A 72,089-nucleotide genomic window follows, 5' to 3' on the forward strand; every position below is an offset into this window, starting at 1 on the left:
CATTTACACACTTTGGGTCAATTGGAATATTTATTTGACATACAAACTATAATTTATATAAAAACTTTCTTTTTAAGTCAATAGTCATGTATTAAAGAGGAGGGTAACTTGATTTTTATTTTATTTTGTAGTACTATTACGTGTTTTTCTTTCTTTATATTATTGTATGTGGAACATTTTGGCAATGTATAAATAGCTCTTGTACTGTATCAAATATAAACAATGTTAGAAATGAATTACGAAGTTTAAAAGAAAAACATAATATGTTATTTGAGAAATAGTCCAATTTAATTTTTGAGTTTTCAAAATGATCGACCTAGATATCTATTACTCAAAAGGTTGAAACCTAATTAATACAAGTAGATGGTTACAAAGAGAGTTGTGAAACTGCAACAATATCACCATGATATATGCCACTTGAAATTAGCCCATGAGACCCATAACCATCGTCTCTTAGATCACTACATTAATTACCCAGCTTTATTTTGAAAAAAAAATCTTGTCTAGTGGCATCCTTGTAGAGCATAGAAATTGCAACTTTTTGATGTAACTAAGTTTACATACAACAAGTTAGAGAGGATCATCCCTCCAATGTTGAGTAGCTTATATAAGTTATAGGTTTTGTTCCTCACCAATTATTCACTCAAAGGCCACATCCCTCTATAAATTTTCAAGGTCAAGAGCTTGCAAGAAGCGTATCTATACAACAAACATCTCTAAGTTAACATATGTGCAATCATTATAATTGTATCAATAAATAGGAATGCATCCAAAGTGGGTTGAAGTCATGAATGAGATACTTAAATCATATTTATAAGATAGTTCAACTACATTAACCCTTTAACCTAGAGAAACACAATAGGAGTATGCAAGAAAATGATCTAATAATAAACGTGTTGGTTTTATGTGCACCATCTCACAAGATTTTTTTTGTGCCCACATAATGCCTAGAATTCCTACATTAAATATTGATGCTCAAACCAAACCAAAAACTAAGTAAATAGAGCTACTCAATGATGAATCTAGTTTACTTTCAGTATCAATGGTTATATACTTACACAAGTAGGTTCTTTTTTCAAAAGGGAAGGGTCAATGTTCTCTAATTTGCATATAGAAAGAAACAAATTTTTATTCAGTATCAACGATTATATACTTACACAAGTAGGTACCTTTTTTCCAAAGGGAAGGGTCAATGTTCTCTAATTTGCATATAGAAAGAAACAAAATGCAAATACAGTATAAGACTTTGGAAATTATATACAAAAAACAAGTTATTGGAATTATAAAATCAATTCAATGTGTGATAGAAGATGTGAACTTTCTTATTTTCTCACATTCTAAAGTGGGAAATTTTACAAAAGGTTGTTGCATGCATTTGCTATAAATTTTTCTATTTTATATATACAAGTAGATGAAAAATAATTTTATTTTTAATATTTTTTATATTTTTATAAAATCAGAAGAATTCTATTAATATATTGAAATAATTTTTATTTTTTATTTTAAGTTAATTTTGTTTTATTTTTTATGAAATTAAAAAGAAATTTATTAGTATATTAGGCATGTTTTCAAATTACTAATTATATTTTAATATTTAATATGAGAAAAATATTAATTTTAGTTTTGAGTTTATGAATATTCACTAAATTAATTGTGCTCATGCTAATTGATTTAATAAATGAGATCTCAAGAGAAACTGATTGATTCAATATGGGAAATTTGAGATAAGACATTGATATTGAAAGTAAAACTAGAGGGCTTAGCTAGGTCTTTTCATTTTGTATGCAATACCAAATGGATATTATTTCAATATTATGAACTAACTTATGACTATAAATTATGGGCCTGATCCAATTTTAATTTGTATAACCAAGTTTGAATTCAAATAGATATCTTAAAACTTCCACACATTTTCATCCATCTTTCTATATATATAATTATTTATATAATCTAAAAAGTAAAAGTAAACCTACAAAATTGATATTTTCTACACAAAAAATGAAATTTTATTGCATCATATTTTAAGTATTACATCAATTAAATTGTACTCTTCATTTTAAACTTGTAATTGGGTCTATTGGAGAGGTATTAGATATTATGTACAAAATTGGCTTTAAACCACCCAATTTACCTTTGTTCATAATGGTGCGATTTGATAATTACAATGGCCTACTATGGAGCCAAGATGACCTAAAAAGTATATCTATAACACCCATATGCCTAGGCAACTTTCTATGTTAATGTTTGCTTGTAATATGATTTTTTAACTTTTTTCCCTTCTTTCAAATAAGAACAAGAAATAAATCTTTTATCTCTTAAATAATTTCAAAGAAAAAATTATTTCTAGAGGAATTTATTAAATCAATTTATTTTTTGGTAGCTCATATTTAAGCATTAAATCTATTTTTAGTAGATTGAAGAAATCAAACCTAGAAATCCTATCTTATAAAATTAATATATGACAAATCTTTGAGTTGGAGCATATTTTGATAGTTTAATAATAGATATATATACACTACTACATAGAGGGGTGTTTTAAGACAATATTTAAGACATTTTTTGAGCAAATTGTCTCAACTTGAGATAAAAATAAAAGTTTAGTATTGTCTTAAAAAATGTCTTTAACCGAGTGTCTTAAATTATCGTCTTTAAAATTATCTCTATAAAGGCAATTTAAAAAAGAAATTTTTTGTCTGTGTAGAGACGATTTCACTTTTGTCTCTTTAGAGACAAAAATTGGGATTTAAAGACATACTATCTCTCAATAGACAATAGTTAGGAATAAAATCATATTGTCTCTTGAGAGACAATATGTCTTTAGACCTCAACTATTGTCTCTTGAAAGACAATATAAAAAAAATGTATTAAAAAATAAATAATTTATTTTTAAAATAAATTGTGTGGTTTTCAATCAAAATGTATTTAAAAGATAAACAATTTCTTTTAAATATTTTTTTGTGTAGGTTTCAACCTTCAATGTTTCCAAATAGCAAGAGAAGATTCAATGTAAGTATTTTCAATATTTAATTTCTTACAAAACATTGAACAAAATACCATAACAAATTTATTAACAAGAAATACAATAATAATTCTATGTATTTTCAATATTTTGTATATTACATAATGATGTGGTGTTTCTCCATAGAATATTGGATACACTAAATAAAAAATGGTAGCAGAGCCTTCACAACAGAAGGTTACCACAAGGTTCTTTATAGGACAAGGTAGCAGTGTCTTCATAGAAATGCATAGTTTCCTTATGGACACAAGCCAAATCTTTCAGTACTACTAACTCCAAGAACAATGGACATGGGCATCCACATTTTTGACAAGTATAGATGAGCACAATAGAATCGAACTTCACATGACTAGATGGAGCCATTTTTAGCATCTTACAATCCATTTTTAGCAACTTACAATCCTGGAAGAGGCTTTGATTCAGTACATAGTACATACACCTTACATGGCCCCATTTCACTTGGGCAAGGAAATGAATTTTTTTAACAGATCAATAAGACAGTTAATACAATGCACTCGACAATATAAATCCATCTGGTGTCTTTACCATGACTAAAGCCTGCGTGGTATGCCTAAGGAAATGTAATTACAAACTCCCCAGGCTCTTGTAGAACCTTATAAATAAATAGGAACTCCATGCTCATGTAATATTTTTGGTGGAAACATTGTTGTTTTTCCTATAAACAAGCTAAAAGCTTCATCCTCTCCTTCATGAATGGACATTTCTGCACCATACACATTTTCCACAACTACATTTTTAAAATCATAAGCCAGGAACAACATACCATGTCTTGGATACACCACAATGGTGATAGTTAATGCTGCCATAGAAAGAGAAGAGCTAGACAATTTGATTTCTGAAAATAGTGTAATTTTAAACCCATAATAGTGTCTGTCATGTCAAATATGATGATTGTCAAAGAATAAAAACTAGTACAAATTTTATAAGAGACTTACCTATATAAATAGTGATCTTCAACATGCCATGCAAACATGCTAAATAGAGTTCCAATGTAAATCATTGGGTCACTCACCCCTTGTACCAACCAGAATGGAATTTCAGTCAGAACTACTGAGAACATGACTCATATTCACTAGGATTAGACAAACTAACAAGGCTTACCGGAATTGGAGCTTCAAGTAGGAACATAACAGATTTTGGAAGCCTCAAAATATCCTACATGTACCTCAAGAGAGACAAGGTATTAGTAGTCACATGTAAAAGAAGTTATATACTTGTGGCATATGCTCTCGCACATTATAACCACATTGCTTAAATCACATATTAAAACTTAATTAAATTGACCTATAAGTTCCACTTGCTGGTTCATAGTGGATCATTTGCTGATCTTGAGAAGGAACTCCCTTCAACATCACAGGAATACTCAACAAATTCTTTTTTCCCTAAAGTTATCTCAAGCCAGAACTCTTGTTCAACAAATTTGGTAGGCAAGCTTGCCGAAGTAGAAAATTTATGAGCAAATAGCTTGTTTGCTAAAAACAACTCTACCATATCAAAAATTGCACAGTACATGACTGCCATAATTTAAGAATTAAACCTTGTCTATTTCAAAAAGCATATATATGGCTAATATTCCTACCTTCCACTCATATAGTACTTAATTTGTTCTTCAGTATCCCATCTTGCAACTTTAAATGGTTGCACTCTAGTGGTGAACTTGAATCCAGATTTCTCATTCATTAGAACCACTCCAAAAGGCACTATTGTAGACACTAGTGAAACAATCTTGCATATTCCTATAGCATGGCCAAGAGAAATTGCACAAAATAAAACCTTCTATATGTTCTATATGATGCATTTATTGTGAAATAAAATCAAAAATAGAAATCGAGAGATAACCAGCCTGGCAAAGATCAACATGGAAGTAGTTTTATATAATTTGAGTTACAATCTTTAAAAGGAGGCTAGAAATGGCTTGTGTTCTGAATATGAGTTAATAGAAAATTCAACCTTATATAGAGCCATACATAGTTGCAACTTACATATAACTGCATCCTCTTCCATATGTAATGTTATTACAATGGATATACACAATAGCCTTTGAGTAGACATCAATATGAAGAAGAAGAAGAAGAAGAAGAAGAAGAAGAAGAAGAAGAAGAAGAAGAAGAAGAAGAAGAAGAAGAAGAAGAAGAAGAAGAAGAAGAAGAAGAAGAAGAAGAAGAAGAAGAAGAAGAAGAAGAAGAAGAAGAAGAAGAAGAAGAAGAAGAAGAAGAAGAAGAAGAAGAAGAAGAAGAAGAAGAAGAAGAAGAAGAAGAAGAAGAAGAAGAAGAAGAAGAAGAAGAAGAAGAAGAAGAAGAAGAAAGAAGAAGAAGAAGAAGAAGAAGAAGAAGAAGAAGAAGAAGAAGAAGAAGAAGAAGAAGAAGAAGAAGAAGAAGAAGAAGAAGAAGAAGAAGAAGAAGAAGAAGAAGAAGAAGAAGAAGAAGAAGAAGAAGAAGAAGAAGAAGAAGAAGAAGAAGAAGAAGAAGAAGAAGAAGAAGAAGAAGAAGAAGAAGAAGAAGAAGAAGAAGAAGAAGAAGAAGAAGAAGAAGAAGAAGAAGAAGAAGAAGAAGAAGAAGAAGAAGAAGAAGAAGAAGAAGAAGAAGAAGAAGAAGAAGAAGAAGAAGAAGAAGAAGAAGAAGAAGAAGAAGAAGAAGAAGAAGAAGAAGAAGAAGAAGAAGAAGAAGAAGCAGAAGCAGAAGCAGAAGCAGAAGCAGAAGCAGAAGCAGAAGAAGCAGAAGCAGAAGCAGAAGAAGAAGAAGAAGAAGAAGAAGAAGAAGAAGAAGAAGAAGAAGGGAGAAAGAAGAAGGGAGAAAGAAGAAGAAGAAGAAGGAAGAAAGAAGAAGAAGAAGAAGAAGAGTATTGCAATAGCAATAAGAAACAAAAGGTTATGCAGTTGAAACCATGGAGTTAAGAAAGGCAAACTATTAGAAGAAAAAGTATAGTTGATCTGAATGCAAAACCACCTAGAATGCATCAATGGATGAGATAACTATTATGGGGTCACTTTTGGAGTAGTCATAGAAAAGTAATAGAGATATTATATGGACTATGAAAATTATGAATATAGAGCAAGGATAGTAGCATGGAAAATGGCAATGTAAACTTAGTCCATAGCAAAGATTGAGATTTCAAAAGGTCAAAAGTTCAAGCCAAATCACAGTCATATAACTCAAAAAATACAATAAAGAATTGACATAGTGATTTGCATTCACTACCATAAATATACAACAAGGGTTTTGTCTTACATACAGGTGTAGCATGCATCTAAATAATCAAGTATGGTAAATGTCAAAGAGGTGATTGTCCCAACCTAGAGACCACAAGGTTCTTTATAGGAGAAGGTAGCAAGGTCTTCACAAAAACTGCATAGTTTCCTTATCACCACAAGCTAAATCCTTCAGTACTAGTAACTCCATGCATGCTGGACAGGGGCATCCACATTTTTGAAAAAAGTATAGTCTCAAAGTTAATTCATTTGACAACAAAGTAGTCAATATTCATCATGAAGGTGACAATGAAGAATGGAAATGCATTCATGGAAACAAAATAAGATAGTGATACAAAAGAGACTAAGATAGTATTACCAACAAACCTAAAACACAGAAAACCAATTTGTTTTTGTAAATAATGACTCGTAGTAAAGCACAAAAAACTATTGTTTATATAGTGATCATAATCGAGATTCCAGAGGAAGGGACCATTTGTAAGGACAATAGAAACACAAATCTGAATTCCCCAAATATAAATGATCATTGTTGTTAATAATAAGATACATAAGAAGATATATATTATAACAATATTACAAAACAATAAACATGAATATTGCGAAAGGTGTATACCAATGCATTCATTGCACCAACTCTCTTGTGGTGCTAGAAACCAGGCCTCTTTTCATGAGATACATAAACTAAGAAGGGTAGTTCATTTCCAACAATGTCAAGTGCCCTAATATGACCTAAGAATACTTGAAATGAAAAAAAAAACAAGAAATTGGTAACCTGTGGCCTTTGTAAAATGCTGACAAACATGATAAAAAAAAAGAAAAGAAAATATATTCAAGAGTGCATGAATTGCTAACAATCAACATTCTCACCAATTATTGAAAGAGCATAATAATCCAGTACTAGAATCATCCCATGATGGTCTCGAGGGTTGTTTCCTATCCATGGCGTTCCATCTTGCATTGCATATCCATCATTAGATACATATAAATCTTGATACATAGCCATGGCATTCTATTTAAGGAGCCATACCTTTTTAGAAGCTTAGGAATCTTGATAATTGCTCACAAAAAACTTACAACTAGAAAATATTTAAGGAACTGTCCTTTTTTAGAAGATTATAAATCTTGACGATTCTTTATATAGAATAGATGTAGCCAAAGATAATAACATCGACCAAACATAATAGTAAGTCCTAAATTTGAGTTAGTCCTAAAGTTTAGTCTTTGCTAGTCCACGAAAAACTCAATTTAACAATCAGATTAGAACTCTGAAGCACTTAAATATGGCTTGAGGGAGATACCAAAAAAATACCAAAATTTATTCTCAACCATATTTGGGAATAATGTACTGTTCAATAGAAAATAGAAGTGAAATCAAAAATCCATTTGTAGAAGTGAATAAATTCATAAATATTCATTAAACAAACATGATGTTATATAAATTAGGTTTATAATAGTAATAAATTCTAAACAATGATAGGAAGAAAATATGTCTTTTGTTCATTTGTCTCTATCCATCCTCTTTCTTTTTGTCCTCTTTCTACAAGGCACTTTTTTTATTGTGGGTGTGGATTGTTTATCACATTGAACACCCTCCTCAATATTGTTGTCTCCCACTTGGTGAAATTCAAGGATGGTTTCCTCCCGAGTTTCAAGAATGACAGTCGAATCATTGTGTGCAACAAACAATTCATCATGATCCTCTAGCTCCTCTTCATGCTCACTACTAGATGAGTTTGATTGTTAGTCTTCCTATACATGACACAATTTAACTTATTTAAATAACTTAAAACCTCTACTTAAATTATTGCATGCCATATAATATTATAAAGAACTTACCTCAGATTCGTGACCACTCTCTAATTTCTCCCCTCGATCTAGCATATGTTGTCATAGGTCTTGGGAACCATGTAATAAAGCATATTTTAGGTCCTCCTTTGAAGCTTACTTTTGAAAATGGTGAACCTACATAAACAAACATAACCAAATTTATTAGGTATAATGAATCATAGAATACAATTAACTCACAAGTTTGTCATGACTTTTTTATGAAATAGAAAATGCAACAGATGATAATATTCACTCACCAAACCACCATGAATGCTATCGTACCCACCAAATCCTAATTTATGGGATCCAATACTTGACACCCTAGCTTGGGTTGCTTTTGTTGTATCTTGAAGGCATCTTTTCAATCCCCCTTGTGCAGATGACCTATAGTTTGGATTATTTTGGAACTTTCTCTTAAATTTGGCATCTTTCATAAGTTCTTCCCATATCACTTGGTCTGTGATCCAAGATGGACATGGATATCTCAAGTCTTTTATTAGCTTTGACCTTTAATTGTCTCATTTAGAGTGCATGTATTTCCATGCAATATCTACAATAATTTCCTTATTAAAACCTGGATTTCCAAATGCTAGTATGACATCTTTAAAGAGTTCATATTTCTTAGCATTGGATTGCTTCCTCCAATCTATTTGAATGTTATTGCCAAATAATTGTTCAACACGATGAAAAATAAAGTGAAAGAATTTTAACCCCACTTCATCCTTCAAGACATTTCCTTTTTGAGGTGAGCAAGATTGTAACTTCTTGTGTTCCTTTTGTAGTCATTGAGGATATTGTTGTAGTCCTCTGGGTTGAGGTAGATTCTCCTATAGGTGCATCAACCACTTTTTCATTTATTTCCTATATTTATAGTGAGATTGTGAAATTATCAGAAACCCAACCAAAATATGAAACTATTTCTAAACAACTAGTAGTATGAAGATGATCCAAGACAGTCTTGGAGACATGATTATTCAAGTTGCAGTAGTCAACAAGAATAAAGGTCAGACAATAAGAGGAAGATTGTTTAACAATATCCATGGTTCTAATCATAGTGTTTAAACAAAGGAAAACACAATTAAAAATCATTAATTGTAAAATTGTGAGAATAAAAATATATAATTGATTTTACCTGTTCATCTGAGGTAGGCCCTGCACTCTCCAATAATGCCCTTTCCCATAACTGAATTTGTTCACTTATTTCTTGTCTAATTGGAACATTTTTAGGAGTATCTAGTAGGAGCCTTAGTATTCTTGATTGGGAATCTATGAGACTCCTCAAGGAAACTTGTTCAGATGTTGCTCGGAGAATTATGACTGAACCCACGTTAGGAACATCAGTGTTTGTTGGAGTAATCCCTAAGACATCCTATAAGGCACAAATACAATATTAGAATGGTATAATAGGTGACAATAATGTAATCAAACCCACACAAACATATGATTGAATCTTACCTCTGGCATAACAGTAGATGTATTGGAGGGCATAGTTGGATCTTTCATGCCAACAAGATTCACACTTGATGGAGTTACTTTCAAGATGGCCTGCATTCCACAAACACAAATTAACATAATATAATAGGGAAAATAAGATAATTTAGCATATAAAAGACAAATTTCAAGCTTACCTCATGCAACATCATATTAATTTGTTGCCCTTGTCCATTTTTTAACATATCAATCAAAGTATTTAAGATCGAAGGATCCCCCATAGCAGAATCAGTCGCACCCATGCCCACCTTGTTAAAAAGGCACATAATGACATAAAAATAGTACCCATGGTCACTAGAAATTTTTTTACATACTCTACAAAATTTGAAAATATAGAAAAATATTATAATATCACAAGGCATAAGGATTTATTCCAGACCAAATCTCAGTCAACAACAATATTAAGGGAAGATTAGTAGCCATCAAAATCACATAGCATCCTTACTTTGTATCTTTCTAAGAACCTCAAAGAATGGTTTTTGGAATGACACTTCAAGGACAGTATCCATAGCAGTAAGTGTCAAGATACTAAGCATTCATAATACTCTCTAAGCAATCTAGATCAAAAGGGCTTCAAAGGAATAAAGTCCCAATCATTTAGAATGCAAACCTGAGACCTTCATAAAGGCATGTAAAAAACAAACCATATGATAATCATAACCCTTTTTAGTAAGTCAAAGTCACACACAATGCTAGAGCAACAAAGAAAGAGTCAAGAGCTTTTGATAGTTTGAAGAGAGAAGAACAACTATAGTATGAGAGGAAATGTGTGAATATTCTTGTCATTATAATGATAAGGATAGCAAAGATCGTGCACAATATCAAACAACATGTAGTGGCCAGTGCATCCAATTGGTGACAACCATTTCATGGCTGAGGTTGATATAAGAGGACCCCATGAAATGCAACCAGAAATGAAGAAAAAACAATGCCAGTCAAAGAATTTGAAATGTTCTCGAATCATGTCAGCATCATATGCCTAGGATGAAAGTTGCAAAAATAAGTGTCACACTCAACTTATCATAGGGACAACCCTTGTTGGATTTCTAAAGAAAAATAACAATCATATGACATTCAAAAGCACTAATTGAAAGTTCAAAAACAAAAAAGTAAATCTTTTAAGTGTTTATCATCAAAATCAATCTTAGGAAGGCATGTGATGGCCCAGATAGAAACCTTTAGAGAAATATAATAGTCATTGTGAGAACCTCATAAGTGATAGGGCATTGAAAATCAAGAGGCAACGAAGATAGAGAAATGTAAGAACAATGAGTTGAGTAATGGAAGGTTACAAAGACCATTTAAAGAAGTGGATTAAGGATACTGCTTGCCATAAAAGACCATAATGAAAAGAATCAGTAAAAGACAATAATATGCATACACAAAGGCATAGAGAAGACTTTAACATGATCATTAAGATGTTCATGAGTCAAAAGAAGCAACCTCCTAAGTGAACATCATAGTACAGTCACTAGGTACATGAAGCTTATCACAGAGTATGCCTCATAGTAGTCCTTAATGCACAAAGAGATTAGTGAAGAGACATATTGAAATAGTAATACCCATAGACTCAATCACACACAATCATGATGAAGGATAAAAAGAAACAATCTTTGACCATAAATGTATTTATGAAATCATATACTATGCATATCCAAAAACAAGACAACCATTATGAATAGTTGTATTTAAATGTTCATTCTATTTTATAATTATGATAGTATATCAGAATATAATGAGAACATCATGTAACAAGTCCCAATGAACAACACAATATTTTGTCTTCAATAGTCACAAAGCCAAAGGAATGTCTCAAAGAAGTGATCCCTTATCAACAAATAATAATGTGTGAAACCAAAAGATACATTCATTGTCAAAGATAAAAACATTCATAACAGTCAGAGATAATTAGCACATCATTCAAAAATCGCAGTCATAAGAACTAGTCACTACCATGGAAGTCATTACAAGGAAGGTTTGAACAAATTATAGGTAAGAAAGATACGAGAGACTTCATACCAACAAATAGTGATTCCAATAAGTATTCACAAAGACCAAAAATAGTGCATTTGTGGTCTAATTGACCTTAAGAAAAGAAAAGATAGTATGAACAGTCCCAACAGAGACGTAAATTATAAAATATTATTAAATTATATTAAATCCTTACAACCTTCTTAAAGTGATCATGGTGATCAAACAATGTCATCATCACATGAAATTTCCTCATCTGATGGCATATATACCCCATCATTAATGGGTCCTAAATCTACAAATAAATTAATACTAGCGTTTTCATGATCTTCATCACCTTCAACTATAGGAAAATGAAATTCAATAAATTCATCATCTTCATCGACTTAATGCCCATCTGGTTTCTCATGTCAGTCTAACACTTCAATAATATCGTCATGATCTTCATCCTAGTCATATGCATCATTGACAATAAAATTTTCATCATCTCCATCTACACTATTTTCATCATCAGGGGGGACTTTTGCATCTTCATTGTCTTCAACATATGTTACTCTTCGTCCTCTTGGATCATAATCAATCACAAATGACCAACTAGGTTGTTCTAAATTTGGAATGAGAAATATCTAGTCACATTAATTTGGAAACACATAAGGTTCAAAAGTGGCTTCAAACCTACATGTATTGATCATATGGAATCCATTGTTGTGCAAAAAGATAGTTTTTTCTTCACCCACTTTGATAAGCTTGTACCATTCAAGATGAAAAATAACTTTCTTGAAATACATAAAATCAAGCTCTATAATATCCTCCAACACTCCATAATAGCGAAGTGTGCTTGTGATCGACTGTCTATCATTTGCATGTGAACAAAACTCCACCTCAAATGATGTTGAAACTCTAGAATCATAAGTTTGTCTCTTTTCAACAACCTTTTTAATGCAAACGTGATGACCAAAATTCCACGTTCCTTTGTAATATGTTACCTAAATTCATATAAAAATTAGCTAATTAGATTCAAGAATACAACAGTTAAAAGACAATTTATTAAATATCTCCAAAATGTTACTATATATGTATCACCTCCCCATTTTTAGATCCTTTCATGAAATTTTGTTGTTGTTGTGTCACTTTATTCCTCCCTTTTGTTTCCTTGTGTTCAATATTGGTCTTTAGCCAATTCCAGGAGCATCTCTCTGGCCATTTTCTTTTATGGCTTCTAGGCAATCCTCAAGCAGTTTTTTGACCATGTATACTATATATATTGGGCCATGCCTTTGCATCCTCTAATTTCTTTTGTTCAGCGTACTTCTCCATCCATTCCAATATAAAGTCAGAATTGTATGCAACATACAAATGGAATGCTTCCCACTCCTTAGCATCTACAATGAAAAATATAATTGTTAAATGAATTAATAATTATTTTAAGCCATGTATTATAAAATTTAAAATAAAAACAACTACTTCCAACTTTTTTGTAAAGCTTTTATCCTCTTTGAAGTCCATTGACCCTATAAATTTTCTCCCTCAAATGATTGAGGTTCGTTATAATTCCATAATCATGGCGCTTCAAGATGCAATTGAGGTAAGTACTCACTCAAATGAACCATCGCTCGGAAAACCATGTACCCCTCAACCATGGACCCATTCGGTTGAGCCTTTTGCCTAACAAATTGTTTTAAAACCTTCATATATGTCTCCACAAGCCACATTGTTTGAATATGAATAGGACCACATTTTTCAATCTCTTCTACCAAGTGTACAAGGTAGTGCTCTTGAGAATTAAAAAATCTTGGAGGGAAGCACATTTGAATGTCACACATCAAAAGTGAAACATTCCTCTTCCAATACTTCAAGTCATAGGGATGTACCTCTTTAGATGAGACCCACCTACAAGTATTGACATGTATTACAATAAAGACTTATGATCACTTCAAAACTATAAGTCATGGAAGAAAATGAATGATTGATTCACAATAACTCAAATATTTGGATAATTTGTAAATATTTAAGATAACATCACAGTCAAAAGTGCTTGGTATTGCTGTGGGCAACACATACTGCATGACCATTAACAAATAACAATGTTAAAAATATACATGAATTGATATTATCGCTAGGATATACAAATTTATAATTATGTTTCCAACAAATCAAATGTACTACAAAGTTACCTTTATCCAATTGTGCCAATCATGTGTTTTTAGGCCCAAGAACTCTGATCCATCTCTCGTGAATAAGCTTTTTAATGTTGCATAAAAGCCAGAAGGAAATCTTATGCTTTTCATTGTATAATGATATTTTCTTTTTCCTTTGATGTAAAATTCCACGGAGCATGATTATATGAGTTGTTTTCATGCAACCACATGTTGGGCATGACATTAACAACTTGGAGGTCCTTTCATAGCTTTATTTGTGCTTCAAGGTTGGTTCCATTTAGATGTTTCCACAATCACTCTGCCATATTTTTCCCAATGTGTATAGTATCAAATAGGTGGGCTATTGGCAAGTTCTCATAATAGTCTAATTTGTAGAAAATAGAGAGTCTTTTCATTCCTGGTGGAAAGCCTATCCCTTCTTTTTTGTCATACATTTATTTCCATCTAGCAGGCTTTGTCCTTCTTGGCTTCCTCATTTCCACTTCCTTTCCATTGAACTTAAATTTCTCAGGCACTCGATAGTGATGATTTGGTGGTAAGAATTGTCTATACTCATCATATACAGTTTTATTGAGATCCTTTGACTACCTATACAACATTTTTGGCCCACATGATGCATAACCATGTTTCCCCTTTGTTTGTAGCCCTGAAATAAGAATGCAAACAACATTTACTAAATGGTACAATGGACACAATAATTACAATTCTAATTTATAATATATTCCACAACAAATAGAGAGCCCCGGGGCATCATGAATTGTCCAGATAAGCATCACTTGAAAGAGGAAGTTTCTATCATTGATAGCTCTTGATAGATCAAGAATATTTACACCATCCCATAATTAACGAAGCTCATCAATGAGGGGATCCATGTATACATCCATATCCTTAACCTGATACTTCCCTAAGTAAACAAGAACTTTTTTATCAGGGTTTAACTGAATTGAAATATTTATAATTTAATCTTCAAGAAATCACTGTATTCATGTATTCTAGTACCTGGTATGATAAGAGTTAACATTGCATGCTCCTTTTTCATTGCCATCCAGGGGGGAAGATTGTTGTTAATAATTAAAATTCACCAAATAGAATATGTTATTCTAAGATCTTGAAAAGGATTTACACCATCCATTGCCAGAGAAATTCTTACATTCCTTGGCTCATTTCTTAAATTTGGCCATTTTTCCTCAATTTGTTTCCAATATTTGCTTTCTGCAGCCATACACATGACACCATCTTGGCTCCTCCCATGTGCATGATAATCTATATATTTTGCCAACTCCTTGCATTTGAACATCCTCTTGAACCTTGGCTTTAGTGGAATGTATCATAATACTTTATAAGGAACCTTCTTGGATACTTGATCTTGACGATATCTACTTGTGTGACACACTGGGAATTGCTGCAAATTTGCATTCCTTCCATAGTACAATATATGGTCGTTTGGACATGCATTATATGTATTGTACTACAATCCAATGTCTTCCATTATTGAAGATACTTCTCTATGCAAATGAGACAACTTATTGTCCTTTGGAAGTATTTTGTTTGCCAAAAGCCTACATGATGCAATAAGTGTTTTTTATAAGATAAGTATACACATTATTCAAAAAATTTAAGACATCGAGACCATTAATTTATAGGATTATTGAATCCTATCTTAACATATCAATAAATAATGTATTTGTCAATCCATGTGTAACCTTCAAATTCAACAACAACATAAGTGTTGCCAATATAGAAGTATCTGCATTTGGGAAAATATGTGTCCTAGCCAACTGAGCTAGGGGGAATCAATAACTTCATCAAAAGATGTGTAGAAGTCATGGATGAATTCATTGACACCAGCCTCATTTATCTGCAAAGTGTCTTCATCCATAGTTGTGTCTTGTTCTTCATCTTGAGAGTGGCTATCATTAGTGTCATATGTTGGTTCTTAAAGAATATTGTGAATTGGAAGCGACTTTTTATTAGAAAACCAATTGAAATGATCAATAATAATGTATTGAATAATGTGCACCTTTATTTATTTAAAGAATAATAATTTGTTAATTATAGTGTACCTCTTATGTATAAACCCCATAGTTCAATCTATGGATACCAACAAGTCATCACTTCTTTAGTTTCCTATTTTGGCACCTATTGCAAGTGCAATATACCATTTCATTGAAGTATTCATCTGTCCTTGGAGAAAGTCTTGTTTCTCATTCATCTGAATATTCAGATGATGATGATGTGCTATTTCCCTGAAAGCACCATGTACTATCAACAATACGAGTACAGATTTTACTTCAAGTATTTATTCTTTTTGAAAAGAAGATGACTCTTAGGTGCATCATATGTTATAGCTTAATAAATTTGAAACTTTGGAACCCTAGCTTTAAGGTGAGATACACAAAAGTGGAAATAATTTGTCTTGGGCTTGGGTAGTGAGACTCTAAAGTAGACCTCGTTGTATCCTCCTTCTAAACATTATGATTATATAAACAAAAATTCCTATCATCTTGTTAAATATGTATGTGTACATTTTCATATGTTTTTATGTTATATGCCCCATGTTTGATTCACACCTGATGTCCACTCTATTAGTTTTTGCTTAATAGTTATGGAAATGCTCATTTTAAGATCTATCAATGTCTATATTGTTAAACATAAATAATAGTAGGTCAATAGTCATAAGACAATACTCATAAAATTAGGTAAGGAATAGTCTACATTAATAGTACTAGGGCACACTTGGAGAAAGAGGATAGGTATCGTATGTTCTCTAGATGAGATTTGATCTAAAAAGAATGTCTATTGAGTATCATTTGAAACATGAAAAACCATATATATATACATTAATAGTACTAGGGCACACTTGGAGAAAGAGGATAGGTATCGTATGTTCTCTAGATGAGATTTGATCTAAAAAGAATGTCTACCAAGTATCATTTGAAACATGAAAAACCATATATATATATATATATATATATATATATATATATATATATAGTAGGGGGCATTAGTTGTGTGGGTGGGTGGTCATTTTAGCAGGCTAATTAATCGATGTGGGAGGGCCCCTACGATAATATACCTCCTAGGGGGCATAACTATAATGAAGGCTTGAACACCCCCTCTATTGTTATCCATCCTTAACTTCCATTTGTATTTCTATTTTAACCCTACTATTTGAAGGGGTTTCATTTCCAGATAGAGATCTAGTGCCAAATCCTGATCGAGACCCAGCCCTAGTTTCTGTTGTTCGTGTGTATATATATATATAGTGTTGTATACAACTCCACACACATTTATGAACTAGTTAAGATCATATCACAAAAGTCTCTCATGTGAAGTCATTTGACAGTGATGGTCACCACCAAAGTCAACACAATAAGAAAAGAGGCCTGGGACAGTAAAAGGCACAACATTCTCAAAAGAAAAGACATAGTCAATAATTCAAAACACAAGTAGTCCCATAATGAGAATCTATGAGTAGCATGGATTCAAAGATCTAGTTCATTTGGGCATGAAAAGACTTGCATCACATAGAAATTGAAGAGCTCGTCATTACTGTGATGTAACTGTCAAGAGAACTCTTGGTCCATTGTCAAAACTAGAGCAACAGATAACAATCTAAAATCAAAGTAATGATCACCATAAAAAGCAGTCCAAACAAAACCATCAAGATTCAATGATCTCATTTTGACAAGGGTTTCATTTGCCAACAATGTTGCAGCGCAAAGATAGTTAAGACAATGTGATATAAGGATATTGAAAAGAGGATACTAAAGCTCAAATAATACATTAACAATGCCCTTACACATGAGAAATGACAATTCAAGTTCAGTCTCAAATATCAAAAATACTGCGAGTACCAAAAATAACAACATAAATACTTGGTCTGCCATTTCGTATAGAAACCAAGAAAATAGTCCTAATAAAATTACCAAGGTAGAATAACCTGAAATACATGGATTTAAATTAATTATAGAATGAGCAATAAAATATAGAGTAAATACCAAGATTATGCAACCCAATAAACATACCTTTCTTTGTATTTTGAACATCTATAAACATACATGGATTTAAATTAATTACAGAATGAGCAACAAAATTACAACATTTTGAACATCTATAAACATACCTTTCTTTGCAAAATGCTTGATTTGTTCAATTTTCTTTTCTTGTATTTGATTTCTCTCTACTAATGGTGTTGTTCCCTTCTGCAATTTCCAAATTACTTTGTTAGTTTTTTGTTTCTAGATTAATGTGCAGTTAAAGAATATCTTCATATTATTTTGAAGGGTTCCAATAACTGTACAAACCATTCCAGCTTTGAGGGTCATGATAAGTGCAAGTTATGTCATTATTATTATCTTTGTGAGATCCTTTCCTAGAAACCATACAAGGTTAATCATGCCTAAGAGAAGAGAATAAGTAGAAAAGAGAGCCATCAAAGTTTTAAAGAGAGAGTAGATCTAAAGACTGTCAAAAATCAGTAATGTCAGTAAAGAGAATATAAAATCATGCCACAAAGAGCAGGCACATATCATGAGCCAAGGACAATCAATAGGGATTCAAATCAGGCGTATGAATAGAAAGTACAATCATAGTTGATAAAGGATCATCAAAAGACATCAAACAACAGTGATAAAGATTTTCATAGACATATGAATTAATAGTGGGTAAAAAATAAGAGAGGGCAGATATTTTCCTTTTGAGAGTCCTAAAGATGTAATCACAACACAAAGCATAAGGCAATGAATGAGCCCACATTGAGTTAGAAATCAGAAAAATATTAGACAATGGGCAGAAGGAGTATCCATGTCTTGGGATAGTCATTAGAAGGTCATGAACAATAAAGATATAGTAGAGATAGATTTTAAAACTATGTCCCTATCAAAAGACACAGAGCAGTTCCAATAAATATAGTATAGAGAAACCCTTAAATGCCTATAATAGATGGTTCACATGAATGTAGTTACAGTCAAATTCAAGGATATAGCCTAAAAATATAGTCATAGATAGAGATACCATAGAGACAATAAGAAAAGATTTTAAGAGTCAATTGTGTGGAGTTCACATGTTTAGAAGTGCAGCCCATGGAAGCCTTGGGTGATAAAAGCTAAAACACAGCCATGATGAATGATGGCTACTACAAGATACCCTTCATAGACTTAGCTATGGAAAATGAGGTATAATGACAACTAAGAGAGAATGTAAACAATATGGATAAGGCTTGTAAACATAATTAATATTCCTCAATACTCAGGTGTTGTTAGAACAGTGCATGCAAAAATAAGGATCATTATCACTATGGAAGTGAAATAGCAAGATGAAGCCTAAACTTCTAGAAGAGACTAAAAAAACCTCAAAAAAACAAGTCACAGTCCTAAAAGCCTTCACAACTATTCACAGGCCACAAAAGAATACAGGTTCAAGAAGCATTGGTGTTGTGGTCCAAAAAGATAGTGAAAGTACAAGTTGTAGGACAATGATGACAAGGGAAAAGATCAAAGAAGCTACAACATCATTCATACCTAAAAGGAATTAATTGGGATTATTTGTAGAAGACAGTAATCTACAGCATGACAGTGATCTTCAAAAGTGCAGTCATCAGGCAGTTGCAGTGATTGTCTTATAAGACAAGAGAAAAAGAATCAGTACAAAGGAGCATCCAAGTCATAAGACTGTACAAGCTATCAAATCAATTCAAATAACAATCCCATCAAAGGTGATGATAGAAATATGGTTAATATGGGTTTGTCTCAGTATTAGTATTGAATAGAAAATGGTACAAGGAATATCTAGTTGGTAAACAATGGAGGATACAATCCCCTAGAGCTCTACCCTTTGGTAGTTCACTAAGATATTCAAGGATATTTGCATTGATAACCCTTATTGGTCATTTAACAACAACACTTTAATAGCCACCAACCTCCTTCTAGAAATGATTATTAGCTTCTGAAAAATAAGATACTTACTCTATAGTCATTACCAAACAATAATTTGTTAATTCTATCCTCTAGGAAAATTAACATACTAGAATGGAAAGTAAACTTGTAACTTGCCTTAAAATCGGCTTCTTTTTTATAGTTTTTGGATTTAGTCCATATGTGGATAGAAAAATATATCAAAATATAGACAACATTCTGCTAATGGCATTCAAATTATTTCGACGCAGTTACTATATACTGGCAAGCCAAATATATATACAAATCTAGTTGCAGCACAACAAACATGCTATCATTAAAGTCAGTATATCACTCAAAAACTGAAAGTAGGAAGTTAGTATTTCATGAAACAAAAAACTAATAAATACAACATACTATCTTTGACTTTGAAAACCTTAAACATCTTTAATTCTATTCTATTCTTTCCAAAAGAGTCCAATTAACACTTGGACATCAAACACTCATTAACACATCTTTTTTGATTACTGGTAGTACATGTAGTACAGACATGTCTACATATACGTAATATAATCTTCATAGAAAATAGAAAATCCATTCAACTGATATGCAATCCAACCTTTCTCTTTGCTGGAAACACTAAGGGCTACTATCTAATTCAGTTTATAGTGTGCATATCTAAACATGGATTTTATGAATGAATGAATGGTTCTGATTGTTTGGTCGGTAACACACTTATTATTTGTCTTTTTTTGGCATTTGACTAGACCCATGAATGGCCAGTGGCCCTTATTGTTCATGAAAGTATGACGTCTTTCTTGTGTATGTACTTGCAGCATAATACAATAGTGGATCCTTTGTCACTTTCAAACCCATGGGACACTATTGTCCTATCTAATATCACTTTATTGGCTAAGATTTTTCCTATATCTCTTGTTAAGTTCATAAATTTTTGCCTACATCTAAAAAATCAATAGGTTGTGAAGTGTTTTACTTCAAAAGATTGGAAAAAGTTAACAAGGTATGTATAAGAAAAATAACGTGATTTTTTACAAGGTTAATTTCTGAGAAGGAAAAGTCACTATAATAGATTTTTTTTAAAGTTTAGAAAAGGAATGGAGATATGAACCTTGATTTAAAGTGGCAAAAAGAACTGTCAGTATTTAAAGCTCTCAATGTTTCCATTGCTTACGAGAATTGAGACAATTCCAAATGCATACTTGAAAGAAATATAGTTTTTAGTACATCAATGACCTGCATGTTCTTGAGATATTTATATTTTAGGAGCATTTAGTATGGTTTTAGTTTAAGAAAGGTTTCAAGATGGTGAGGTGAATTTGTTTAAATATCAACCCTTTATGAGATGTCATTTGATCATCATAATCTAAGTTTAACAAAATTGATGAGTAATTAAAGGGCCTATGTAAAGGTCAATTTCTAAAATGTGAACTCTTCTAACAGTTTTTTGCTTAGCTTTCTTTTGTCACGTTACTAGTCAAAACTAAAAAGTATGATGCTATTCTAAACAATTATTGTTGGGAGTAGCTTGTAAAAATTCTAATGGACATTTTTGTATTTCTATATGTAGGTATGGTTGTTTTAAACTTTTAAGTTCATGATGAGTAATCCTTATTTAATTGACATGAAATGGTCTTTCATTAGAAATTGATGTTGACTGATATTTTTGAGTAATTTTACAATGCTCCTGTCTTACACAAGGATGTATGTTTGTAACCATTCCGTAGCTACCTATTCTTTTTTTAGGTGTGGAATATAGTTTTGAGTGTTTGAGTGAAAAAACAAAGCAACAAAACATGTTTCATTTTTTAGTACTATTGTTGGCCTGTTGCCATCCTTAATGTTTTTATTACACTCAGAAGGGATTATAGGATTCATAGAGCAAGCCTGCCAATCAGATTGTGTCAAATTTACTTTGTTTAGCTTTTGTTGTCTATCGTAATGGTTGTACTTTTTAAGTTCATAGAACTACTTTTGATCCCACATGGATACTAAAATAGCTTCATTCATTTTGTCTATATAAGTTGTAACAATAGATATCTCAACATCTCTAACAGAAAAAAGTCATCACTTATTGAAACTGATTAAGTTTCTAAATTTACAGGTAACCCAAACATCAACAAATCTGGAATTCATTAAATGGCCAAAATAAGGGTTTGAAGCATAGTTTAGCAGTTCTCATATGCATAAGAACAATCCCAATGAAGAAATAGTCCATGAAGCATAAAAGATAGTCATCAAAGACTCAAGGTAGAGGACAATGATCATTCATCAGTCTTAGAGCATAAATTCACAATGAAGTCTTGAGTCAATGAGCATGAATAGAGACTGCTCGATCAAGAGAAAGCCTCTTTTAAAATGACATTGGAAAGCTTCAAGACAGCAAGATGTAGTCATCAAAGTGAGTTTATAAAGTGATTTGTATGAGGTAATGTTGCAAACTATTTTTCATGTCTAGATGCCCTATATAGAGCATAACATTCTAACAATGGAAATGTGTAGCAAATAATGAATAAGGAAAGGTAGATTTGAGAACAACAACAAGATTTGGTTATACAATGTTAAAAGAGACAAGTGTTTTATGGCAATGAACAATGAATATAATCTATCAAATAGAAGATAAGGCAATAATCTCAAAATAGAGACAAATGACAGTGGTAGAGGTCAATGTGCAGAAAAGAGATCTCAGGGAAATCAAAAGCAATAAGGATAATAACAAGACAACCCAACAAAGAAGCTTATCTCAAAGATACAATGACAATCATTGAAGACAATGGCCTTACACGAATGTAGTCCTTGTGAAGGCAAAGTAAGACTTTATAATGAAGATTATCACCTTTGATATTAGTGCTTCTTGATAAAGACATAAGAACAACAATGTGTTCAATCAAAAGCTAGCGTTTATGGACATATCAATGAAGTTTTTGTGATCAATCATTATGTCAGTGGGTATTAAAAAATATAAACTATAACTATAGATAGAAGAAGATATAGGTTCCAGTCAAAGGACATCCATGATTACAATTCATACAACAATCATCAGATCTAATTGATCATCCAATGACAGTGCCCTATTTTAAGGAGTAGTGATGATCACAAAATGAAAGAGAGTCACAAGAATCACAGTAATAAGGATAAACTCAATAATTCACAATGAAAGGAATAAAGATAATCCCAATTTTAAAGCCAGTGAAAGTGATCATACAATATTGGGTGAAACACAATGATTTTGGTAGTATGACAACTAATAAACATGTGTAAGAGAAGATCACAAAGATCAATAGAGAATGAGATCCATATGAGCAGATTGCAGGCCATGACAATTAGAGAATAGGGCACATGCATTGAAATGGATTTCACTCCAAATAGCAGGCCAATACAAAAGATAGAGAAATTCTTATTTGTATCTTTTGTAAACAACACATTACATGCAAGACTGGACACAATAAAGGAAAGACTCAAAGCCTAGAATTCCACAAAAGGTTCATCAAATACAAGAATAGAGGAATGGCATTTAAGGACAACAAAAATATAAGATAGAGCTACATCCTCAAGGGATTCATGCAGAAGAAATATATGTGTTGACAGGGACAATAAAGGTCTCCAGAGCAGTACGAAGAAGAAGCACATCTATGACTAGCCCTTCCTTACATTCCATTACCTAAACCATAATCTCCTCCCTAACAAACATTCATCCAAAAAATATGAAACCATTTCGTTGTAGTTAGATGATTTTACACCATAGACACAATTAAAATCTTTAATACCATATGAACCTCAGAAAGGTAAGATCAAACGTGACAAACAACACCATAGTCATAGCAAAACTATTATAAGAAAACCCATAATTTTTTTTTTTGAAAAAAGAGCATTATAAAGAGACCCAAAATAGCAAAAATGCCAAAAAAATTATTCTCTATTTTGATTATTTCCTATATTTATATTTTCTTATACGGATTTTCTTTCACCGTGTCATTGAGTTGAAAACCGTTCTATTTCAAACTTGTAAAAAAGATTCTGGAAAACTCAGTGATAACTATGTGGTTACTATCATTTGCATAAACCCTAGAAATGCCATTTACTCAACCAAAAAATATTCCTACAAATAATTTGAAACTATACACAAGCATCTTTACATACATTCAAATCAGGTTGTTTCCAACCAAAACAAGCATTCAATCAAAAATATTTAGATGTAGTGATTAAACAAATGAATCATCCAGCTGAAGAAGGGTACTTGGGGATATGCTGATGCTACTGTAGAGGAATATAACTTTTTGAGATCTCCAGATCCTTGGAAAACCAGATCTGCAATGTGCTTGGAATGAAGGAGATTGTACCTATGTCGGTGTCATCCACTGGAAAAGCCCTAATCAAATTGTAGTGTCCTCACACCAAAGACGATGGGAAAATATGGGCAGAGTTTGGAGATACAAATAATCCCATACTAATACTCACTGATAATTGCTTCTTGATGCCCCTGCTATCGAGCGAGCAGAAACTTCTCACCATTGATAGTTGAATGTTCATGCCCTTGTCATCGAGTAGGTAGAAACAAATGCATTGATGAGTTGAGTTAGGAAGAAGTAAAGACGGAAAAAGAAGTTTTATTTTAGGGAAAATAAAATTGTATTGTCTTAATTAAGACAATTAAATAATAAAAAAAATAAGTTCAACTTAAAATATGTATTTAAGACAATAATAATATATTGTGTTAAATAAATGTCTCAAATGTCCTGTCTATGTAGAAGTGATAGTTATAAATTACTTTAGATATTATTTAGCCTACCAAGACATTTGATCTATATTAAATTAAGTTATATTGATTAAACAAATAACATATTTAGTATATGTAGGAAATCTCAACTCTTAAACTTGGATTTTTTACTCTATACCACTCCTTCCAATTGAAAATGCATAAAGAAAAACTAATAAGTAAATCACAAGTGGTGAGTGTATCTATAGAAGTATCATTTTGGGGTTTTAGTACATGGAATTGTGTCTCATAATATCAATACAATTAACTTCTAGAAGAGCTTACAACAACCTCAAAACATCAAGTCATAGTCCTAAAAGCCTTTAGAACTATTCACAGGCCACAAAAGAATGCAAGTTCAAGAAGCATTGGTGTTGTGATCCAAAAATATAGTCAAAGCACAATTTGCAGGATAATGATGACAAGGGAAAAGATCAGAGCAGCTACAAAATCATTCATACCTAAAAGGCATTAATTGGGATTATTTGTAGAAGACAGTAATCTGCAGCATGATAGTAATCTTCAAAAGTGTAGTCATCAGGTAGTTGTAGTGATTGTCTTATAAGACAAGAGAAAAAGAATCAGTAAAAAGGAGCATCCAAGTCATAAGACTGTACAAGCTATCAAATCAATTCAAATAACAATCCCATCAAAGGTGATGATTAAAATATGGTTAATATGGGTTTGTCTCAGCATTAGTACTGAATAGAAAATGGTACAAGGAATATCTGGCTAGTAAATAATGGAGGATACAATCCCCTAGATCTCTACCCCTTGGTAGTTCACTGAGATATTCAAGGATATCTTCATTGATAACCCTTATTGGTCATTTAATAGCTACACTTTAATAGCCACCAACCTCCTTCTAGTCATTATTATTAGCTTCTGAAAAATAAGATTCTTACTCTATAGTCATTACCAAACAGTACTTTGTCAGTTCTATCCTCAAGGATAATTAACATACTAGAATGGAAAGTAGACTTGTAACATGCCTTAAAACAAGCTTCTTTTTTATAGCTTTTGGATTTAGTCCATATGTGGGTAGAAAAATACATCAAAATATAGACAACATTCTACTAATGGCATTCAATTTATTCCGAGGCATTTACTATATACTAGCAAGCCAAATATATATACAAATCTAGTTGCAGTGCAACAAACATGCTAGCATTAAAGTCAGTATATCACTCAAAAACTGAAAGTAGGAAGTCAGTATTTCATGAAACAAAAAACTAAAAAATCCAACTTAATATCTTTGACTTCAAAAACCCTAAAAATCTTTTAATTCTATTCTATTCTTTCCAAAAGAGTCCCATTAACACTTGGACGTCAAACACTCATTAACACATCTTTTCTAATTACTGGCAGTACATGTACTACAGACATATCTACATATATGTAATGTAATCTTCGTAGAAAATAGAAAATCCATTCAATTGATATACAATCCAACCTTTCTCTTTGCTAGAAACACTAAGGGATGCTATCTAATTTAGTTTACAATGTGCATATCTAAACATGGAATTTGTGAATGAATGAATTTGTTGATGCCCCTGCCATCGGGCGAGCAAAAACTTCGCGCCACTGATAACTGCTTGTTGATGCCCCTGTTGTCAGGCGAGTAGAAATAGATTTGTTGATGAGTTGAGTTAGGTAGAAGTAAAGAGGGAAAAATAAGTTTTTTTAAGGGAAATTCTTTTTCTATTGTCTTAATTAAGACAATTAAATAATAAAAAATTATGTTCAACTTAAAATATGTATTTAAGACAATAAAAATATACTGTCATAAATAAACGTCTCAAATATCCTGTCTATGTAGAAGTGATAGTTATAAATTAGATTAGATATTATTTGGCCTACCAAGACATTTGATCTATATTAAATTAAGTTATATTGATTAAACAAATGACATATTTAGTATATGTAGGAAATCTCAACTCTTAAACTTGGATTATTTACTCTATACCACTCCTTCCAATTGAAAATGGATAAAGAAAAACTAATAAGTAAATCACAAGTGGTGAGTGTATCTATAGAAGTATCATTTTGAGGTTTTAGTACTTGGAATTGGGTCTCATAATATCAGTACAATTTCTTTTTTGTGTGGTTTCCACATGGGTATATTTTCCCTAATACTTATGTTGTTTGATGTCTCTACTCATGCTTTAGGTTTTTATTTTCATCATAGACATGTTACTTAGGAAATGATCTGGTTGACTACATAGAAACCTTGTTGAAATTGTGACAAGTGACTCCCTCAAGATTGCACAAATTGTGTTAAGTCAAGGATGTTGCTAAGAAAAAATAAGCATATTTTGTAGAAAGATATTATGACCTAGAATCAAAGAATAAAAAGTTTCATAATGAGATGAGACAAGACCATTCTCCTATAGTTTTTGCTTCAACCTATCCCCATATCTAATTAGAATATTCTAGCCCATGGCATTCATGTGCACAACACATTCCATTTATACTTAATGGTTGAAATAGAAGTTTCATCATTATTCCTTTTTAATCTACAATTACATTTTTTTCAATGATTTTTATCTTATATTCTTAATCCTCTTAGAAATTTAGTAATAAATTATTAATGTTTTAGTGCAGATTTAGTAATATTATTTTGAATTTGCACTTAATGAGGTTTTTCTTCTACACAATGTTCCATGAGCCATGGATTTTGGTTTAAGAGAAAAATAATCTCAATGGAAAAGAAACTTGGTAGCACACAAGTATGGCTTGACAGAGTAACTATCTACACTCTAGGACATGATCTTGGAAGAAGAAATTTTTAGCTCAGTGATTATTGAAACCATGTGAATGATTTTGGTTGTATATATTCAATATCTCCATTACAAAAATATCTATGTTATGCAAATATTAATGTGAATAATCTCTTCAAATGGTATCTAATGATGTTGAATTGATAACGGATTTAGATTACCAAAGTTTAGGAAACTTCAACAAGGTATTTCATAAGCACTACATGTATGACATCACATATGAGTCAAAATTGTAATAACTCGTGTGACTTTCAATAAAAATGAGACATTCATTCAAACATGTAAGTCTATACTCTAGAACATATTCATTACATGTTTATGTTTATTTGTGGAATCATTTGAATACAAGGATTGATAACTAATCCTTAAAACAACACAAGAAAGAGAAAGACAAACACTCAGTTTGACAATGCAATGCTTACCCTTTGTGAAAGTTAGTAAATAATCTCAAGCAACTCTCTAATGATTGACATAACTATAAGGGTCTCTGTAATTATTCATTTGGTGCTGAGTATATGTATATGTAAGTACCACAACCCCTACGAATGAGTTGGTATACTCACTCACGACCAAAAAATGTACAAACCAATATTCTCTTTATTTTTTTAGTCCACAGTTGTAGAGAAGTTTATATAGAGGAGCATAAAGATATTATAAGGTATTTCATTTGAAATCTATGACATGTGGATCTATAGCCCCTTACAAATGTTGATTCCTCAAATATAGGAGCACATTTTTTCCTATAGATAGATGTTTCTTCCATTACACTTTTTTTTCAGTCTTTTGAAATGAAATGTGCCAATTATATTATGGCTCATGTCTTATTATGTAAAATTTGAAAAAAATAAGAAATTAGACTTTCACTACAATCATATTATAATCTTCTACATATTACACGTGGATCAGCCTTTCAGTTCTTTTGACATTATATCTCATTAATTATGATTGTTGGTATTTTATATCATTCAAAATCTTACTTTTTGAAGGGATTTGTAACCTTATTTTTTTTCATTTACATAGTTCTTGTCTCATTTGTTTACTTGAATTTGGATGTTGATTACATATAGGTAGAATTATTTGCTAGGATTGGTTGAAATTGAATATTAATGCTTCCTCATCAAGTTCATAGCCATGGTCATCTTCATCATTTGTCGTGCCTTATTACATCCTATTGACTCAACCTTCATCATTGCTTCATGCAATCTAAATGTTCCCTTAATTGATGAAACATATACATAATTTTAATTTTCATTGTCTAACAATCAACGCGTTACAATTTCGCATTAAAAAATGTAAGTTTTTTCCATTGGTTTAATGTATGTTATTTTTTATAAAGGATCAAATTCAATGAATAACCACACAAAATAATTAAATTCTCTTTATGATAAATAATCAAAATATTACAAACCTATAGAAAAATATCTCTTTTGAATTCATATGTGATTAATGCTAAGCTTTACAAAAGATTATACATTTTTGTGTGATGTATGAACTCCATTTTTATTAATTAGTGAAATCTTACAAGTTGGGTGTATCATATAATTAATAATGATATTAGGAAACTTAATTACCTTGCAAAATTCTATTAATTTTTCATATTTATGCCAACCCTATTGTAGTCTATACTTGTTGAATCCAAGTTCTATTCTTTGCAATGATCAACCTAAGTGTGAATAGTTAGAACAAAATTTAACTACTAGATATATACCATTCATCAAATAGTTCTAAGTATAGTACAAGTATGGTTTTATTTATATATACTTCTTATAAACTTCCTTTGTACCATCAATCATTATAATACTTAAGATATTTTCATTTAAGGATATTGTGTCCATCATTTCAAATCAAATAATCATGGTTCTTATTGTGAACTGGATAGTTGTGGTTAATCATTGTCAATATTGATTTTGATGGTTGGCCCATTAAGTCATATATGCTCTAGTTATTAAAAATATATAAAATTAATAAAATATTTTTTCACTTTTTATTCTTAATAATGTGATATTTCTAACATTAAATGTTGTAAATCAAAATGTTATATTTACTTAATTTTGTGAGAGATTCTAGACAATAAGTAATCTTAAAACCGTTAAGAATGTGTAATAAAATTTATCTATTATTTTGATTATCTCGAAAAAAAATATTATTTTATACTAATTAGATTTGGTTAAGAAAACCACATTGAATTATTCAAACAATTCTACAAATAATGTTAAGCATGAAGATGAGATGTGTGTTGATAATTATCTTGATCACAGGGGTCTTCATGGTGACCTCTTACTCCATCTATACAACAATAGGAGACAGAAAAATCAGCAGTCTAGATAAGAACAGTACGGGAGTTGTACCGGTTGAAAATGCTTCAATGCTATTTTCTTCACAATATATAGGGGTAATGGTGAGACAGCCTTCGGTAATGAGAAAGAAGAACAAGTACAAGAAAAGAAAGAAGAACTCGCCACCACCTCCACCTGGCAGTACAAATTATCATCATCATCATCACAACAAAGGGGTATCTCAAGAGGCTTATGGAGATCATGCAATTCTGTACATAGTCTTACCCTGTTTTTCATTTCTCTTCAACTGTCGAAACGGGGGCATTTGTTTTTAATTGTTTGCTTTTGTGGGGGAGATTTCAAAGAAACTTAGGCTACAAACATTGGCCACGGCTATTCTAGCTCCAAAACAGACCTTTCGTAGAGCGTGTTAGTGACAGGTTAGTCAATCGCGACCGTTAAATGCAAAATCGACAGTGTAAAATGCGTGACTAACACACATGTTAGTCCCTCCGTACTACCTTTTTTGAGTCAGAATAGAAACATCCACAAACGTTGGGTCAATCCACAAAGAGGAGTATCTCAAATTTACTGGAAATTTTAGAGTTTTAAGACAATCAAAAATAATTTATGCTCATGAAATGTAAATAGGAGATGATTTGTGATGCCTAATTCAATTGCATTAATAAAGATGAAGAATGTAAATGTGTGATGCCTTAATTTTGGCAATGAATACACAGAGAATACATTTGTTTTGATGTTTATTTCCATTTTGTTTACTATGGTCAAGAATACTTTTTGCTATGAGAAATTTGTTAGTTTATTTTTCATATTATATCATGGTAGTTGATGTATTTTTTATGTTATAATCAATGTATTTTGAAAACATTTAAATGAGATTATATGAGGAAATTCCTTAATTTTGGCTATGGGTTCCCCTCTTTCTCCTATCATTGCTAATCTTTTCATGGAGCACTTTGAAGAAGTGGCTCTTTTCTCCTTCCCTCTCAAACCAAAGTGGTGGAAATGATATGTGGATGACACCAATGTTTGTTGGCCACATGGTCTTGAGAAGTTAGAAGAGTTCCACACCCACCTTAACAACATAGCTCCTTGTATCTCCTTCAGCAAGGAGGTCGAATCTAGCAACCAACTCTCCTTCCTTGACATCCTTCTAGCCTAATGGGTCTCTAGGTCGACAAGTTTATCGCAAAGTGACCCACACAGATTGCTACCTTCATTCTTCTTCTCATCACCACCCTAGCCAAAAAATTGGCATTCTCAAAACCCTTGCCTTGAGAGCCTATCATATTTGTGACAAGGATAACCTAAACCAAGAGTTTGACCATCTTCGTTGAGTTTTCAATTTGAATGGTTACTCTTCCAAGCAAATCACCAGGGCCTTCAACCAAGCCCATTTTCTCTTTCACTCCTTGACCAAGCCCTCCCAAACCCTAACCCATTGCTTTACCTCCATCCCTTACATTGAAGGCATTTCCCACAAAATTGTAAAAAAGGCATCCGATGTTCTTTCAAACCTTTCTCTATGGTGAATAAGCGCATCCTCCTCTCAAAGACCATAGAGATTCTCACATTCACTCTAGCATCTACAAGATTATGTGCTCTTGCGGCTCACCTTATATTGGGGAAACTGATCGTTCATTTAGCACTAGAATTAAAGAGCACAGTGCCGACATCAAGAATGAGCATACTTTTAAGTTAGCCCTTGTGGATCACTCTCTCTCAACAAAGCACCATATATGTTTAGAGAGCACCCAAATCTTGTTCAAAGAAGACAACTTTTTCAAAAGAAAACTCATGGAAGCTATTCAAATCTATAATCATCCCACCAACCTCAATCGGGATGATCGCTGGAATCTTAGCGGTTAGTGGTACCCCTTGTTGTCCAAGCTCAGATAGTCCTCATCCTTTCCCTTCTTCTCCTAGCCCCTTAGCCTTTTGAATTTCACCCCTCTTTGTTTCCTCCTCTCGTTCTCTTCTCTTCCTTCTTCTAGTTTCTCCGCCCTCCTTTTTTTGTCTTCTTTCTCTTTGGTTTTTTCTTCTTTTTATCCTTTAGGCCCCTTCTCATTTTCCTTTTCTTCCCTCGTGTGTTGTTGTCCTTTCTTTTTTGTGTTATTTATTTTTTTTTTTTTTTTTTATTTATTGCTTTTTGTTTGCTTGTTTCATAGTTCAGTTTTTTCTATTTTTTGTGTTTGTTTTATAGTTGAGGTCTTGTCTTTTCTTCATTTGTGTGTGGGGGTATTTATATAGGCATACATACATACATAGATATGTATATATATATATATATATATATATATATATATATATATATATATATATATATATATTTCATACATTCCCTCATATAAATATATGTATATATATGTATATATATACATGTATATGTATATATATGTATATATATACATGTATATGTATATATATGTATATATATACATGTATATGTATATATATGTATATATATACATGTATATGTATATATATACATATATACATATATATACATATACATATACATATATATACATACATATGCATATACATATACATATACATATATATACATACATATACATATATTTACATATATATACATACATATATATATTTATGTATACATAAATATATATATGTATGTATATATATGTATATATATACATATATACATATATATATATACATATATACATATATATATACATATATACATATATACATATATATATATACATATATACATATATATATATACATATATATATATATATATACATATATACATATATATATATATGTTGGTTTATTTGTTTATTTTTAAATATTTATACGCACACACACGCACACTCAGATTTTTTGCATTTACTTGGTGGTTTGCTTCTAGAGTTCTAGTGTTTATTTTTTCCTTGTGTTTATTAACCGAGTTCTTGTCTTTCCTTTGTCTATGTGTGTGGGAGTTTTCTTTTTATATATTTATTTAACATTTTTGTTTGCTCATTTATTTTATTATTTTTATATACTTATATATTTTTAATATATATTTGTATACACCCCATATATATATAATATATATGTGTATTTATATATATGTATATGTATATGTATATACTTATACATACATATACATAGACACTCTTATTCACATATATTTATATATATATATATTTATATATATGTACATATATATATTTATATATATGTACATATATATATTTATATATATGTACATATATATATTTATATATATATATATATATTTCTGGTATTAATTGGGTTTTTATTTTTTCTCTTTCTTTATTTTCTCTCTCTTTTGTTTTTATTTTATTTCATCTTTTGTCCTTTTGTTGAGGTTTGACCATCTTGGTCTCTCGTTCTTCGTGCACCCTTCTCCAATCCTTCCTATTTATTCCAAGTTTGCAACTTTTCATCTTATTTGACTCTCTTCATCCTGATGATGGATCACGCAGTGTGATCCGAAACGTTGATGCAAAAATCTTTCACACAATCGAATCTAGAAATGCTCTCTTGATTATATGATGGATTGTGGAAATCTCTTAGAACTGAGTATGAATTTAATTAATAAAGTATTAAAGCAGGTTCCTTGTGCTGAGCAATTTGTAGAGGAGGTAGCCTATGGATAGTAAAATGGTTGTTTAACAATCTTCTTAGATCACTTCGTAAATGAAATTATTAATAATATTTTTTCAAATAAAATTTATAGGCAAAATTTTAAAAAATTGGTGAAGTCACATGTCATTTTTTATTTTTTTCAATAAGCACCTATTCGGATTTCAACTTATCTTTTTTCTCTTAATTAAAATTTTACATCAGAACATTCATCAATAAGCACCTATTAAGATTTCAACTTATCTTTTTTTCTTAATTAACATTTTACATGGGAACATTCAAGCTGCTTAGAAAATGTTCATAAACAACAACATAAGGGATGGAGTTATAAAGTATAAATATTAAGATTGAGACATATCCCTTATTCATGTGAATAGAATTTTTCCTATTAAAGAAGACTTTCAATTATTAAGTATTAAAATTGAGATTTTCACTTTAAATTAAAACATCAATTATTAAAGTATTAAATTGAAACGTTACAATAAAAATATGCAAAATCAATACAAATGATGTATGAATCAATCATTGAAGATTTATACCAATAATTTGAGCCAATTAATAAAGGGAGATTTTGTAGATTAAGTATCAAAATACAAGTGAAACTAAATTAGTTAAATTGTAATTTTCAAAAAAAAAAAAATTGAATTGTAAATGTTGGTTTTTGAGTTAAGTAGATATGTGTTTAGTTTTTATAATGAATGTTATCACTCAACTAAGGTCTTTTGAAGAGACATTAGAAGATTAAAAACTTGTTGAGAAATTTTAATGGAAGTTAAACTATGGAAAATGGATATCATTAATTAATACAATGGGAAGATCTCAATTTGTCTCATAACATTGGAACATAAATAGACCTAGGTGTTGTCCCCAAGCAAGAGCTATTCACTTAAGTTATGGTCATTTGTCTCAAAACATTTAGATAGTTAAGTGTGTGTGAGTGAAGTAGGCTAGCAATGATGAAATGGCTAAAACTATTAGTATCGAGGAGATACATAATGAAAGACAAAAATAGAAAAGAAAATCTAAGATGGAGACATAGAGAAAAATATGACAGAGAAAATTAAACTTGAGTGTATGTCACAACCCTCCTTTATCACCTTTTGATTTAAATACAAACTCTATTATATTTCTTTTGGATAAACTATTGAATGAATATTGTAAAGGAATAAAAATAATAAATCACACACACACATGGAAAATATATATATATATATTTTTAATTGGTTATTTAAATTCCCTCACCCAAACTAAGGCACATGTTGTAGGAAGAATAAGAAGCTTCTAGAGGCTTCTCCACCACCTTGCATGTAACTCCTCCCACTAAGTCTAATCAATTTGCATGAAGGCCAAATTGGGAGAGAATCTCTTTTTTTAAATTAAAAATTAGGTAGTGGAATTTGGAATTTTTCTCTTATAAAAGATGTACAAGTTTCAAAAAGAGGTGTTGGCTATTCCATAAGAAATTCTTCAAGTAAAATTTTCCTTTGTAGTCAATTTTCATTTTCAGCTAAGATTTTTGTTTGGGAGGACTTCTCTTCAAGTTTGGAGGATCAAGGAAGATTCATAGAGGATTCTACACCATTTTCAAGCACCCAGGTTCTTTCAAATTTAGTTTTCATGCATCTTATTCTTGTTGCAAATTAGATTTGATCAAATTGTTTAGGAAATTAGAATCATTTGATGAGAATGAGATTCATTTGTTTTCAGATTCTTGATAAGAATTAGTTTCAAATTTTGATAAGAAGTAGATTAAATTGTTTAGGTGATTAGAATCATTTGATGAGAATTAGATTCATTGTTTTCAGATTCTTGATAAGAAATTAGATCCATTAGTTTCAAATTTTTGATAGGAATTAGATTCATTTGTAAAAAAAAAAATTTTAGATCAAGGTTTAATATATTGTTGAAATTAGATGAAATCTGTTTGTAGTGGATGAGTTGAAGAATTAAAATATTGTCTTTCAATTTCTTGCTGTAGATTGGATACTGTTAATTAAAATATTGTCCTTCAATTTCTTGCTGTAGATTGGATATTGTTAATCAAAATATTGTCTTTCAATTTCTTGCTGTAGATTGGATATTGTCAGTTTGAAGAATTAAAATGTTGAAGAATTAAAATATTGTCTTCCAATTCCTTGCTATGAATAAAATCTTGTTTTTGTTTCTTATTTCCTTTTGAATGAATTAAATCTTCCTATAGGAATAAATTTATCTCTGTAAATTTTAGATTGAAATCAGATTAACGAAATGCAATCATAAGCTTGCATTTACTAGCATAAATCATCTACCTTTCATGGCTGGAAACGATTTACTTCTCTGGATTATTTATCTCTAGGAATAATCTCTGTGTGGAAACAAAATATAAGTTACCTTTAGATACGCATTTGGCTTTCAATCATCTGCACAATGCTGGGATCTAATTATTCTCCCTGGATTGTTTTATCCCTCTGGGTTATTTACTCCTGAGAATGAACCCTATTATTACTTTATTATTTTAATTTATTTTTATCCTCAAAGTTTAAAATCTACTCTCTATCTATTTAAATTAACCTGGAAAAAAAAAAATATAAAACCATATATATATATATATATATATATATATATATATATATATATATATATATATATATATATACGAAGTGATTAATCCATCGCATGAGAAATTATGATCGCAACGTAGTACGTAGAAAGTACCGTGACTGGTTGCATGGGACTTCGGCCGCAGGCGGAGTTAATAGCTCTACAGGGGGGGAGCGGTACCGTTACAGTACCCTCCACTAACCTAGGGTCACTGCTACGGCAATGGCTGTGGGGTAGTGGAGAGGACCGTGGGGTCCCCCTCCCACTAAATGCTCTGGGCACACAATACCAGGACCTTCATATTTCAAATTCCCTTTTTTTATGGAATTTAATTGTTAATAGTTGGTAATAAAGTTTTAGTTGTTAATAGTTGATAAACTTTAGATCATTTTTTTTATATATAGTTATTAATATGTTTTGGATTAATTAGTAATAATTATTAATAACTTATTAATAATTATTATTAATGTAATTGGTAATAATTATTAATAAATTATTGATAATTATTATTAATAGTGAAGTAAATTTGGAAAATTTAATAATTAATAGAGATTATCGTATGATAGATTATTGTAAAAGAATGGGACCTCCCAATCCATTGAGGATCTAATTGATTCTTGGGCGATAAATTTAAGCTTACTTAAATCTTAAGTCTTATGATTAATCCCAAAAGTGTAAACTAATTGCTAGTAACTCTATATTTAATTGTTCTTACAATAAGAGTAAACACTTCTTCATTTTGTATGCAATGACATTATTTTACCTTGCTTTTATTCTGCATTCATTATCTACATGCAATTGCTAATAAGTTCACAATTATCATGCCAATTGTAGAATAATGATATTTCTCTTTTTCAAATAGTATTTAAAGTTTAAATTGTGTACATCCATTTCATAATTATATTTTCAAGCATGATGTTAGTTTAGAAAACTAAACAAAGGAAGTTGGAAAACCAAAACTAGCAGCGTTCGGTATATACGGTGCCTCTGGGTCATGCTTACGGGTAATGCTGTCGTGTTGAACTACTGCACTTAACGCCTAATAAAGCTGCATTAACAACGTCTGTGGCATCGTCCCTATAAATTGTCGGGGAGTAATAAGGGACATTTGGAAGTTAAAATCCAAGGGGCGGGTAATCCCCCTTGGATTGATAATTTAATAAGATAACTTTTAAATGATTTTCACATCTGTTGAGATAAACCATAGTAAACCCCTTTTAGGGATGGTCAAGTTAAAAGCTCTCATGAAATTTATTTCCTTTTTTGAAGGGATATTGGTGATTTGCAATTGGGTGACGTTCATGATAAGTATTAAGATCTAGTTATTTTCTTTTTTTAGGCCACAAGCAATAGGCCATCTTGAGCCTTCGCTTAAGTGCTACCATCGTGGGTAGCAACCGCAGAGAAACTGTCTGGGACACTGACCCTAGAAAGGGTTGCATACCCACAAATTAGTTTACATCAAACCATAGATTAGAAAATAGAACTACATACTTTACGCCTTGATCCCGTGCCAAAGCGGGTATGTAGGCAGTCTTGGGACGGAGTTGTCCCTCGTACTCAAGTGTTCGTGGGTGGGGTCTAGGCTTGGTTGAGTAAGAATCCTAATTGAAAGATAAGATAATCAATTTAATTCAATGCATACTCGGAAGGAATCCCGTATGGATTCGCTTGACTTCCCGAGGCTTTAAGCCAAATTCTGAGGCAGAATTCAAGCTTGTATTATTTTTAATTACTCCTAAGGACGGCGACCTCGGTGCATTCTTGTTAGAAGAGTGTAGTACTTAGTGAGTGGCTTAGGACCCGAATGGTCCCGATGAGTCTAAGTCTCTGGCCAGAGCATCTTCTATCCCGTTTGGATGGATGCCTACCCCGTATGGGTAGATGCCTATCCCGTATTGGATAGATGGAATTTTACGTCCCGTATGGACAATTGCCTAACCCGTATGGTTAGAAGCTCATCCCAGATGGATGAATGCCTAATCCTAATTGGATGGATGCCCAGAGTATGCAATTGAATAAAACATAATGAAAAAAAAAAAAATACTCAATTTTTGTGGAATCAATTTTGGTGGGTTATTACAGTGTACTAGATAGAAGCATTGGAAGATCATGTTTTAAAGTGACAAAGTCTAGGGAAGATGGTCAAAAATGGAATCAAGAAGATCTACACACTTCTCTTGAATATCTAGATCAAAGTAGTTTAGGGCAGAGGCATTGGGCAATATAGTCTAAGGGTTTTCATCCATTCAAAGTCTGGAAATGTCTATCACTATCATCTTTACTCATTTGTAATTTTATCACTATTGGATCTATATTATACACACAAAAATGATAGAAACAAATTTTGTTGTGCATGGGATTATCTAAGTCACAAATCTTTGTTGGAGTTCACATCTTCACAATAGTGATGATGAAAAAAGAGTGTCTTTGCAAAGACAAAGTCTAAGTGAATGATAAATACTAAACTGATAAGACTACCTTAGGTATGAAACTCTCTTAAGGAGTTGTACATAAATATGTTGATTCAATTAGTTTTAGGAAATCTTGCAAGTTTTAGTGTCATGACATAATGATAGCAATAAATGAGAAGAATGAATGACTACTTGAGTGTAGAATAATTGTAGTATGCTCTTCTATAGATTGATATCTCATGGCTTGTATGATTTATCTAGATTAGATTAGATTTTAGTGCTAGCCTATTAGTCCTTACGAAGCATAAAAGATGTTCTTTATACATGTATTAGAATGCTATTTCAAATATAGGCCAAAATATAATGATCAAATGTACAATGATGAAGACCAAATCAAAAAAGGTAAAGGTTAACACTTCATAGCACTCCAAATTTCAACCCTCTTTTGATTGGACTAGGGTGTCGGCTGCTTGGTTCCACCCAAAAAATGAGCCTCTAAAAGGGAGAGCCAAGTATCAAGGACCTTAGCATACGACATAGTCTAAGATTTCAAATTTGATAATGATTTAAGTATAAGCACATTGGTAAAGTATTAGGGTAACATAGAACATAAATGATCTTAAATCAACTAGGGTAACCCACACTAAAGTAGGTAAAAAAATGAGCATGAAATTGTTAGAGTAAATAATTTATAATGCTACCCCTACTTTTGTGCAGATATGAACTTATGCTTGTACCATGGTACATGAAAGATTAATTAAGAGAAAGGCATATAGGATGACACTAAGTTGAGGCATGTGCAAGTCCCCAAGATTAGAATATATCAACTCACAAGAAAAGACTCAAAGTAAGATGCACAAATGAAGAGTAACATAAATAATGAGTAATCATGAAACAAGCATGTTAATTATGAAGCAAAACATGCAATACATGAAGCAAACATGAAAGACACAAAGAAAACACAAAACAACCATGGAAAGGAAAACATAAAACTATGTTAGTACTAAGTCAAACCAAGGTTCCAACTAAATTAAGTGAAGATACCTTGATGTACAAAGATTGTCTCAATCACTAAGTATCATCCCTAGAATGCTATTTTAAGTAGACAAGTTGAGTTATAGAAAGCGAAGAGAGAATACACCTTAAAATAAGGTTTAATATCACAATCATTTCCTTTAGAAAATTTGAGAAACTTCTTTGATTGAGTTTGAATAAGGTCTAAAATAATTATATACTAGAAGTAATTCTTAGAGTTAAACTAATAAAAAATAAATTAAAAAAAAAGGCAAATCAAATCAAAGAATTAGTTTGAAAAAGTGGACTTAGGTATTAGAATCAATTCCATTAGAAAATTTTATTTAATAGTTTTTGTTTCACATTAGCTTATATTATCAAATTGCATGTAATGTTAGATATTAATTACATTTCGTGAAGTTGTCTATAAATACAACTCTTCCCCCTCATTTAAACATCTCTCTATAAGTATTCCAATTCACACTTTAATTGACTTCTTTCAACGTAGTGAAGGAGAGATCTAATGTCAAGCAATCAAATTATAATCCATGATCAAGTTCGTGTGTTCCTTCCATGATTGTATACACATGTGAACTCCATGTTGAAAACACCTAGATGTTGAGAGGGGGTTTGAATCAGCATAAACCATCTTTGGGTGGGTGAGTCTCCTATGTTTCGCTACTCTTCATTCATCTCTTGGACCTAGAGATGATTTGTACATTCCTTTTTTGTGGGCATTGTTTTGTTCTACTTTGGCATTCACTACTTTGGATTTCATTCTCCTCTTGGGGTTTGTGTGGTTTCCTTCCCTTGTAGTAGTGCTTTGGGGTTTTCCTCTATCAATTCATTTGGGCCTTCTTTGGGTGGTTTCTACCCCTTTCGACCTTATTACTGACCATTATCTCTCCATGGTGAATGAGGATTTCTTTTGTGTGGAGGTGGGAGTTTTGGTTCAGTGGTGTTGTCTATAGTGCCATCTTCAAGGAGGCTCTATTTTTTTATTTACCCTTCCCTTTTCTGCCTGTACTGCTTCCTACTGGTGTGGTGTGGAGAAATGGTTTCTTGGGGTCTCTGGGTTAGCTATTGGTGTTGTTTTTGTGGAGGTTATGTCTTTTGCTTCCTCCCTTAGCCTTGTTTTTGCTTGGTCTGGCTCCTTTGTTGGATACTACATGGTGGGTTTTGCTTCCTTGAAGGCCTCTCTCGGATTCTTATTGTGGGGTTCCTCTCTTGCGCTCTCTCCTTCATTTTTCTACTTCTTCTTGGGGTTTTTTTGTCCTTCCCTATCTCTTATCTTTGGTTTCTCCTATTGAGGTGGAGAAATTTTGGATGGACTGGGGTTTTTCTCTCTCTCTACCACCTTGGTGGTATTTTGCAATGTCTATTGAAGTGATTCTATCTCCTATTGAGATGGAGATCTATTTTGCAATTGATTCTGGGAGGCGATGCAAAGTGATGTGCTTCAAGGTTGGTTGCTATGTACTTTCCTCATTGTACCTATGAAGGTAGAGCTCTCAGATTGTGAAAGGTTTTTCTATTTGTGTGATGGTTTTTGAATCCACTCTCAAACCGTGATGGCTTGGGGTACTTGTCAAAGCCCTTTGTTGTTGCTCTTCCATAATTTTATGGCTATTCTTGAGCAACAGGTGTTGCCTTTACTTCAAAGGTTATGGGATCCTTTTCAAAACCTAGTTATATGCTATTGGCTTTTTTGGGGGTCTTGTTGTTATGGGGGCCTTGTCAAAACCCATGTTTAATGTTGTTAGAACCTTTCAAGACCCTATGTCTATGTATCTCTAGGTTAGGGGAGACTTGTAAAAACCCATGGTTTTGGGTTATGGGAGCCTTATAAAACCCTTGGTTCAGGTTATGGGTGTCTAACAAAAGCCTTTGTCTATATGTACCTTTAAAGTCTCTTGTTTGATGGCTTTGATCTCTTTAGTGGTTCAACCATCTCTTTGATGTTCATTCACTAGTGTTGGGATATTTGTTGGTTGTTGTTAGTCTTTGTAATTTCTTGTTGCAACAATGCTCTGTTTGTGGGTTTTGGATCCCCATAAAATTCTTCTGTAAGGGGTTTTGGGTCCCCTTAAAACCCATTTTACCTTATCAAAAAACTTAAAAACTTGTAACAGTGTAAAATTAGGTTTTCTACAATAAGATATATGAAAACTACTAAATTTCACTTAGGGACAATTAAATTAAAAGAGGAGCGAACCCAATAGATCTAGGCACAAACCAACAAGGATGGGGTTGGGAATTCTTATTGGATTCACCCTTTTTTAGTGGGGGGAGATTTATCCTCTTTTAAATTGGATTGCTGAAATTAGCATAAATATATTGGAATTGAAGTAAAACATATGAAGAGTGAGCTACAGTCATTAGATCGAGCCACAAAAATTGGATCTGAGGAATGTAAATGTATTTAGATCTATTCTCAAAAGGAGCTCTTGAAATGTCAAGACCATTATGCCTGTCGCACTGATTCTCCACAAATTTTGCCATCTAAAGGGGAATCTATTTGTCACTGTAAATAAAGTCATTTATTCATATCACAGCTCCATACCTACTCCTACACACACTAGAGAAGGGAAATACATTGGGAAGAGGGTTTTTCCTAAGGTCAAACCATGGTTTTGGAATTAACCATGAAATAGAAATGAAATATAATTGAATTACAGTAATAAAAATGATCTCCTTTTGAGGGAAATGTTGAATACAATCTAAAACACTAACATTGTACCTCTTTATGGATTTTTGTTTGTCTCAACCTTATGTCCACTTCGATGCTTGTAGGAAGACTAATTTCTTGCTCATTTGAACTTGAATGCTTGATTACTTGATGTCAAATTGAATTAATGTGTGTGTCTTCTTAAAATGAGAGGGGTAGACCTCTTTTTGTACCTTCCCTTCGAATAACATTTTAATTTTCCAACATGAGATGACATGGGATCTGGGAACCTACCAAAATTATGTTACCATTAAGGGGCCAAAAAATGTGCGTTGACATTGCCCTAGTCCCCACCAATTAAGAACTAATAAAAAAGAGGGAAATGAAGTGCAAGGTGAAAATAATGAAAAATTTGCATGGTGTGAGCAGAACTAAGGCTCCAATCATCCCTCAAGAAATGAAAACCAAAGTCAAGGACCAAATGAGGACAAACTTTTAAGGGACTACAATTTAGGATGCTACAATTAAAACCCCTAGTTTAGCAAGAGTATGAGACTAAGTATACTATTGAGTATAAAGGTTTGCATTGAAATTTTTTATCAAGATATCAAAGAGACAAGAAACGTTAACCTCCCAATGGACTTTAAGGATCTTAATGATTCAACATCAAGATCAAAGAGAAAACATATGAGAAAGAGAAAGAAAACCATGACTACTAGCCTAGTAAGGTTTATTCACTATGAGTCATGAAAGAAAATTACAAATAAAAAGGCTAAGTTTACGAAGTAACTTGAGTATGAAGATATGAAAAAGAGAGAAACATTGAGCGGAGTTGAGCGAAGTGTATGCCCCCATGTTAAAGGGATTGTGTATGCCTATTCAGGAGAAATCACTTTAAGGTAGCATGCAGCCTAAAGAAAAGAACATTACCACAATGATATGCCCCTATGAAAGGACAAATCAAAGGATAATGATCACAAAACACAAAACACATAAGGGTTCTACTTAACTCTGGGGTCAATATGGTCTTATTAAATAATGCATATCATGAAGTATATTTGCATTGAATTGTCCTCATCCCCCAAAGAAAGTGTAACCGCAATGGAAGAAGGGAACATGTGTCTTTTGAGTCAAAATGGGAGAGACCAAAATAGATCTCAATTATTTGCATCATTTGTTAGACAGTTCAAATAACCTGAAGACAAAAGAGGGGGGGGGGGGTTGAATTAGTTGTCTTAGATTACTAGAACCTTCAGCAATTTAAAACTTTAATACTAGAACCAAAAAGATCAATACCTAAATGCATAAACCAAATACCAAAAAAGTAGATAAACCAATTAAGCATAAACAATAATCAAAGAATAAATACCATCCACATGACACCAATATTTATATGTGGAAAACCTGGTAAAGGAAAAAACCATGGTGGGAAGCCTACCCACAATTAGATAATACTTCTGTAGTAAGTATGTGAATTACAATTCAAGGGCTTGCACTTTTAGGAAGGCCAACAACCTAGAGCACACTGCTCATCACAAAAAGAGTCTCACTGACTACATAGAAATCCAGACTACAATCTGGAAGAAGGAATGAACTACAAAGATAACATCTCCTATGCCTGAATACAGCTCCAGTTAAGCTCAATACCGGAGGAATAAATCTTCTTACATAAACCCAACTCAATCACTAATGATTGAGCAAATCCTCTACCTGATTGATTATTACATTACTCACTCCTTACATATCCATATCCCATTCCATGATGATCTACAATGAGATCTTACATCATATATATACAAACCCTTGACCATAAACAATCAAGTCAGCCACTAGACAATAAACCAATTACATAATTATTAAACATGTCAGCCTAAGAGAAAACAAATAATATCCAACCCATAAGACATCCCAAAAACACATCGAGAGGTCTAATCCACATGTTACATTAAGTCGGTCCATAACCTAGTTACACTGGGACCCAATTTAGGTCCAAACACTAAACCAATGATCTCCATCAACCAAGTCTCAAACATGATCACCATCAACATCCTGAATCTCCACTAGAAGCTGTACCAACATGACTTATGCATATCATCAAAGATCTTCAACAAAGCTTTGCCGGTGAAACCCTCACCAGAACCACAAACCAAACTTCCAAGAAAATAGGATAGCATCTGATCACTAGATCAAAACCAACTGACTTAATATTAATATGAGTAAGCCAATTCTATAACCAAATCATACCAGAGTATACTGGATCATGCTGGATCCAAACCAACCAAAAGCCACACAACCTACCAGAACCAAAAGGGTGTCAGTAAAGCATCCAAAACAACTAATGTTGACATCAATGACAAACGATCAATGCAACACATAATCAATTCCTCCAAATGACCAACAATATCCCCCTTTTGTATTGATGGAAACACTAGATGTGAAAAACATCCAAGTGCCAAGAAATGCCAAACAAGTCTCCCCAATGGAAGATAGCCAACAATCTCCCACAAAAAGATATAGCAATAAAGTTTTGAAACAAAGACCAAACTCCCCCTATGAATGTTATCTCTGTAAAGCTCTATTTTTTACATATATCTCTCCCCCTTTGACATCAATACCATAAATCTGACATAAATATCAAAGTAAAAATAAGAACCACTAAAATACAAGGCTAACTATTTCCCCTAAACATTTTCATCCCAACATTAGTTCCAGAATGGATGGTATCTCTAATAATATATATCAGACTGATGTAAAATCACATCAATCATTTTTCTATTAGAGGGGCAGAAACCCCTAACCTATCTCTCAGGTACTCAAATGATTCTCTAGGAAAAGGTTTAGTGACAATATCTGCAATCTTCTCTTTAGTGTTCACATAAACTAGTCTAGCTTCATTTTCTTCCACCTTCTCCTTCAAAAAATTATACTTGATAGATATGTGCTTTGTCTTAGAGTGAAATACCAAATTCTTTGATATGTCAATAGCAACAGAGTTATCATAATGAATAACTACCGGTCCAACGCTATGCACTTTAATATCCTTCAACATTTTCTTCATCCATATAACCTATGTATGGTTAGTAGCAGCAGCAACATACTCAACTTCAGTAGTAGATAAAGAAGTACATGATTGTTTCTTGCTAATCCATGAAACCAACTTCTTTCCAAAAAAGAAAGCTCCATCGGAAGTACTTTTCTGGTCATCAACATATGTATATGCACATAAAGTAAAGTCATCATCCTTAGGGTACCACAAACCATATTTAGATGTACCTTGCAAGTATCTAAAAATTATTTTCACCATACTCTCATGATTTTCTCTAGGATCACTCTGAAATATTAATGCAATACAAACAACATTCATTATGTCAGGCCTAGTCCGACTCAAATAAAGTAGACCTCCAATTATTGATTTGTATCATGAAGGATTTACCGATGCAAAAACATCTTTCCTTGTCAATTTATCACTAGTAACCATAGGAGTACTTACTGGTTTAGAGTCTCCCATACCAAATTTCTTCAACAATTCCCTAGCATACTTAGTTAAACAGATGAAAATACCTTTATCAGTCTGAGTAATCTGCAAACCTAAGAAAACTTTCATTTCCCCAATCATAGACATTTTAAATTCTTTCTCCATATTTTTAGAAAATTCTATGCACAACTTATCTTTACCTATAAAAATGATATCATCAACAAATACTTCAATAATCAATATATTGTCATCGATGACCTTATAATATAAATTATTGACAGCATTACCCTTAGTAAAACCAAGCTTCAAAAGATATTTATCCAACCTTGCATACCAAGCTCTAGGTGACTATTTCAATCCATATAACGCTTTCCTTAACTTGCAAACCATTTTTTTATCATCTAAAAGTGAAAAAAAATCAGGTTGCTCAATATAAACTTCATCATCAAGATCCCCATTCAAAAATGCACACTTAACATCCATCTAATAAACCTTGTAGTTTTTATGGGCAACATAGGCAAGAAATAATCTTCCAGCTTCAATCCTAGCTACAGGTGCAAAAGTCTCTCCATAATCAATTCCTTCCTTCTGAGAATATCCTTTACAAACCAATCTAGCCTTATTCCTTACAACTTAACCATCCTCATTGAATTTATTCCTAAAAACCCATTTAGTTCCAATAACATTCTTATTTTTAGGCCAAGGAACCAAACTCCATGTGTTATTCTTTTCAATCTAATATAATTCTTCTTCCATAGCTTTCAACCAATATTTATCTTTACATGCTTCAATTACTGATACCAGTTCAGCTTAAGAAATTAAACATACCTCATTAGATGCCAATCTCCTTCTTGTCATCACTCCATTGTTTTTATCCTCAATGATATGATCTTCTGAATGATTCAATCTCACATACCTAGGAGTCTTCTAACTGTCTATTCCTCTTCCGGGTTCTTCAATTACTATTGAATTTTTTGATACTGCCAGAGTAACTGGTTCAACAATTTGTTCTGGTAAAGATGCTACTGGTTTAGATATAATCATTCCCACCACCGATTCCTTCTCATAAACTCTAATTTGACCTATATTTAGTTCATCCATCTTGACATTAGTACTCTCCACAATTATGTGCATTCTATTGTTATAACATTTATATGCCTTCATCAGATCTAAGATCAAATTTTCCAATGATATCATCTCTCTTGATATAACATTTACTACCAAAGATTCTAAAATACTTAACTATAGGTGTATTGCCAAACCATAATTCATAAGGTTGCTTACCGATATCTCCTTTGATATATACTCTATTGAATGTATAAACTGTTGTGCTCATTGTTTCTCTCCAATAGATATGAGGTAGACTAGCTTACATCATCATTGTTCTAGCAGCATCCAAGATATTTCTATTCTTCCTTTCCACAACTCCATTTTGCTAAGGTTTCCGGGGAGCATAAAATTGTCTCCTTATACCATGCTTCTCACAAAAGTTATTAAACTCACCGGATGTGAATTATCCACCATGATCTGACCTCAAACATTCAATCTTCAATCCTGTCTCAATTTCCACTTTAGCTTTAAAGATTTTAAAATTTTCAAAAGCCTTAGATTTATCCCTTAGACAAGTAACCCACATTATTCTAGAATAATCATCAATGATTAGCATAAAATATCTATTACCTTGAAATTTTTTAACTCTAGCAGGGCCACACAAATCAATATGAATATGATCAAGAACATCATTAGATTTATCTTGTATACTCTTAAAAGAGGTTCTGACCTATTTACCCATTTGACATTCTTTACATATCGGATTATAAGACTTCACAATCTTAGGTATATCTCTAACAACCTTAGTTGAACTGATCTTCACAATGCAATCAAAATTCACATGACATAGCCTCTTATGCCATAGCCAAATCTCATCAATTTGTGAAATAGAACATGTCTTCTCACTGGAATTCAAATGAAATATATTACCTTTTCTCTGTGTACCAGTTGCAATCTCCAAACTAGATCTATTAATGATTTTGCATTTTCCATCCTTGAACTATAATTAAAATCCCTTATCTATCAATTATCCTACACTCAAAATATTATGCTTCAAACCTTTAACAAAATAAACAATATCATTATTGTTCTTACCATCCAATGATATAGTTCCTTTTCCTTTGATAGTACATGCTTTGTCATCTCTAAAATCTAACCAAACCGCCATCAAATTCTTGCAAAGATAGAAACTTCCTTTTATCTCCAGTCATATGATATGAACAACCACTATCAATTACCCATTCATCCTTGTCTTCAACCTTAGCAGCAAGTGCCTTCTCTTCAGGTAAATTCTCTTCTAGTGTTGGAACATCTTCCTTGATAGCCGGGAACACCCATTCCTTCCCGTTGCCAGAACCACTAGCAGAATCTTCTGTCAGTTCATCATCAGAATTAGTAATACCTTCCTCATCCTCTATGTAGCATGATTTGTCTCTTTTTTTCCTATACTTATACTTGTTTTGATATCCAGGGTTAGGCTTAAAAGATCTTCTAACTCTTTGTTCAAATCTTGAATTCCTTTAAGGACATCTAGATGCAAAAAGACCAATCTTATTACATGCAAAACATTTAAAAGGTGTTTTTCCTTCATACTTACTTCCTTCTGGTCCTTTAGGTACTCCTCTAACAAATAGTGCTTCAAGTTGCTCAAACTCATCATCTTCTCTCTTCATGTCATCTAATTCCTTTGCATATAAAGCTTTCCAATCTCAAAAGGAGATAATTTCCCACCCAAGGTATCTCTATTGACAAATGTATTAGCCATTGTTCTCAATTCATTAATAGTAGTATCCTTCATCTTGTAAGCTGGTGGTAGGGCTCTCAAAACTTTAGAAACAATTTCATCTTCACTCAGAGCTCCACCACAACATTAAATTCCCATAACAATCTTGTTTACCCTTTCCATGAATATAGTAATCCTTTCATCTTCTTCCATCTTTAGGTTTTCATATCTCACCCAGTAACCATCAAGTTTAGCAATCTTCACTGTAGGGTCACCTTCATTGAGAGTCTCCAACTTATCCCATATAGCCTTTCCAGATGATTTGGTGGTTAATCCCATTATTTGCTAATCAGAAAGTGCACACAAGAGGGCTTCTCTTGCTCTACAATCATTCTCAAGCTCCTTATCCAAGTTTGCCAGAGGAGGATTGCCAGATGCCAGATTATGAGGTGTAACACCATTCTATGTGATCTCCCAAATCTCCTTGCCAAGATATCTTAGATAAGTCTCCATCCAAATCTTCCATACTATGTAATTTGTTCCATCAAGCCTAGGAATATCTCTCTGAAAGATAGCTCTAGATGAACTTGAACTATCAATCGCCATAGAATCTTCCTCAAGTGGTTCAACTTTCGACAGAGAGGACCAGATCTCTGATACCAATTGTTAGACAGTTCAAATAATTGGAAGACAACTAAGAGAGGGGGTGAATCAATTGTCACAGATTACCAAAACATTTAGCAATTAAAATTTAATACCGGAATGGTTAAAGAATATACCAAAATAGAAGTAAACCAATTAAGCATAAACAATAGTCAGAGAATAAATACCATCCACATGACACCAATATTACATGGAAAACCAAGTAAAGGGAAAAACCGTGGTGGGAAGCCTACCCACAGTCAGATAATACTTTTGTAGTAAGTATATGAATTACAATTGAGGGGCCTGCACTTGCAGGAAGGCCAATAGCCTAGAGCACATTGCTCATCACAAAAGGAGTCTCACTGACTACATAGAAATCTAGACTACAATCTGGAAGAATGAATGAATTGCAAAGATAGCATCTCCTATGCTTGAGTACAGTTTCGACTAAGCTCAATATTTGAGGACTAAATCCTCTTACATAAACCCAATTCGATCTCCAATGATCGACCAAATCCTTTCCCTAAATGATATTACATTAATCACACATTGCATATCCATATCCCATTCCCTGACCATATGCCATGATGATCTACAATGAGATCTTACATCATATATATACAAACCCTTGACCATAAACAATCAGGTCGACCACCAAACAATAAACCAATTATATAATTACAAAACATGTTGGCCTTAGAGCAAACAAATAATATCCAACTCATAAGACATCCTGAAAACATGTTGAGAGGTCCAATCCACATGTTACATTAAGTCGGTCCACAACCTAGATCAACCGGGACCCAGTATAGGTCCACACACTAAAGCAGTGATCTTCATTCTCCAAGTCTCGAACATGATCACCATCAGCATCCTAAAACCATACCAAAATCTTCACCAACACCACTTATGCATATCATCAAAGATCTTCATCAAAAGCTCTGTCAGTGAAACCCTCGTTGGAACCTCAAACCAAGCTTCCAATAAATTGGGATAGAATCTGATCACTAGACCAAAAATAACTAACTAAATATGAACATGAGAGCCAATTCCATAACCAAATCATACCAGAGCATATCGGATCATGCAGAATCCAATCCAACTAGAAACCACTCAACCTACTGGGACCAGAAGGGTTCCCGTAAAGCATACAAAATAGCTATGGTGACATAAATGACAAAACATCAATGCAACACATAATCAATTCCTCCAACTGGCCAACATACCCATGCAGAAGATTAGTGATTCTAGTAGCAATGTGATTCAGACTGGAGACAACTGTCAAACCTTGAAAAAGTCTAGGATTCCAAAAAGTAGCAATTCCTCCAGTGGAACCATCCACATCAACACAATGAACACCACAATCCTTAAAAATAGCCAACTTTATCTTTAAATTTTTTTCAAAAAGCATTTTAATATCTTGAATAAGGCAAATTGCTAGTCTATGGTGTCAAATCATATTTGATAGGAGATCATGTTTATGGGGCTGATTTAGCCCCCTTATGTTCCATGAAATGATGTTAAGTTAGATCGATCAGGGGAGTCAATCCCCATGTCCTTAAGAGTCTGTTGTGAGACATCAACAATATTTGACTTACTTTTCTTGTCTGTACTGAAGAGGTTTGGGGATTTTCCAACCCCTCTTGGTTTTGAGCCACAATATTTTGTATACCTATTCCTATTTTTAACACCCATAGATCTCAATGTCGCCCCATCATTTGAGGGGGGGGAACTACGACGACAATTCTTAGATCTAAATTCAATAAAAGGATTAGGATCCTCGACCTTTGGGACAATATCCGATGGGGAGTTTGGATGAGAGGCTTCAAAGGAAGAAGAGTTTAGCTGACCCAACTTTTCCTGAGAAGAACCCATATCCACAATCAAATTCAAATTTGTCTTCATAGATAGAATGGGAAGGGGGGTACCCAGAATCACCTTAGTTTCCTCCAATGGATAGGGGATCTCTCCCTGAACAAGAGATTCTGAAAGTGGAGGCCCAAAATGAGCCTCTTTCAAATCACTCCCCATAACTTCCCCTTGCAACATCTGACAATCTTGACTATTCATATCTGGAGCCATCGTTTCAGGAGCCTATGAACATAGAGGCCCACTAGGCAAATCCATAGCAATAACCGACTAATAATATTTTTTCCTCCAAACTTTTTTAGATGGATTCTTGGTAGGGCAGTCCCTGACCCAATGACCAACCTTCTTACAATGAAAGAAAGCAAAAGGAATTGATTCATATTCCACCTTTTGAATCCATTTCCCAAGTTTTGAGTTAAAAGTTATTTCCTAGGGAAGGTCTAATGATTACTTAATATTCACATAGATACGAGCATAGACCAATCTTCTTTTGGCAATTGTCATTAGGTCCAGTGAAAACAACTCACCAGAATAAGTAACCAACCCACAAAAGATTTCCTCATCCCAACATTCCAAAGGGAGACCCGACAAACAAACCCAAATAGGTACTTCATTGCATTCTGAATCCCTTGGGTTGAAACTAGGTTCCCATTTCTACAGAGCCGAGGAGGATTTCCCTAATAGCTATAGTCCTCCAGCCAACACTGATTTTAAATCCTCATCACAGGTAAAGGAAAAGGAGAAAAAATCATTTGCCATTGCAGTAACCTTAGTCTGGTCATTTCAATTCCATTTACGAGCAACCCATGCCCAAATAGATTCAATATTGGGTTGCGGCACCACAAATTTTTCCACAAAAATAAATTCCATGTTGGCTAGATTTTTATGCAAAATGCAATCCGAAATAGATATAAAACATATACCTGGCATAGGGTTTGCATTGTGAGAAACAAGGGAAACCAACTTACCTTTCGAGTGTGAACCAAATAAATATGACCATTTCTTATTGCAATGAGAAGCAGAAGAAGAATGTAGGCATCTGACAGGATCACTAAGACCCATAGAACCACGGGAGTTGTCGAAATTGCCAGACGGGGCATCATTGTGGCATGTTGGAATGCGTTGAGTACCGACATCCCAACAATCCTTGCCACCCCCATCAGCCTTATCATCCTCATCCTCTTCCTCCAAGATGATCCCCGTCATTCCTTTGCCATTTCTACCTTCACTGTAATTTCCACCCTAGTGAAAATTCAAATTTCGAACATCCTCCACCATTATAAGAAATGAATAAGAAACTAATTATTATGCTCCACAATATTCTAAGATAGGTATACTAGTTATTAATATCAAAAATTTCATAACCACTACTTCTGATATCATTTTGTATATTTTATGCTTAAAAATATATTTTTTAGATGAGATACATATATTTTGTAAACTATGAATCATAAAGTTTTCATTTTTGCTAAGTTAGTTTTGGAATACTTTTTATTTATTACAATTATGAAGTTTCTAACCAATATTTAATATCTATCTATATATATTATGATTCAAAACTAGTTATTGATTGATAAGATAAATATCATATAATAAACAATATGAATTAAATTAAATATGTTTTTGAGTTAAAAAAATTTGTTATATAAATAAAAATTTTATAAAAAAATTAACATGAACTTTCTAGTTAAGTAGAAACAATAAAAAAAAATCTTCACTATAACTAAACATAAAAATAAAAGAAAAAATTATTATTAAAAATATATTACTTTCTCTCTTATGATTATGTCTAATCTTATCAATATTTTTAAAATTAATTTTCACTCTTATAGTTATTTAGAAATATCAATAAATAAGAAAATTTTTTAAAAATTATTATAATAATAATAATTCGATAATATAAAAAATAATAATATATTAAAACATAATTTAATACTAATTATAATATCATAATATAATAATAATTTAATATTAATTATAATATAATAATAAAGTTTTAAGTGGAATAATGAACAAATATAATACCTGTCAGCATACACCAATATTTTTTTAAAGATAAATATACGAGTTACAATTAGCATAATTCATTTAATCAAAATTTTTAATATTTTAATTTAAAAAAGAATGAAAAAAAAACCAACATTTAATGGAACTGTTAAGGCGACCACCGAAACATTCAGTGGTTTGTATAATGGAGGATATCGAACTTTTCTATTAAAATAGAGAAAAGCAAAACCCCCAAAAAAGCTAAAAACTACACAAAAGACAAAGTCGTTTCGCATTCTAAGATAAAAAAATTTATTTGATACTTAATTTACTGGACGAAGATGAAGAATAAATATGTTTGATGTTTAATTCCAATACTGTATAATGGTGAAGAATAATTGTTATCACGTGAGAAAGTTAGTTTGTATTTATTAATATTCTTAAATTAAATTATATGAATAGAATCCTAATCTTTTAGAGCATTAAGGACTCAACACCCTGTTCCTTAGCTTCCCCACTCGGTACAATATATTCCTTCGGCAATTCCATCCACCTGTTAAATTTTTTAAAATATTATATGCGTTCTCATTCTGTGTATGAGTATGAACAATATTTCTTTTATTCCGAGTAAATGTATTTTTATTTTTTTTACGAGTAATTTAATTTTATTTCTTAAAACATTGCATTTAAGAAAAATAAAGCATTTACAAAATTTTCTAGAAATTGAATCTAGAGGAAAGTTATTAATTTTTTTTTGAGGTTATTCGATTTACTTGTTTAAGAGTAACAACATTCTACTTCAAATCCTCATTTTCAATGAAAAAAGGTATTAAAAAAGGAACATTTATTATTAAAATATTAAGAATGAGATATTGTTTAATTCATGAAAATAATTTTTGAGTATTAAATGAAAAAATTATTATTAAAGTATTAAGATTAAGGCATTGTTGTATTCATTTGAGAGAACTTTGTTTAAGTATAAATAATGAAATATTATCTAAAAATAATTTAATTCTATGATATTTTTAAAATAATCAATGGATAAATAATCTATCAAAGAATCGTAGTTATATCAACAAATAAGTAAGAAATGGAGAATACAATTTAAATATCAAAGTACAACTAAAGCTAACGTTGTTAAGTTAAGACTAAGCTAGTTAGATTGTAAATGTCAATAAACTAATTTTAGAATTTGTAAATAATAAATTTTGAGTTAAGTAAATGTGTTTCTAACTTGTCAGTGCGTGTTATTAATGTATTAAAGATCTTATGGAGAGACATCAGAAGATTAGGAAGTAGTTGGGAAAAAATGAAGCAACTTATGTACATAATTTGAATCTATTTTAGGTGTCATTGACTCTACCATTAAAGATTAAGATGGATTCTAGATGTTATTGAATCTACTATTGAAGATCACAATGTATTTTTTGAGTTCTTTATGGACGCATGAGAAAATATTTGAATAGAATAGTTGATTCATCTGTCAAGAAAGTATTCAAAGTATAAGCATCATAGAATGTAAAATGAACATAAGTAAAAAGAGCATAGTCTAACATAGATGCACTAAGAGGTAGCAATTAAGCTATATTAAAAGTTTATAGTTGATGAGCATGAAAAGATCTTGGACCCATTACAAGGAAACCATCAAGGAAAAAGGGATGAATCTCATAGTGAATGACATTGGGAAAAATATTAAAAATAATAAACCCGATAAACATACACAACAAAAAATAAAAACCTGCAAAAGACTAGAAAACATCTAACTCTTCTTCAGTGGATTCAATCACTTAATGGATTAACATTAATTTTGTAATAAATCAAATGATTCTTCAAAATACACCTCCCTAAAATGTGTAGAGGAACTAACTACATCATTAGCATGATGGGTAGAGTTGAGATTCTCCAATGTATGTTTTGGTTTTTTGTGCACCCATTACGGGAGGCTACCATAGCCCTAAAACATTGCATCCCTTCTCAACCGCTTCGTGTTTCTTCTCACAAGTTCCTACTACAAAAACTAAATAGTTCTAGCCATTTTTTTGATGGATCACTATAGGACTTAATAATTTCCTATATGTTGATCATTAGGGTCTTTTGGTTCTCCTTTAATTTGGATTCCTCCTCTTCTAATTGAGTCTTTCTTTTTGAATCCATATCCTTCTTGATGTTCTACACATAATTCTCAATCATCCTCCAATTCTCAAATGTGTCTACTACTTTCTTCACGAGCTCCCAAATACCCTCTTATAGGGATCCATCCAGCCAATCTTATGCCTTCTTGAAAACCATCCCCAAGGTTAGAGTCTTCTATTTGGCCACATGTTATAGATATATTATTTTAATTATAATAGATTAGTCATTTTAGAAATATTATTTTGATTATGTCGAGTTGTATTGAAAAAAATAATTCTACCACAACCTATGTTGCTAAATAAAATTGGATAGGATGAGAAACACACTTTGAGATATAAAAAATTTGAGAGAACCTTTTAGAGAAACTCTCACTACTTAATTTTAAAAATAAAAATTATGTTTTTATGTGTAAGGTGTTGTTTCCATCCTATATTGTCAAAGTTTATATTTTTAGGCTCTTAAGAGATCTTAATAGATCTTATCTAACTATTTTATCTTAGAAGCTTTGAGGTCCCTTGTGATATAATGAGGTATCCTCTATCATAAAACTACCAAATTATATGTTTCCGTGATAGTGTTTAAATACCATGAGGCTCCATTTGTAAAATTATTTATTCTTCACCCTAGTATTGTGTTAAATTGCTACTTTTCATAAATTTGATTTAGAACTAGCATGAGAAAATAATAATTTTCTGTTAGAACATAATGTTATTAGGGATCATATACCTTTATAAAATCTATATTATGTTCTAATATAAGATTATAAAATCTTATATATTATATGAACATGAGATCTGTGTTGATGATTGTGTTGATCACAGGGTTCTTCTTAGTGACCTCTCACTCCATCAATACAACAACTGGAGGGAGAAATAACAACAGTCTGGATATGAACACTACGGGGGTTGTATCGTCTGAAAATGCTTCAATGCTATTTTCTTCTCAATATAGAGAGGCAACGGTGAGACCGCTTTCAGTAATGAAAAGAAGAAGAAGAACAAGAATAAGAAGTCACCGCCACGTCCACCTGGCAGTACAAATTATCATCATCAAGATCACAACAATGGGGTGTCTCAAAAGACTTATGGAGATCATGCAATTATTTGCATCGTCTTAGCCTGTTTTTCATTTGTTTTCAGCTGTCGAAACTGGGGCATTTGATTTTTTTAATTGTTTACGTCTGCGTGGGAGATTATAATGGAACTTTTGAGTTCTTTATGGACACGAGAGAAAATATTTGAATATAATAGTTGTTCATCCCTCAAGAAAGTATTCAAAGCATGTATCATTTTAAGATAATGTAAACAAAGCATAGACTGGCATAGATGCATTAAGAGGTAGCAATTAAGCTATATTAAAAGTTTTTATTAGATTGAAAAAGAGATAAATCTCATAAGGCATGAGATTAAGAAAAAAGATTAAAACTAAGAAACCTAATAAACAAAAACAACAAAAAATAAAATTTATCAAAAGACTAGCAATCAAATAAATTTCACTGAGTGACTTCAAGCCCTTAATGGCCTAACATTCATTCTGTAAGAACACAAATCATTCTCCAAAGCCACCTCCCTAAAATAAGCAAAGGAACTAACAATAACTTTAGCATGATGGGAAGAGTTGAGATTATCCAATGTATGTTTTGGTCTAGTGTGCACCTATTGGAGGAGGCTACCATGGACCTAGGATATTTCATCCATTCACAACCACTTCTCCTTTCTTCTCACAAGTTCCTTCTATAGAACCTAAATAGTTCTAGCCAATTTTTTGACTAATCCCTACAAGACTCAATAATTTCCTATATGTTGTTCATTAGGGTCTTTTGGTTCTCCTTTAATTTGGATACCTCCTCTTCTAGTTGAGTGTTTCTTTTTTAACCCATATCCTTCTTATTGTCCTACACATCATTCTCAAACATCCTACCATACTCAAATATTTCCATTGATCTCATCATGAACTCCCAAATACCATCCTGGAGGGATTCCTCTAGCCAATCTCATGCCTTCTTGAAAACCAACATCTCCAATGTGTGAGTCTTCTATTTGGCCAAATTCAATTGAGATAACTACCATTTGGATATCTCTATATAAGTATCCAAGTCTTTGCATATCTTATCCATCTTTTCTTAGAGATTGACGTAAAGAATGAATTGTGCATAGGTAGGTCAAAAAATTGGCACCTATTCAACAATTCCTTTCATGGCGAATATTCGCCAATGGCAAATTTTTCACATCAGTGACCTGGGAAATGGTGAATATTTTGTACCGACTGGAGAACATTATCATTTTCTGTGAAATTTACGGCTTGATCGCCATATGTTTTATGTAATTAAATATTTCTATGGGAGGATTTCGCTAATACAATATATGATGGACACACGTTAAATTTAATTTTTTTGCCTACACTCTCCAAGGTTGCCTTAATAGACGACCATAATTCGTCTATAGGCATATGAAAATTTGTTAGCTAGGAGGACCCAATAAGCCCAACATTTTATCGATGCATGTCTCCATTCACCCCAACTTTTGCCAACTATATTGTATTTGCCAATTATTTGGACGACCCATAATCGCCTCAAAAATTACATAATTCATATTTTATAGTTATGCGAGATTCGCCAAATATTTATATACTATATAAAATTCCTACAGAATTCACCATATAAGGATTGGTATAAATACATTCAATGATTAGATCTATCTCTACATAATTCTGGTGGGTTGTAGGCTCTCAATTTTGATCAATAGCGAAGTTTCAGACCAAGGAAAATCATTGTTGTTGACTGCATTGGCGACTGCTAGTGACCTAAAGGTGAGCGATCATATTTTTGATGTGTTATAATATTATTCTGAATTTATCTATATTTGTTTGCACTATTGAGTTCATTCTTATTCAGTGGGGACTCGTTAGTGCCAAGTGGTCAACCGAGAGATTCAGACCTCAGACATCTAGATTGTGGGTCGTAGGGCCAATGAAACATATCTTATACTTTATAGTCTATTATTGCTTCTTCAACAAATTGATTTTTTTTTGGCAGCTTTTATTTCATTGGAGATGTCGAACAGGAAGAAGGGTATGAAACCTAAATGTGGGGAAGGCCATGAGAGGCCAACAAAAAGAAGAACATTGTCTTCGTACTTTCACTTTGGAAAAGATTGTGCTGAAAATCAGGAAGGTACATCATCACAAGTACAAGTACAAAATTCACAACCTATACTGCATGCTGAAGATGACGTTGAACCTGATATCTCAGATCAAAATGATCTTAAAGAAGATTATCTAGTAGATGCCCAAGTTAGCCGGAATGATATAATCAACTTGGGTGATAATGTCATTGATGATAATACACAGAAGGGGAAAAGAAAAGCCAGATCAAAAAAGGATCAACCATAATCAAGAAAGGATTGGGATTGGGATATATCAATGAGGAATTTTCAAATTAATTGGGCATCAAAGTATCCATTCATTGAACTAGTGGAGAATCCAATCAAAGGCGAGGCTCCAATAGAATGCAGGTGTAAGATTTGCACTTGGAAACATAATAAGGAAATTAGGTTATAGCTAAAATTTGACACCATAGAAAAGCATATGGGTAAGGTTTTTGAAAAAAAATGATAGATGGAGTTGAAAAATCAGTGATAAGATGGAAAACAAAGGAGGAATGTAAGCATGTGAGGAATGCCGAAGAGTATTATTTTCATCAGAAAATACAAATGAAGCTTGTTGAAGTTAACTTGGTTCTATTGAAGCTAGTTTTAGAAAAGCAATGCAAATAGAACAACTGGGAAAAGTCATTCAGTTAAGCGTTATTTTTTATATTTTGAGCAGAGGGCGTGCTATGATAGATTTCCTATGAATTAGTGGTTTATTACACTTTTTGAAAGTTCCTAACTATCCTAATAGACACTGGTCAGTAAAAAGTGAATGGGAATGGGCAAGTTGTCTTGCTGAGGTTGAAAAAGAAGATGTAAAGGAAAAAATAAGAGAGTCAAACTTTATTGCATTTTGTTTAGATGAAGTTATGGCAGTAGACAATACTTCAAGGGTATGCATGCATGTTTATACTGTACAGAATCATGGCCGCCAACCTCATCTACTATCTGTTGCTAAACTAAAGGAGAGTGCAACAACGGAAAATTTATTTCAACTACTAAAGAGAAGTTTAATTGAATATGTGGAGGTATGGATGACATGATGGTTGCCAAAAAATTGGTGTGTGCTAGAGAAGATGGAGCTTCAGTAATGCAGGGTCACAGGAACGGTCTTTTTTCAAAGATTGAAACTTCATTTGCAATGTACATTACTACAATTCACTGCATGGCTCACAGAATGAATCTAGCTTTTGGAATTGTGAGCAAGTATGCTTCAATAAAAACAAATGAAATTAATCAGAGAGCTCTACTCACACTTTTGTCGAAGTCCCAAGTGATTTTTGAAATTTCAACACTTTGCTAATGGAATAACTGATGGGAAAAGCTTCTCAAGAATAATGATACCCAATGGATCTCTTTGGATGGTCCAGCGCATCGAATTTTTTCAAAATATCCATCCTTGATTGGACTATTTCACACAACTCACAACGAAATAGATCAACCAAAATTTCCTAACCTTCTTCGGAGGTTAAGTAATCTAGAGACACTCTTAACTTTAGCAGCTCTTTTGCCCATGCTAGAGGAAATGAGAAATATTATGAAGGATTCCCAAAACTGAGCTCTGTATATTGCAAAATACGCTACACTACGTAAGATGACATGCATGACCCTCGACAATCTCTATCGAAATCAACCAACACTATCTAATGAAAAATTTGTTAAGTGGTGGACACTCACAGATTTGAACAATCTTGATAACATTTTAGAAATTGGTACAAATGGGGAGGTATGTGCCAATGTATGGGGAGTTGAGATACCAATGCACTTCTATGCCACGGTCGACCCTAAGAAACTAGGAAAGCGCCCTTGGAAGCAACTAGCAAGAGTTACAAGGGATGATTTCGACAAGATTATTGAGTCTGTAACTACTTTTGTGAAGAAAATTTCCTATAATCTTTCCTCACAAATTAGAAGTATATTCCCTCCTGACAACCTACTTGAAGCCATGTCTATTGTGTTTCCTCAATATTGGAGCCTCAACAGTGCAGCTAATTTTTGAAGTAAGCTACTAACTTTGATAAAACAATTCTGCATATCCAGAGAATTGAATGAAGTAACTATAAATGGAATATTACATGAAACTCATCTTAGAGATAAATCATCTCATTTTGCATACACTATGAGGGAACAATATGGCACAATGAAGAGCCCCCACAAAGAGGGATCAATAACAAGGCTTTGGAAATATATAGTTGAGAACACAGTGTTGCGTGATTGAATGCCATAATATTTGAAGCTTGTTGATTTATGTCTTACCATGATATTGGGTTCAGTGGAAGATGAGAAATTTTTCAGTGCTTTGGGGTTCCTAAAATCAAAGCTATGAAAGAAACCAGACAAAAATTTGAAAAATTGCTTGAGGCTCTATACATCTAGGTATGATGTCCACACTTTTCCTTATGATAGGGCACTGCAAATATGGAGGTACAAATGTGAAAGAAGAGGTTTGGGAAACACTTCAAACCAAAGTGTCAGTGGGACTATTGACTCATGTACTCAACCTACTAGTACCATTGAGATGTAGTTCAACGAAGGTATGTAGACTCAGAGTGAAGAAAACATAGACAAGAATCAAGAAAGCACTGAATTTGATGAGGATGAATGGCAATTGTAAGAGATTCATATTTATTAATCTTATTACTGTACCTCATCATTCCTATTACAAAATAATATTATTATGGTTGATAACTTGATGATATTTTATGAGTTTGTCAACTTTTTGCAATTAGAATTTAATATTGATTTGTAATTGTATTTTTCAACTTTCTATTTCCAGATTAAAAATAGCATAATAAAAGACCATAATGTGTTTATTGATACAAATATATTTATTTAGACACATTTGGGAACTTATATTTTCATTAATTCTTTCAAAATATAGCCATATGATACAATTCATTCAATACACCACTTTGTGTGATTCTCCATGCAAAAGTCAATACAAAGTTTCAAAACCCTTTGCACATGACCCTGAATTCCCTTTTATAGAAACAAGGGAGAAACAACAGCTTCAGGTCGATTTACAACATGTGAAGACTCAACATCGAAATCACAAACTCGGGATTCAACACAAATTTATTTTTACATGGCCATCACAGGTCGTATTAGCAATTTAACAATTGCTACATGTCTGATGTCTCCTATTCAAAAAACGGAGTTCAAAATTAAATATTAATTCAAGCCAAGACAAATTAATTATAGATAATAGCAATGCCCAAAACCTAGTAATCAAAAATAGAGAAATGCAAAAATGTTAAAACTTGGGAGAATTTGAGAATACAAATTTACAGACTGAAGGTTTGCACTATGCATCATAGATTCATAGGTTGGATAAGAAATAGCAAGTGCTAGTTTTTTCCTATTCATAAAACAGAGTTATTTGAAGCGATGCCAAATTCCAAACAGAAAAAACATAAAACCTTGAAATTAAGAGTAAAAGTAGAAAACTGTGCAATACATACTATGATTCTTAAGATTTTTTTGTCAGTTTTTGTAGGGTGCTCCACTCTTCGTCTGATGGAAGGTCAATATTCTTTAAACTATGGAAAGTCCACTGCAACTTCGTCAACAATCCATATTTAGAAGAGTGACTTGATATGACCGTTTCACCCAATACCACATTCAAAATTGTAAATGGTTGGATGAATTCAAGAAAGCTTTGGGGAGTTTTGTTCTTAGGAAGCAAGTCTAAATCAGACTTCATTTTTATCTCCATGTTTTTTTTGTAAGCTTCTTTTCCAATGAATTTATTTGATGGGTCAACGGTCTTAGGCAAACCAAGTTTAATCAAAGTAGTTGTCTTTTCTTGCAGCTTCAATATCTTTTTGCCATATTTATCCATAACTTCTTATGTTTCCCTTAGTTTCTAGCATTTTTTAAGGATAGATGATGTCTTAACTGTGGCGTCAATGTGGCTCTTAATTCCTTTGGATGCCAAATAGTTGTCACTGGTACTGTAGACTACTTGCAAAATTTGTTTTACCATATCCTCTTTTAAATAAACATGTATGCTCTTCTCAATGTGCCCTTTGATTTTCATATAAATTATTCTCAGACTTTCATTGAATTCAAATCATTCACACAACCTATCACTCCTCTGCATTATTTTCCCCCAAATGTTTTCTTGTATATACTTTGTTTTATTTTTCATATTATCTTTCAATCTATCCTCTGAAGTTTTAATTTTATCATTTGCATTATGCAAGTCTTCTTTCATTTGTGCACATTTTTTTCTTTCTTCCTCTACTTCCTCTTCCAAATGTTTTTATTTTTCCTTCTCATGATCCAATAGGTCTTATATGTTTCTTATTTCGGTAGTAGAAAACTCATAACTTTTGTATAATTATTGAAAACTATCTCTTTCCTCGTCAATTTTTTTATTGCTTTTATCCATTTTTTCTCTCAGGTCCTTCAATTTTGCATCCATCTTTTCCCGCTCTGCAATTTCTACTGCAGAACCCAAATTTTTTATCTTTTTCTATAAATCATTGCACTTGTTATCTACTGCTTTCCTCTTTGATTTTTCATTTGCTAGGTTTGCCTATAACTTTTCTATTTGTTTCTCCAGTTTATTTTTTTCTCTCTCCACCTTTAGCAGTGAAGTGTAGACCACTTCATTAGTCCTTTTTGACACACTAATTTTGTCCACATTTTGTACTTTGGAAAAAATCCATTTGGAGGGTGCTAACTTGAAATTCAAAGGGATCTATTTGACTGTGTGGTGGGTTTTTATCTTTAGTTGGGGGTACAACAACCATGAACTCCATCATATCTTTGTGTGAGTCATATGTTGGAAATACCCTGTTCCTTGCAAGTTGTTCATCTAAAACTTCAGTCAGGACAATCTTATGAAATGCTCTTTTTTTTTCTTTATTTGCATTTGTTGTGTGTTCACATTTATCATACTAATCATGAAATTGAAAATTTGGGCTTGCTGAAGAAATTGAATGTTTGAAAGGTGAAATAGGAATAGCAGAGACTCCATTTCCACCTATGCCTGTGGTTTTAAATAATGCATTACTAGGATTACCAGCAAACATTCCTGATCTTGTCCCACTGTCACTTTCATGTGTAGATTTTATAATCTTTTGAGGGGTCTGATCTAAAGCTACAAATGATTGATTTGTAGTATCGGTGGCACTTGATATAGGATTCTAAATAGTATGAGTATCTACCACTAGTGGCCTCTTGCAAGAGATATTTTGTTGTTTCCCTTGTCCAACACCAAGACAACTAGTATCAGTAGTAGTACCCATGCCAACCCCACCAATCATTGTGGCACTTGATTGGACACTAATAAGAATACTATCCCCAAATTCCCCACTAGTGGTAGCGGCACTTGATTCCCTACCAATGAGTAGTACCTTTCCATGATGAATTTGAAGAATCAAGTCCAATGACTGGTTTAATAGAAAATTTTGATTTTAAATTTGATGGAAGTTGTACCTCAAGTGGATACCAAATGCCTTCTCCTCTAGGACCTAGACCACTACCTTCAAAACCCATTTTTTCCATAATGTTTGCTCCTTTGCTATATTTTTCTTTCATGGACTCCTTGACTCCACCTAATATTTTAGGGACTGTAGTAGTTGATGGAGTGGGCTCAACCTCATACTCATTATCATCTTCACTCTTGTCATATGATGTTGTGGGATGCTCCATATTCCACAATTTTCTAAACTCTTCATCCTCGTCTATGGACTCAAATTTTGCACTAGTCTTTGGTTCACTGAGATTCTTCCTCATAGTCCAAAAATCAATTATTTTGGTTTGAGTCCAATAACTTTCTTTACATTCTTGCAGAATTGTTTTGGGAATAGATTTGTTAGATGGATTAGCAAATTTTTGGTATAAATTGTAGGACCTCCTATTTTGGATGCCCTGAACCTCCTCTATTGTCCTCTATGTGTGCAATGCCATAATTTGTGATGACATTTCTTCTGTTGAAATGTTATTGTCAGCGGCAATTTTCTCCATCTCATTTTTTACCTCATCCCAGGAGTCCATGTTTCTAATATTTTCTAGCAATGGTATACTTTCATGTTGACATCACATTGAAGAGCTCCCATTTTTCTTAAGCCTTGCTTGAACTACATCGATTGGATCATACTGCCAAAGACCCTCATCACCAAAGCTAAAAACTATGAAGAAATCATGTGCCATATTGAATGGTTTTCTCTCAAATGTGAACCCTCAACATGAGAAAGGAAAGGAAATAAATATGCTCTTCTTTTTCTGACCATGGAAGTGCCTATCTGTGCTCTCCAACTGTCGTACATTTTCAAATGCAAATGCCCTCTTTGTCACATGTATTGGAAGTTTGTATGGCTTTACTGCTGATCCGTAAAACCTTAACACAGTGTATTCTTCCATGAAGATCCACTCAACCAATTGTATTTGACTTCTGAGTTGAATGCAATCTCTACAAGACATAGGAAATCTAGGCATTGGAGTGCTTGTAATTTCATTATACATTGGTGCCAAAAAGAAGTCTGCAAAATGGTTGTAGTTATTTTTGTTATCATGCATCATTATCTTTGGTGTCCATTCATATATTGGACACTTTGTTCTGTTCCAAATCTTCTCACCAATATTATAATTCACAATTTGAAGATTGTTGGTCTCGAATATTGCATGATACTTGGATAGAAGGAGATAGCACAAGTAGGATGAGAACCTAAATGTCTTACAGGAACCTTTTTTGATCATTAGTAATTGTTTTTGCATGGATTGAACAAGGTGCTCAACAAAATTATATCTTACTGGTTGAGTTAGACAATGGATATTAAAAATCATTTCAAGAAGTCTAGCACCCACTTCCCTATCATTTTCCAATCCTAGGCAAAATGTCAGCAAGGAAATAGTATCCTGAACCCATGGAACAAAAATATTAGAATGATAAGGAGGCTTATGAAACTGATCCAATGGAGTACCATGTATTATTAGACCTCTGATAAATGACTCTCTACAACATGGATCGAGACTCTCATAATTATCTGCTAGCTTTCCTAGGTCAATGTGGATGTTTGAGTTTTGTGCTTCAAACCCTAGGTTCAACAAACGAGAAAATTCTCCCACATTTATGGATATAATTTCCTCTTTTGTATTTTTATTGACAATTTATTTTTTATCTTCATCATAATTTTCAGCACAGACCATGACAAAATCAGGCCATGGGAATACTTCAGGTAAAACCATGCTTCCCAATCCAGCATCACATGATGTGATTTTATTTGTTCTTTGTTTTAACATTGTGTTGAAAACGGTAAATTTTGCCCTGGTTGGATTTTTCGCCTTACTAGACAATGCATATCTAATATCTATGATGCACTTTTCACCATGGATAGGAGGGTCATAAATATCATGGTATTCATCAGTGAAACCTTGTGTTTTAACCAGTTCAATTAGGTACATTCTTTTTTTTGCTTGGCTTCCTGTTGAACTACCACTTCCCGTTTTCCCCATCGTTGTTATTGCTAATAATTCAGAAAAATGCTAGATAAAAGATTGAAAATGCCAAACCTTAAATTGAACCATGAGATTAAAAAAAGTAAAAAGGGCGGGATGTAGGTGCTCTAGATTTTACCCGAAATTTCTATTTCACTAGATTGGCGCAAACAGTCTCTGTTGCAACTCGCTTTCCTCAATCTAGTAGTCATTTCTGAATCTCCCTTGATTTACTAGTTTGTCCATGAAATGAAATATGATTATGATTTATGAGACTTATTTTGAAAACACTGAAAAAGTACAAAAGTATACCTAAAGGGAAAAATATCTAGAAGCTTGTTGTAATTTTATTAATTATTATTAATATATGTTCGCCACCGAAGGATAAAACATTCATTGCTTCAGTCTAAATTCTGAGGACATTAAATGTAAAACATTCCATTCTGGGTGAAGTTCTCACAAATGTATTCATTTCCCACATTCGGGCTGAAATCCACCCTAAGTCATTGATCTATGCTCATCCAATAGATGATGGTATATGTTGTCAGTTTTTGTGGGTCCCATGACTTTTTCCATTTTTCTGACACATCACCACACTTGCGTAACTTTTACGAACTTTTTTTGAAGTCTTTTTAATCCTTCAGCTTCCGCCCAAAATAGAACTTTATCGACTTAATTATATTTAATTAAATGTAAAACGTTCAATTTCGGGTGAAGTTCTCACAAATGTGTTCACTTCCCACATTCGGGCTGAAATCCACCCTAAGTCGTTGATTTGTGCTCATCCAATGGATGATGGTATCTTTTTTTAGTTGCCATGGGTCCCATGACTTTTGCCATTTTTTGGGCACATCACCACACTTGAGTCACTTTTCTAGACTATTTTTAAAGTTTGTTTAGTCATTTTCAACTTCCACCTGAAATAGAGCTTTATAGACTTAATTATATTTAATTAAATGTAAAGTGTTCAATTCTGGGGGAATTTCTCACAAATGTATTTAATTCCCACATTCGGGCCGAAATCGACCCTAAGTTGTTGATCTGTGATCATCCAAAGGACGATGGTATATGTTGTCATTTGTCATGGGTCCCATGAATTTTTCCATTTTTCGAGCACATCACCACACTCAAGTCACTTTTCTGGACTATTTTTTAAGTTTGTTTAATCATTTTCAACTTCTGCCCAAAATATAGCTTTACAAACTTAATTATATTTAATTAAATGTAAAATGTTCAATTCCGGGCAATGTTCTCACAAATGTGTTTACTTCCCACATTCGAGCCAAAATCCACCCTAAGCTGTTGATCTAATTGAGTTTAATCTTGTTCTCTAATTGAGTATGAGAATCTTGAATTTTCTTCTAATGACCTTGGCCTTGAGTCTAATAATATGGTGAATCTCATTGATAAACCTGCACCTCCTAGGGACCTATGCAATATGCATTACATTTGATCCTAGTGAGACTATTGAAACACCTAATGGCTTACTATATATCATTACAAAGATCAAAGACATACTCTCACTATTCGCTCCAATATATATATGTATGATATATTGATTAGATTCATAAAATTTCATCATTTTGAATATAGAAAAAAATAAAAAGCATTGTAATTGCTGGAAAAAACAAGCCCACCAAAGGAACTAAAAAAGAGGATAAGCTATTGATTATCATATCAAAAGTATATTAAATAGTCTTTTTTTTCTATTACAAAGATAGAATATAAAATGAAATGAGTGATAGGACCAAATAAGCGGACATGCCTTTCTTCATAAAATACCTAATTCATTGGGTGTTTTGTAAAGTAATTCATTACTTTAATTTGTTTGATACAAAATAAATGGGACCAATTACCACATTGTATATTGATACATATAAATGATAAAATATATCCACTTCTCAATTCTATTTTTTGAAACTGTTCTAACAATATATTCACATCCTTGGTTCTCTTCCATGAAAGCGATCCCATCTACCATTCATAAATGTCTCAAATTTCTTCATAATGACAAAATCTTAACTATAAATCATAGCATGTACCAACCCACACATGCACTAGTTGAAAACTTCAACAACAAGTAAGTTGGACTTTTAATTCACTTGTTTTTCACGAGATAAACATGTTTTTTTTATATTTATAAAATTATAATCAACCATAATCAATGTACAAATAATTAATGGAATGAACTGGATTTTTTTTAATATATTAAATATAGAGGAAGAAGCATTACATAAAATAGATCACAGTATTAAATTTATTTTCATTGTTTAACAAAAATATTTAAATAATGTAGCTCATAGACAAATTTTTTTTGCAAAACTATCATTAATAAAATGAAATAGAAATCATTTTTATATCCATAAGAGGCAAACTGAAACGAACTAGAATTTTTATATTTATGTTTCTAAAATTTACAATTTTAACATGTTTGAGACTTGAGTCCCTCAAAAACCTTAGAGCCAAAATGAGTGAGCCACTAAGCCTGTGATGTTAAGGTTATGAGTACATAGCCCAAAAAAAAAATACTAGGGGGTCAGGGCTAGGACACAGGTAGTGGATGGTTTACCCTAAGAATCTAGCCCTCCCTCCATGTAGAATTCTTCAGAAAGCATAAGCTAAGATAATTATTCAAACCAACTATGGTTTGGAAAGTCATCCAAGAGCAACCATTTCCGTAGAGAAAGTCCTTGTCAATCCACATGCATTTCCTATGACATGTCAATTGCTCCACATTCAAGTTCAAAATAACTTGTTGTCTGGCCACTGGCACTATTTGGTCAGGGAGGAGAATCTTGGTTAATTCACTCGCCCAAGGGATCCCCACCCCTACTTCTACAAGGATGACAACAGTAACGTCATCTCCAAGGAAGTCTTCCTTAAACACCTTCCTTAACAACATCAACATATCCACCTTGTCTCCTCTGAGGTCCAGAAGAGATGCCAAGAACTAGGATGTAATGTCCGTGTTAACACGATATCTATTTTTTGTTGCATAGAAACTCTCTGCCCAACACCATCCTCACAACCTCATTGGTGAACATCCCAACCTCCTTGCAGACTGATTGGAGGGTTGGGTCTTTAACAGAGCCCAAAAAGGCTCTCTGGTCCTCTACAAAAATGCTTCTCAAGCGGATAGGAGTGTCCATCTTGACAAATCAGATTACCAAATTAAACTACATGAGCCTATAGTCCTAAACCAGAGGCAAAATTTAAATATTGTGAGCTGCGACAATTTATCTACCAAATGGCAAAGGATAATTGAAGATAAAAGAAGAAAAGATCATATATAAATAGTTGAAGCTCTTGATTGTAATAATTACTTCTCTAACCGTATTAATTCCTTTAAATTTTATTAAATCTTTCACATATCTTTGCAAATTTTTCCCATAAATGGACTAGTGTGCAAAATTGGAAACAACTATAAACCAATACCAAGTTGGCAAGTACCACATTGGAAGTCATGGGGACAAAGTGGATTGCAGTTAGTCACTAGACATATATTAAATGACCAACATTATCGATCATGACATTTGATACGTGTCTATTGAATCCAATTCCATTCCGGGCACTTTCTGGTGAACTATGTTCTCTTCAAAAAATTGGGCCGAAATAAAACTTCAGCCATTGATCTATGATCATCGAACGATTTAAAATCATTGATGGATTTTAGGTACATGTCACCCTTCAAATGTCAAACAGGTCGTTCTTTTCAATACATCTTGCAAAGTCCCGACTCAATGTGATGTACTGATGTGATGTGATGTGCCTTGTCTATTAATGGCAATGAATTCAAGAAATCACCAATAAATATATATATTTTTCCATAAATAACAAAATATTAGCCAAACAAATTAAATAATTTTCAAGCGGTGGATAAAAATTGCCAATATGTTTAAATAATTTTTCTTTCGGACCAAAACTTTTTGCCCATACAATTATATATTTTTTCCTTTAAATGAAAATTATTCGCCTCCTACAATATATATTTTCCCCACAGAACAAAGTATTTTTCGCCAAAATTTTTATGTAATTTTCATACCCTAGGAAAAAATCGCCGATACAAAATAATTTTTTCTCCTACTTTGAAAAAAAAATTCTCCATCAATATGAAAATTTCCCCCAAAAAATAATGTTTGATTTGCGAGGATTTTACACTTTTGCCCAAGGGGTGGTTTCTTAAAGTTATCCATGTCTTCCTCCATTGTTTTGTCTCAATTTGGGATTGTTTGTGCTTTTATCATTGAAACCCTAATTCCCAATTTTGAACCATTATAGATACATCACTATAGTCAACCGAAAACTAGACTAGTTGATAGCACTGAACTCAAAATATCATATGCCAAGCAAACCATCACTTGAAAATTGAATTGGAACACTGTACAAACCACATAAACATATCCTTCAACTTCTAGCACTTGAATCCACATATCCAAAAGTCACAAAGCATTCTTTGAACCAGTTCTGATAGATAGCCTTACTATAAAAAACAACAACAACCAAGTTTATCATCTATGCAATAGAGGATCTGCAAACTTGATAGTGCAATATACAAAGAACATAAACATTATATCGAGAGGCAGAACACATAATCTTCACATACCAAAGGAAAGAAAAACATTATTCCACAGGGACATTAAATACTCTTCCTTGCATATTGAAACTTCTTGTACACCAACCTTCTAGAAGCACCTCAACATCTTCACCAAACCACTCAACAATGTCAGAACACTCACTTCCGACCCTCTGCAAAACATAGTGACATCAATGACAACACAACACAACAACTCAAGTTTCCAATAGGCTCGGCTAGAGTTAAAAGTGGTATCAACAAAATGATAAACTATCATCTATAATAAGCCAGAGAGATAGTCTATCAATAAAACTAACAACTGTCCACAATAAACCACAAAAGTCAAAAATGTCTACAATGTAGACTTAATTGTGTGATATCATGTATCAACACAACTACAAGGTGTCACCACCAAAGGCAATAGAACAAAAAACACTTTATAATGCATGTTGAGCTATAATAAGTTGAGAACTAATACAAGAAAAAATACAAGATACAATTCCACATATTATGTAACATAATCTATAAACAAATTTACAAGTAACCATAGTCAAACCCATAAGCCATTTTTTTTGCAATAACAGGTAAGTTGTTGTCATATTATATATCAAAAAAAATCTTTCCATATCTCATAAGTCAAAAACACTATACAATTGCAAGTCCCTATATCAACAACATCACAAGTTGTCCATATCAAATCCCATAAACAACATCTACATTACAATCAAGAGTAAGCTATAGTGAGAACCCATATAAACAAAATTACAATTTATATCCATATCAAAGTCTATAAGCTAAAAATCCTCTAGACTAGGTTACATGGTGAAATTTTGTATTAACAAAACTAAAAGATAGTTGCCGAGAAGTCCAAGGAAGATAGATTAAAGAAATCACCGAGGCTAAAAATATGATCAAAAGGATTTGAAAATTACAAGATTGACAACCCAAGCTCCAATATTTTCGGGTCTCCTAGCACTAGTGTTGCCAAGCAAAGGAGGCAAACAAAGAGCACCACAAGGGATTGTTATCAGTATAATTGACTAGAGATTTATCCTCAACATGCAAGTTTTATAATGCACAATTGGTCTCATTATGTGCATGTTCCCAGTTACACAAGAAAATGTGAGGTTGACCCTAAGTACTTCTAGGAGTTTCTGTAATGGAAAGATTGTGGGGTCTTGACATTTTGTATCTACTACAAATGCAATAGACATATTCAACCCTTCAATTAATTTTACTTCACCCCTAGATGGGTATGGACACAAAAGGTATGATAGCAAATATCATCATTATGTCAAGGACTATTTAAATGTACGTAAACAAAAAAATCAATTTTGAAACAATTTGGCATGCAAATGATGGGTAAATGCATGAAATGTGTCATCTTTTGATTTTTGTGGAGGTGTTATTATATTACTCCAAATAAAATAGAACCCTTACCACTTGTCGCCAACTATATGAGACCTTTACATTCAGATTCCTTTCTATTATAAGATATCTCCCAACATAATTTAACTATATTTTTTAAATATAGATATACTAGTTGTAGAGAATTTTTTGATATATATAATTCGGAAGAATTCATATTTTTGTAGTATACCTAATAAAGGGTTGCTACTCGCCAAGAATATCAATGTAAAATACAAAAACTGCCACTTGAAATTAACATTGACTCACTTCATAAAACAGAGTAAGCGGAAGTGGACATCACAAAAAATTATATAGATAACGTGGTTCCTAAAATCTCTGCTCTATCTACGTGCCATATCAAATTCATTCAAATTAAAATTATAGTCTGTGCAATGTCTGTAAACATGTTTTTTGAGATTTTTCGTACCCCATCTGTGGATTGAAATTCAACTCCGAGCATTGGTAGTGGTAGACTATTAATAGGCTACTTAAACCCTCTCTCTATCCTAGAGCTATTTGACACATGTCTACCAACTTTATTAATAACTTCTGTTACTTTTAATTATTTTGGCGTTGTTTACAATTGAATTTATTATCTTAAATAGCCCAATCTTAGGCTCTTCACCGTCGACTATAATTGCAGACAAGAACTAATAACAGAAATAGCATTTTATTAAATCATCCCATCTAATTGTTTCTCTCCCTAAACCTAAACATAACTTTGATTTTCAGATCTATTGATATGGCATCCGCGAAAGTTTCTGCCGCAGAGCAGTTTACTATTGTTTTGATATTGCTAACTTTCTCAGCAGATTTTGGTGAAGGTTTTCGAAATCCCAGAGTAGGAGTAATATGCAACAGGTCCAACAGTAATAATAGCAACAAC

The 72,089-nt window shown here is 32.5% G+C and overlaps 1 pseudogene; it reads right to left on the reverse strand.

The window, feature by feature from the left end:
• Window positions 1-3,459: 3,459 nt before the first annotated feature.
• Window positions 3,460-50,719, reverse strand: LOC131874340 (uncharacterized; annotated as a pseudogene).
• Window positions 50,720-72,089: the final 21,370 nt, after the last annotated feature.

The sequence above is a fragment of the Cryptomeria japonica genome, chromosome 3 (genome assembly GCF_030272615.1).
Source record: "Cryptomeria japonica chromosome 3, Sugi_1.0, whole genome shotgun sequence".
NCBI lineage: Eukaryota > Viridiplantae > Streptophyta > Pinopsida > Cupressales > Cupressaceae > Cryptomeria > Cryptomeria japonica.